Source organism: Poeciliopsis prolifica, unplaced genomic scaffold, assembly GCF_027474105.1.
Source record: "Poeciliopsis prolifica strain line A6 unplaced genomic scaffold, Auburn_PproV2 SCAFFOLD119, whole genome shotgun sequence".
Classification (NCBI taxonomy): domain Eukaryota; kingdom Metazoa; phylum Chordata; class Actinopteri; order Cyprinodontiformes; family Poeciliidae; genus Poeciliopsis; species Poeciliopsis prolifica.
Genome location: NW_026562494.1, coordinates 660,404 through 725,000, shown reverse-complemented (window position 1 = coordinate 725,000; position 64,597 = coordinate 660,404). Strand labels below are relative to the sequence as shown.

Sequence of the window (64,597 nt, the reverse complement as noted above, 5' to 3'; positions counted from 1 at the left end):
AGCACTGATTGAAGTGAGAAATAAAACGTCATATTTTCCTCCTCGCTGTCAGATCGGGTCTCTGGTTCCCAAAGATTTGAGCATCAGGACTCATTAGCAGCATGCGCCGCAGCGTGTGCCGCAGCGTGTGCCGCAGCGTGTGCCGCAGCGTGCGCCGCGGCGCTCCGGAGGGACTCGCTCTGATAAGATTGATCTCTCCAGAAACACGCAGGCTGACGGTCCAGAGCGGACCCCCTCTGCACAACGGCCTCATGTCTTCCTGCTCTGTGTCCCCAGCACATCAATAACGACCACATCCACGGCGAGAAGAAGGAGTTCGTGTGCCGCTGGGACGACTGTTCGCGGGAGCAGAAGCCCTTCAAAGCGCAGTACATGCTGGTGGTTCACATGAGGAGACACACGGGGGAGAAACCACACAAATGCACGGTGGGTAACGGATCGCTCCCGCCGGGCCCCCAAACAGCCCCGGGGCAGCAGGGGCCTGAACAACACCAAGCATTCACTGCAGCCGAGCAGACAGAGGATCACCCAGGATCCTGATCCCTCACATCATCACATCACATTATTAACATGGAGGCTTTCTGAATACGCTGCTAGCCATCAGGTCCTCCTCTGAAAACAGGAGCAAAGGTCAGGATTATTCTGTCCCTCATGAAATCACACCATGCTGCAGTTTCTAACTTTCTAAAAATGTTTCTGCTAAAACTGTCAGCATGTTGGATACTCAGATCCATCTTCCTGAGCAGCTACTGCTGTCTGAAAAAACACACCCAAATCAGAGCCGGGAGGCGGGGCTCAGCGCTGCCAACCATCCTCATGTACTCCCTGCTAAATGTTTTAATGGTGGACAAACCAGTTACCATAACAGGAAAACTGTTTATCTGCCATCATCTGTGGCTATGCTAACTAGCCTTAGCATTCAGGACAGACTGCTAGCGGCAGCATACCAGAGACCAAAGTGGTGATTAACAGCATTAAGCCCCGCCTCCTGGCTCTGACTGCTTGTTTCTAGTTCGCACTGGGAGACAGTAGAGGAAATCGATCCTCCGTCTCCAAACAGCTTCAACAAATATGGAAAAAACTATTTTTAAAATGAAACTTAAAATGGACTGATTTGAACTTTTAGAAGCAAAACAAGCATGAACAGTTTCACTCGTTTCCACAGAAACATCAAATGTTTTTCATCAGAGGGAGGATAATAATTCTGACATTATTATCAGAATTGCTGCTTATTTTAAAAGTTTAGGCTCCACATGTGTCGTAGTATGAATGAATACATCCAGAGGAAGAAACCTTACAGCCAATCAGCACCAAGAAACCTTGCAGCGAGTTCACAAACATTAGCAAAATAAAACAGCATCACTGTGTGGAACATTTGGAGCAACAGAGACAGGAATGTTCAGAGAAATGCTTCAGGTCTAAAATCCAGAGTCACTCTGAGGATCAGACTGTCTGAAACGCCTCGTCAGTCAGTCCAGGAGTTTTACTGAGGAACAAACAGATTCACTCATAAATGTTGAGCAGGAGCCAATCTGGTGGTTTTATTTCCTGTGTTTGTGAATCTGATCCACTCTACAAGAAGAAAAACAGAGAAACTTACGAGCAGAGACGAATCTGGGCTCAGAATGATTGTAAATAAAGGCTGAATCTCCCTCAGATATTCTGGAAAACAGAATATTTAACTGTTCTGCTGGAGAATAATGTAAATAATTGAAAAGGTAGTTGTCTGACAAAAAGGAGGATGTTGGTGAACAAACTGGTGAGCGGTTTGATCTGCGATGTTTCCTCTCAGCTCCTCCATGTTTTCAGAGGAAAACAGAAAGTCAACAACAATCAGACAAGCCAAGGTTTTTCCTGTCATGAATTTTCTCCCCTCTGCAGTTCGAGGGCTGCGCCAAGGCCTACTCCCGCCTGGAGAACCTGAAGACCCATCTGCGCTCTCACACCGGGGAGAAACCCTACGTCTGCGAGCACGAAGGCTGCAACAAGGCCTTCTCCAACGCCTCGGACCGGGCCAAGCACCAGAACCGGACGCACTCCAACGAGGTGCAGAGGCTCAGACTTCACACAGAATGCATTATGGGTCTGATCACACGGCTGGATGTGCGAACCGATTGAAGTGGTTTAAAAACTGACAGGAATTCATTTGTGAAGACTTGGAGGCTCGGATCAGAACCACTGCAGCAAAAACACTGACTCAGTTTCTTTAAATCATCGACTGAGATCAGATTATTGATCTGAAATACTGATCAGATCATTACAGCAGTACACATGCTGGCACTGAGCCTTAAAAGCTACAAAATGCAACCATTGAAATAAATGACTTATTTTACAGATTTGATGTAAAACAGATTAATCTGTTCATCTGACTCCTCTCTGAGCTGCTATCGCTATCTGGAAGAAAAAACACAACTAACCACCAAAAACATCCAATCAGAGCCAAGAGAAGCAGCTTAGTGCTGCCAATCATCCTGGTGAATTCGCTGCTAAATGTGCTAATGGCAGAGAAACTAATTACTGTTACAGGAAAACTGATTATTCACCAGATCAGTGGCTAATCTAACGAGACTTAGCATTCATGAAAAGCTATGCTAGCTGCAGCGTAGCAGAGCACATACAGACGCATGATTGACAGCGCTAAGACCCGCCTCCTGCCTCTGATTGGTTGTTTCTAAATAGCAGTGGGAGAAGGCAGATCATTTCACAGATTCAAGGTAAAACAATATGTTTTGTTTCAGTTATAATCTGTAGCTTTAATGCTACCTTAGACTCAACTGGCTGTACTTGAAGAACTTAGTCTCTCGTTTTCATCCTTTATTAACTACTTTAAATAATTCACGGATCAGTTGGAATGTAGATATGACTTAATTTAAAATGATTTGCTTTTAAAATCGCCTCAAGATAATATCCGTTGTGAACTGTATGAATAAACTGAATATAACTTGTTCCAATAGAAACCGTACGTGTGTAAAATCCCGGGCTGCACCAAGCGCTACACGGACCCCAGCTCTCTCAGGAAGCACGTGAAGACAGTCCACGGCCCGGAGGCCCACGTCACCAAGCGGCAGCGCAGCGACCTGCCGCCCAGACCAACCAGGGAGAACGGCGAGAACGAGAGAGCCAGCAGGATACACAGGGAGCCGTCACAGAACAGCTCCCCAGAGTCCCGGAGGAGTTCCTGCACATGAAATCCATCAAGACAGAAAACCCTGTGGTGAGAACGACACACAAACTCTGTCTTAATGCCAGCGCTGTGCACAGTGAACCATCTAAAGCAAAATGCTTGATGCTTTCCATGTCTTTCTGCTTTTACTCTTCCCTAACGGACAGACTTTACTAAGGTGAGCTGACCTTAGATTACGTCACCATTTCACCTCATACTTCAAGGACATCTAGCATTTTATCTCCGATTTCTAACCAGGAGCTCAGGTCGTTCTCTGAGCCGTGATGGAAACCCAGGAGCTTCTTTCCTCCACTGACATTCTCAAAGCATTTCTAGAACTGAAGGCAGACCCTCCAGAAGGTTCTGGTTCCACCTGGAGGTTCCACCTAGAGGTTCCTCCTGGAGGTTCCTCCTAGAGGTTCCACCTAGAGGTTCCACCTGGAGGTTCCACCTGGAGGTTCCACCTGGAGGTTCCACCTGGAGGTTCCTCCTGGAGGTTCCACCTGGAGGTTCCACCTGGAGGTTCCTCCTGGAGGTTCCACCTGGAGGTTCCTCCTGGAGGTTCACCATTCTGTTTGTGCTCCGTTGATCCCGGCAGCAGTGATGTCATCGGCGATCAGCGGCCTCTGGGCGACTCGCATGGAGGGTCCAGAATGATGACCACAGCTTTAGCGTACACAGATCTAGAACCAGCCATCCATCCCGTGCTCCATCCTACCGTCGCTCATCAGCAAGACAGGAAGGTTCACCTTTTCTCAGACTTAGAAGATCCTCATTCATTACGTTCATGGAAAACCTGTATTCACATATCAGGTGTTGATGACCAACTCTATTCATCAGCTTCATATGATTGTTCATGCACTGAGTGATGCAACCGCAGTAAAGCGAGCCGCACGCGCAGAAGAAGAAGAACGTAAAGGTCATAGGTTATGATCATATGTAGAGGAGGGAATAAAACGCTGCAGATATATTTCCAGGCCTGAACGACTCCAGGAGGCCAGAAGTGAAGGTTTGACTTCTGAAAAGCCTTTTCCCAGCCATCTCCATTCTGGGATGTTAAATCAGGAGCAACTGCAGGTTGGATAGCAGAATGAGGAAATAATATGTAGAAAGAAGGAAAAGATGAAAATAAAAGCTTGTTTTGTTTGAGGCCTTTAATCTGAACTGATCAGAGTTTCTGTTTCACTCAGAAATTCTATTTAAATGAAGCTTTTTTCCTTTTTTAATGAGGTTTTCATGTGTTTTAGGGCAGCAGGGGGCATGTTCACTAATTTACACAACACTGCATTGCCTTTGTGTATTTTTGATATCATATTTATTATTTTTGCTTTATTAGTGTTCCTCAGAACGTCTTGGCTTTGCATCAGGACCCATGTGGGTCCGCTTGCTGTTTGGTGGAAGTGGAGAAATGAAGGCGCTGTGTTGAGGCAGTGAACCAGAGGCAGTGAAAGCTGCAGCAGAACCTCCAGCTGCATGCTGCAGTGTTTGGTTGAACCATCTCATGATGGTCGCTGCTCCACTCAGCCTTTCATCCTGCACATTTGAAATTCACAGACAGACTCAGAGAGCCTGTAATCTGTGGAGCCCCTCCCCTCCCTACCCCAGAAAACACTCATTATTTACAATTAAGGCGGGGGAGGATAAAAGGCCGCTCAACATGCCGGTTCCCTACTGTTCCACTTTGTTTTGCAGAAAGAAAACAGTTTTTAGGACAAGATGTTTCTGTGTATCCCAGCCTCTCTAATGCGTAGCTCCGGTCTCTCCTAGATGCATCAGTCCAGTCCTGGCGGTCAGTCATCATGTAGCAGCGAGCCGTCACCACTTGGCACCAACAATGACAGTGGAGTAGAAACAGCCGGGCACAGCGGGGGGAGCCTGGGGGACCTGAGCGCGCTGGACGACCTGCCGTTCCTGGACGACCTGCCGTTCCTGGACTCTGTGGATTTCTCTGGCGGGGTCGCAGCGGTCGGCCTCCATCTCAGAAAGCAGCTGAGCAGCAGCCAGTGCCTGGAGAACCTCAAGAAGGAGAAGCTGAAGGCGGTACGGGACTCGTGTCGGTGGGCCAACAACCCAACACCCCCTGCTCACCCAGGGACCACGCTGCCGCCTATACCGACAAGCGGTGAGTCTGGATCATGCCAGGAATGATCAGGAGAAAATGTCAGACTTTTAAACACAAGAAGCCAAAATAATCCAAATTCAAAGTTCTAGATTTGCTGAGACTGTGCATCATGGGTAATGTTTCTGTTTGCTCTCAGGGTCCCTCCTGGAAAATTCAAGTCTGTGTGGAGATCCAGCCTCCTTCCCCGGCTCTGGCAAAACGACTCTGCTGGGAAACCTTCCTGAGCGCCGAGACAGCGCTTCCAGCACCTTCAGCTCGGTCTACACGCTCAGCCGCCGCTCCTCAGGCATCTCCCTGGTTTCTCCACTCGGCGCTCGAGCCAAACTTCACAGTTTGCTGCCAACCGCCTGACGAACATCAGCTCAGCGGACTCCTACGACCCCATCTCTGCTGATATTTCTCGGCGCTCCAGTCAGGCCAGTCAGTTTGGGGGAATAATAGCGGGCCTGGGCTTGCCAGCCCTCTCACCTTGACCCCAGCCCAGCACTACCAACTGAAGGCAAAGTATGCTGCTGCAACTGGTGGTGCACCTCCAACACCTCTTCCACACCCAGACCAATCATGTCTGAAGGATTTCAACGAGTACTCATCCAAAAACAGGCTCCGATCCTTACAGTTCAGCCAGGAACGGAGCTTGATGCCCCATGAAGTTCCTTCCAACATTCCCCGTCGAGCCAGTGACCCTGTGAGACCTTTACGTCCTCTCAGCCAGCCTCCTCTGCATCGGTTCAACAGCATGGTCTCACTCAACCGAAGAGTCTCCTTGCAGCCTCATCCCCCTCCTGAAAAGGCTCACAGTCACTTATCCCAGCAACCGCATGTTGGTCCCCATGGTTTCCCTCACAGCCTACAACCAGCAAGCATTTCGGAGTTCATCACCATGCAGACAAGAAGGTGCAATGGGAATCCCTCAGGTCCAGGAGATTTCCACGGAGCTGGCGGCAGCCAGCAGCCGCTGCTCCACCAGAGCCGGCTGGATGGGGCGAACAAGAGTCCACTGATGAGTCCATCCTCACCACACGGCGGAGCTGCAAGAGGACAGTGGACCATGGACACCTCCCAGCAGTATTCCAGGCTGGATCCACGTGGGAATCTGACTGTCATCCAACAGAACCAGAACGCTGGGTCTTTCAGTGGGACCTCCCACCAGCAGGTAGTCCAACACTTCAACAACAGAGGCAAGCAGCCTGGACAGCACCGTTTCCAGCAACCCTCAAACCTCAATGAAGCTTCTAGCCCTCAGTACAGGCTCAGTCAAAGTTCCTATGACAGGAACGGCAACGCTCCACCCTGTGGGAACATCCTGCCAGCTGACATGGACTTTGGTCAACTTCAGGCAGCACACATAAAAACTGAGAGTTGTGATTCATCCACCATGACTTTAGACCAGCAGAACTGTAACATGACTGGTTTCCGGACCAGGAATCAGAACCCTCCCCAGCTGAGACCACCAACAGAACCCAACTCTCCAAAAGCCTCAAAACCGAAGGTGTTGCAGCCACCAGACGAATCCCAGCTCTCCTTCAGCAGAGTTTCTGAACTCCCTTACATCTCTGAGGACAACGCTCTGTTCTACACGGGCCAGATCCGAGTCCTGGAGCCCAACGGGAACCTGGACTGTCACGTTTCCCTCCTGCTGAGCTCTCCTTCAGCTGCTCCAACCGACAACCAGGGGAGCAGGACTGCAGCTGAGCACCCTCAGATAGACTTTGATAGCATGCTGGACGACGGGGATCACTCCAGCCTCATGTCAGGAACCCTGAGTCCAGGACTTGTCCAGAGTTTCTCCCAGAGTTCGTCTCGCCTCACCACGCCGCGCAGCTCGGTGGCGCTGCCCTCGGTCCCGACGGGAACCGGGAACATGGCCGTGGGGGACATGAGCTCGCTGTTGAGCGCCCTAGCTGAGGAGAACAAGTTCCTTCACCTGATTAGCTAACAGTCTGGACATCAAACTGTGGACTAAAAACTGTGCTTTGTATTCATCCGTCTCCCATGTGTCCTTGTTCATCCAGCTGTAAATTATTTTCTACTTTTCACCAAAAGCCATACTTCTGTTCTTGCCTTAGGATGTGAATATGATGTAACAATGAACAGAGGTGATCCTACTGAAGTGCCTGCTGGTGGAAATATGAGCCTGGACTGCAAGACGACGGGTTCAGAGATCAGCGATGATGTTCCTGAATCAGTTTCTGACAGGTTGACTGTGACCAACCTGCGTCTGGAAGCAGGAGCAGCAGAGGACTTGACCGGGACATAAATCCATCATTAAACTGCAGCTCTTCCTGTTCTACATTCTTCCTGCTTTCTGTGTAAATACAATTTGTACATTTTTAATAAACAAGAATTATGGATTTTTTAATTGTCTTTCTGGCTCTTTCCTTTACATTCACGACTTCAGGGCAATGAATCAAGTCCAGCCTCTTCCAGAATAAAATGCTTGCACCCGACAGGCTGCACAACAGGATCTGGTAGACGGACCTTGGAATCATTTGCTTTTCCCACGAGGTGGAGGACATCTTGACTGGACGAGAACTCTCCTCTTCGTCTCTGAGTGTCTTTGTGTCGGGGCGCGCCGTTTCTAACCCGTTTAGATGTTCTGGTGTGAAGCCAGCGGTTTGAATCTCGGCTCTGATAACGCTACATGTGCTCCGTTCCGCCTCCGACTAAATATTCTTCACCAGTTCATCCCCTGATTGTTTCCTGCAGAGAAGAAAGTGTTGCTGGCTTCAATAATTCAGGACCAAAACTTTTGTCTTTGAAGCCCCGCTCCTGCAGCCTGTGCAGACAACGCACTTTCCTCTCTCCTTTCTTGTCCAACATCAGTCTGCGACCTCTTTGAAATAACTTCCCCTGACCTCGCCTTCCTCGGCCGGCAGAATGTGAACGCTGCTTCCTCCGCTGATGAAAAAGGAGGCTAACCGGAGAGGAAAAGGCTCGACGTGTGCAGAGCTGCACTCTGCTGCACTCTGCCTCAGCGCTGTCCGATATTAGCTCTGACAGAGCAGCCCAGAGGACTCGGCTGCTGAAACCACATAAAACAAACCAGCTGAGAGGAGAGCCGGCGCCGAGCGCTCACAGGAACAAATGATTTCACTGTGTCAGTTAATTCAGCCGAGGATACGTTTGATCTGCAGGCTGTGATTGCTGCTGCCACTGGATTTCCTTATTCTCTCAGAGATGTGGAGGAGGGGGGATCGCCTCAGGCTGCAGCAGCCACGAAGCGCAGGCAGCTAGCAGGGACCATGCATCTGCAGCACCAGGCTTTATGGAGGGGATAACTGGCTGAGGAAGATGTAAGACAGGTTTTCATTACCGCTGGAATCAAGTGGCTTTGACCTCCAGCTGACCTGCAGGGACCTGCCAGCAGGGGGCGACGCCTCGACAGGGTTTCTGCTCCTCATCCTTCAGGTTCTGATTTACAGCAGTTCAGCTCAACTTGAACAGGTGAATTTATTCCTGTTGGATCCCTCCAGCATAAAACAAACTAGAAGCCGGGTTCAAATGTCCAAGTTCTGGATGTTTGTGAATGAGAAACTCCAACGAAGCAGATCTGACCTCTGCAAACCAGAAGCATAAAGTGAATCTGAAGCAGCAGATCCAAATCTGTGCTGAAAATAAACTGTCACTGGTTCTCTGGAGCCATGAACCAAACTTCCCCTGACAAACGAAAGAATCAAACTATCAACAATTTGATTTCTGACAGTAAACAGATCATTATTTACCCAAATTTCCACAGTGATCTGATAATCATTAATATTCAGCGCTATGCTGATGAAACGCGGCTCTGTCTTCCCGAGCGACAGACGGATCAGAATCCGGACAAACCTCAGAGACAGAAACTCACAGCCCAACTCTAAACACTGAACCAAACAATTGGATCAGATCAGAAAAGCTCTGGAGAACCAGAACCATTCTCTCAAAATCCCTTTGGTTCAAACTTTAGAACTTACAGAATTAATCAAATATTTGTCTATATTCTGCTAATTACAATAAAACAGAATTGAAAAGATACAAAACTTATTATGAGCTAAAAGACGTTCATAAAAAAACAAACCACTTCCTGCCCTCTTCTTCATGGTTTCTGGCAGTAGTAACATCCGTCTGTTGTGATGTGAAAAAACTGTTTCCATTTCAGTTCAGGTTCATCTATTTAGATACGGCTGAGAAACCACCTAATCCCAGTTTAAAAACTGTTTATCAAAATTTTTGTCATGTGAATTTGTTCTGTGGTTAATGGAGACGCAGCTACAGAGATTTATGTTCCAGCTGCAGTAAACCTCACTGGTTCAGAGTCTGCAGTGGCTCCCAGTCCATTGTAGAACTGGTTTCAAGGTTCTTTACTGGTATTTAACCTCCTAACGTTGTGAATCAGAGAAGCAGTGAAGTGGACCTGATTAGGAGCAAAGCTAATGGGAGCACGTGAGAGCTGAAGGAGTCTCTCCTCCTCCTCCTCTGACCTCCTCCATCCTGCTCTCTGCGCTCCTTATTGCCTTATTATCACACATGTGACGGTCTAACAAGGCAGAGAGCCGGTGTCAGCGCCGATGATGGATAACGCCGGCCGCTCGCTGATGTCTCATTCGTTTCTATTAGACTGGTATGTAAATTCCCCCACCGCTGCACCAACGCATTAATCTGGGAAATCTGTGGTCAAACTGGCAGCTGGAGTCTGTCTGTCTCCATTTGGGTCTGCTGCCAGATGACGGCCTGTCAGGAGGCCCAGCACGCCGTTCAGATGCAGAGACGGTGACCAGGACACGTCTGACGACTCCGGATCATCCCGATCATTTCAGACCGAGAACAGCAGCGAGTCAAAGGCTGCAGACGTTTTAAGGTGATTCAAACTAAAGTGAAACTCTGATTTCCTCCAGAAGGGAAGACTTCTCCTTGCCTGGGTGGCCCCTGAGGGACGAATGCATTATTAAGACCGGACTCCTCATTTCAATACGGCCACCTTCCTGCAGACGGAGAGGAGCCCTGCGGGTCGTCGGCTGCTTCATATTAACTCAGGTCCAATGAATAATCCTGGGGAACGGAGCTCTATAGAGGAGAAATGTTGGACCAAACAGAGACGCCTTCTACCAACCGACGATACACAAACCGCCGATACTCAAACCACCGATACTCAAACCGCCGATACTCAAACCGCCGATACACAAACCGCCGATACTCAAACCACCGATACTCAAACCACCGATACTCAAACCACCGATACTCAAACCACCGATACTCAAACCACCGATACTCAAACCACCGATACTCAAACCGCCGATACTCAAACCGCCGATACTCAAACCGCCAATACTCAAACCGCCGATACTCAAACCGCGATACTCAAACCGCCGATACTCAAACCGCCGATACACAAACCGCCGATACACAAACCGCCGATACTCAAACCGCCAATACTCAAACCGCCGATACACAAACCGCCGATACTCAAACCGCCAATACTCAAACCGCCGATACTCAAACCGCCGATACTCAAACCGCCGATACACAAGCGGCTGAGCCACAAATCGCCGAGCCACCAACTGTCGATACTCAAACCGCTGAGCCACAAACCGCCGATACTCAAACCGCTGAGCCACCAACCGCCAAGATGGCCGTCAGTTACAAAGTTTCAGGAAGTGTGATGCCACATGAGGAAAAAGCACAGATTTGTTTGTTCCTGCTTTATCAAATATTAACCAGTTCATGAGTTTAATGCATTAATTTAAACCAGCAATTACATATCAGGCACAATAATAGCAACAGAGAAATCAAGAGGAATATTTGTAGTTTTTAATCTTAGCTTCAGCAGGAAACTGAAGAGCCAATCAGCAGCGAGACCTTTGGCATCGTGAACCAATCAATCATCCATATTCATCGTTTGTCCTGCTGCAGAATAACATCTGTTTTCCAACAGCCTCCATCTGCTGGAGGGGTTTCTGACCCGGCCCTGCAGGGGCGGGGTGGAAATATGAAGGTCTGCTGGTTGGACTGGAACCAGCAACCTTCAACCAGTTCACCTGCAGACAGGCCAGCTGGTCGCCATGGCGACCGGCAGTCTGCCTCTAGAGGGATTCAGTGTTTCCATCACGGATAGTTTCTCTGGTCCTTCATCAGTCAATAGATCATCATCATCATCACTATCATCATCATCATCATCACCATCATCATCATCATCATCATCATCATCATCTCATCATCATCATCATCATCATCATCATCACCATCATCACTATCATCATCACCATCATCATCATCATCATCACTATCATCATCATCATCACCATCATCACCATCATCATCACTATTATCATCATCATCATCATCACTATCATCATCATCATCATCACTATCATCACCATCATCATCATCATCACCATCATCATCACTATCATCATCATCACCATCATCACATCATCATCACTATCATCATCACCATCATCACTATCATCATCATCGTCATCATCACATCATCATCACTATCATCATCATCATCATCATCATCACTATCATCATCATCATCACTATCATCACCATCATCATCACTATCATCATCACCATCATCATCATCACTATCATCATCACCATCATCATCACTATCATCCATCATCATCACTATCATCATCATCATCACCATCATCACTATCATCATCATCACCATCATCATCACTATCATCACTATCATCACCATCATCGTCATCATCACATCATCATCATCACTATCATCACCATCATCACTATCATCATCACCATCATCACTATCATCACCATCATCGTCATCATCACATCATCATCATCATCACCATCATCACTATCATCATCATCATCACATCATCATCATCACCATAATCACTATCATCATCATCATCATCATCATCATCATCATCATCACTATCATCACCATCATCATCATCATCATCATCATCACTATCATCATCACCATCATCACTATCATCATCACCATCATCACTATCATCATCACCATCATCATCATCACCATCATCGTCATCATCACATCATCATCATTACCATCATCATCATCACTATCATTACCATCATCACTATCATCATCATCATCATCATCACTATCATCACCATCACAAATAGTTTCTCTGGTCCTTCATCTGTCAATAGATCATCATCACTGTCATCACCATCATCATCACTATCATCATCATCATCATCACTATCATCATCATCATCATCACTATCATCATCATCATCACTATCATCACCATCATATCATCATCATCATCATCATCATCACTATCATCACCATCATCATCACTATCATCATCACTATCATCATCATCATCATCATCATATCCACCATCATCATCACTATCATCATCACCATCATCATCATCGCTATCATCATCATCATCACCATCATCATCACTATCATCACCATCATCACCATCATCGTCATCATCACATCATCATCATCACTATCATCATCATCATCATCACTATCATCATCACCATCATCACTATCATCACCATCATCGTCATCATCACTATCATCACCATCATCACTATCATCACCATCATCACTATCATCGTCATCATCACATCATCATCATCATCATCACCATCATCACTATCATCATCATCATCATCATCATCATCATCACTATCATCATCATCATCATCACCATCATCACTATCATCATCATCATCATCACTATCATCATCATCATCACCATCATCGTCATCATCACATCATCATCATCATTACCATCATCATCATCACTATCATTACCATCATCACTATCATCATCATTATCATCATCATCATCACTATCATTACCATCATCACTATCATCATCATCATCATCATCATCACTATCATCACCATCACAAATAGTTTCTCTGGTCCTTCATCTGTCAATAGATCATCATCACTGTCATCACCATCATCATCACTATCATCACCATCATCACTATCATCATCATCATCATCATCATCATCACTATCATCACCATCATCACTATCATCATCATCATCATCACTATCATTACCATCATCACTATCATCATCATCATCATCATCATCATCATCACTATCATCACCATCACAAATAGTTTCTCTGGTCCTTCATCTGTCAATAGATCATCATCACTGTCATCACCATCATCATCACTATCATCATCATCATCACTATCATCATCATCATCACTATCATCACCATCATCACTATCATCATCATCATCACTATCATCACCATCATCACTATCATCATCATCATCACTATCATCATCGTCATCATCACATCATCACTATCATCATCATCACCATCATCGTCATCATCATCATCACTATCATCATCATCATCATCACCATCATCGTCATCATCACATCATCATCATTACCATCATCATCACTATCATCATCATCACGAATAGTTTCTCTGGTCCTTCATCAGTCAATAGATCATCATCATCACTATCATCACCATCATCACTATCATCACCATCATCATCACCATCATCACTATCATCATCACCATCATCACTATCATCATCATCATCATCATCACCATCATCGTCATCATCACCATCATCATCATCATCATCACCACCATTATCATCATCACCATCATCATCATCATCATCATCATCACCATCATCATCATCCTGTCTGTGTTTAGGTCAAACTTCTGATCAGATTAAATTTATTCATCTGTTTCCAAGATTTAATTTATCAGGCAGGTGTTTTTATTTGTTCTGTTTTTTTACATCTAAATATTCCCTTATTATTTCAATTTTTATTATTATTTTACTGGATTGTTATTCTTATCATCGATGTTTTTCTTTTTACTTTTAATATTGTTGGATTTTAAAATTTGTACATTATTGTTAAGTAATATTGTTACAATTATTTATAAAAATCAATTAATTTTTATAATAATTGTTATTGATAAGGACAAATAACATCTGAATATTAGATGTAGAGAAAACAATAGTAGAAATGAGTCCATTATCATCAGTCATAATCAGCATTATTGATCATATATTTTTGCTTTATATTCATTTTCTTCATGTCTTTTAGTTTTTTTTTCTTCTCCTGTCAGTTGAAATATTAATCTTTATATTTTTTCTTTGCATTTCTGTCGTGTTAGTTAAAGTGAATTATTGGACATAAAGACATTGTTGTCTTGAAATCATTTCCTCTGGTGTTTCTGTTCTTTTCTTTCTGTATTTCTTGCTTGTTCTTTCAGGTTTCTGTGTCTTTTATTTTCAGAGCTCTGAGTTTCCAGGCTCGTTCTGATGGTTTCGTGCCGTTTAGCAGGTTGGCAGTGATTTAAGTTTCTGTGCGGCGCTGAGCCGCGGCGCCGAGTCGCTGCGCTCTGGGTTTAAGGACAGGTTGGGTCGAGGCGGTGGATCCCAGCGGCAGCTGAGCGGGTCAGAGCCGGCGCCTCGCCGCTCGCCGGGCCCGGCGGGTCCCGGCAGGTCTCGGCTCTCTGGAGGGATTCGGGATGGAGGTCCTCATTAAAGCTCCCCCGCTCTGGCCCCGGGCCCTCTGAGGGGCGGGGCGGCGCCTGAACGTATGCTGGACCCGTCCAGGTGTCATCTAACAGCTGGTCACGTGTGAGCGGGTCTGGACCCGATCTGGACCCGATCAGGAGTTAGAACCAGGAAAGTTGATGTTCGGTTGGAGTTACAAAAAGATTCAGCTGCAGATCAGAAACTAAAAGACTAAAACTCACCAAGTTCCTTCGTCTGCTTCCTCCTGAGCTCATAAAATAAGACCAAACTAATCATTTAGTTTAATAAGGAAATAATTTAGTCTGTTGGTGCCACAATTTTCTCCAGATGATCAGAAACAAAACTAAAATCAGACCTGATTTTAGTTTGAAATCTCAACATTAAGATAAATAAACTTTATGTGACAAACTATTCATCATCTAGTTTCTAGTGCTAATGCGTCAACACAAGAAAAATATACTTAAAATTATTCTTATAAGACAGGGAGAAATAAGAGCTTTAAGTCAATAATTTATTAAAATTGATAAACATTTTAATTATTTCTCTAGTAACAAAAAAAATGTGATTTTATAATTGAAATAAATATTAGTTTTAGGGAATAATCACAAGCTCTAATATTTGACTTTAGTTTAATCTTAACTGAACTGAAATATTTACATTGAACAAATCAGATTGTTTTGCAGTGCAGTTTGTTAGAGTAGCTTGTTGCTGATTTAAATATTTAAATGTGACTAGCAGATTATTTTTAGTATATTTTTCATAAATATTACAGATATTTCCTGAACCAAGCTCCTCTATGTTGCTGAGAAGTTTCCTGTCAGTTTTGTCTCATTTTAAAAGTATTAAGATATTTGCAACAGGAACCAGACCAAAGTACTTGGTAACATTTTAGTTTTTGCAGCATCAGGCCCGTAATTCTGCAGGTTCTGCTGCGGCCTGGTCCTCCTCCAGCCCGGCCCGGTCCTCCTCCGGCCCGGCCCGGTCCTCCTCCGGCCCGGTCCTCCTCCAGCCCGGTCCTCCTCCGGCCCAGCGTGGAGTGAACAGGAAGCAGGAGGAGGCTCCACATTATGCAGGCGGCGGCGGTGCGGCCTGTCAGCGGCTAATGGCAGCGAGGATGATGGATGGTGTTTATTGTGGGACGGTGACGGGCCGCCGCCCCCGCCTGATCATCATGGTAATAAAAAGGACACATCAGGCGCCGCGTTATTGAATTATCACAGCATAATTTGCATTAACTGTGGCTGCAGGGACCCGGGATGAGCCGCGGCGGCTGGAGGGGGCTGACAGCGGATCGGCTGGCTGCAGGCTCCACCTTGAGCTGCTCCGCCCGTCCTTGGACCCCCACGGATCTCCAGCCCGACTCCGTCATAACAGACCCATCCAGCAGACTGTCAGGACGAGGCAGGAGGGCCACACCATCATACGCCACCACCGTGCTTCACTGTGACTCTACATGGAGTAAGCGTTCAGGAGAACCGGTACTGATCTCAGGGCGCGTTCACACCAGTACCGTTCAGTCCGCTTTAATCCCAAACTGTTTTCAGTCACATAGACTCACTTTGATTTGGACCAAAACTGAAAACATTCGTTACATTTTCAGCTGCTGTGATTCTTGCAGACTGAGCTGGTAGACTCACTGCTTCAACCATCCAGAGCTGTTTATTATTATTCAGATTATGTACTTATTATATGAAGTCATACAAATAGTTTGTTTCTGTCAGTGGAAATGTTTTCTTTTTGTTGTTTGAAGGTAAAAACAGCAGAAAATCCCCTCAGATTGCTTACAGCGATGCCAGTTAAGTATGCTAGTTAGTATAGCTCACCTGCTTCATGTGGAGGAGTAAGGCTGGTCTGCGGGGTCAGAGGTCATGGCTGCTGCTGACTTTGACTCATCTGTTGGTAAAACGAACGGAGACAGAATAAATATAAGAATATCTTTGTCAAACTTTCCTTTACTGACTAAATGCTGCTGAATGGAGGCTAACACTCGTAAGCTAATTAGCATGTCACTGAACAGAGCTGCTCACCTGCTTCACAGGACTCAGGCTGGATTCGGGGCTAACGAGCTAAGCTAACACGTTCAAGACGACATAATCACAGAAGCTTTAATCACTGACAGGCCTGACGAGGCCACGGATGTTTTTTGTTCACTTTTGCAGTTGTACAGTCTTATGTTCGGTTCATATTTCCAAATAAGTTTATAAAATCATTTTTAACATTAGCTGCTGCGCTTTCTCCTTCGACGTGATGTTTTATCTGGCTGGAAGTCCGTACGGAGAGCGGCGCCATCTAGTGTCTGTAAAAACAAACTGCATGCTGACGTCATGGTTCCTCATCTGTTGGTCAATGTGGTTAAAGGCACAGTGACAAGTTAAAGTTATGAAAATATTGATAAATATTTGTTTTCAGACATTGAATGACAGTGAGTTGGAGGCTAACACTGTTAGCTACAGAAGCACCTGTGTTGGACAAAAACTCCTGGTGCCAAAAAACATTTATTTATCGTCTGTCTGCTTTTAGGGAAAAATAAAAACGAGCAAAATGAATTTACGTTCCGTTAAGAAATAAAGATGTTAAAAAGTGGCGCGCCCTCTAGCGGACAGCAGCAGCTCCTGCAGGCGTTCAGCAGGAGATGAAGGCGATGAGGAGAGATGCTGCAGTGCGGCATCAACCCCCTCATGACGTCATCAAAGGGTCGGGGGTCCTCCATATTAAACAGCCACATTAGAGCGTTAAACGGAGGGCAGCCGCCTCCAACTCCAGAACTGGAAGTGACCCCGCTCCTCTCCCCGCCTCGGCCCTTCCCATCATGCTCGGCGGGCTCCCAGGAGCCCTCGCGCCCTCCCTGCCATCTGCCGTGATTTATAGAAAAACAGCCGATGATTTATGGGCCAGTCAGCTGATGAAGTTGTTCTCTCATCGCTGCGACCTCCCGACCCGCCAGCCCGGCCGGTGCTAATCATGCGGCGAACGGGGCCCCTTAATGAAATTAGGGCTCCACGGGGCCAGAATACTGATGCAGCGGAACCATCCGGTCCGGTTAGCACTCAGAACCGCCCTCGGACCGGAGGAGTCCCACAGGCACAGGCGGCACAGGGACGGCCTAGTCAAAGGCTGGAGACACCACAGGATAAAATGCAGTTAAACTTCACATATTTCAGTCACAACCTGCTGAGATTTCTATTCTGAAAAGCTTCAGGACAGGAAGCTCATTGATCAGTGATCAATAATCGCTGATCAATGATCAGTGATCAATGACCAGGTGACGTTTGCTGTGAATTCAGGACTTTCCTCAAAACCAAATGAAAGCGATTAAAAACAGAAGTTTGTAACTCATTTCTTTATCGCACCTGCTTCGGTTTTTAACATTTTGATGCATGAGTTTAAATCCTGCTGGTTCCGGTTCGGGTTCCGGTTCCTGTTCGGGTTCCGGTTCGGTTCACCTGTCTGCAGGTGAGGAAAGACGAGTCGAGCTGATCCGCAGCAGCAAACAGCGAGCTGAGAGCGCCCCCTGCTGGATCTGACAGGACAGCTGACCAGCCCCGCTGCCTCATGGGAAATGAAGTAAAACCAGTTAGAGAAACCAAAACAATCATTTCAATGAAAATCTCTCATTTTAAACGGACTAAATGTTTATTTCCTTTTTTTTATCTTTTCACCGTATTATTGTCAGTGAATTCAGACTCATTTGATGCTTCAATTAATATTTCAGCTGCATTTAAAAATCAGAAGAAATTTTAAAGAGTGAATTTTGGCCTCATAAAATACAATAAAATTCAACCAAATTTAAATTTGATCCAGTTTGAAACAGGCAGAAGAAGCTGTGACTCTGGCCATTTTAAACTGGGATTATTAATATTATAATAATTATTATTATTGAGCACTTTCATCTGTGGGAAGGAAACATTGTTTCTAAAAAGCCTCAAGGAATATTTGGACAGTTAGAGCGCCCCCTAGTGGCGTCCAGATGGAAAATAATAGAGCTGTCAATTTTTTAAAAATCATATAATAGAGCAAATTATATTCGGAATATCTTTTTAAGTAAATTTCGAGCCTCTGTATTGTTTTGATGTGATTTTGGTCATAAAAACTTTATATTTCTGTACTAATTGTTGAAGTGATGGATGAAATGAGGCCAGCAGGTGGCGCTGTTCGTCTGTAGCAGTGAACAAACTTCTCATCTTTAAGGAGCAAAAGTTCAACTTAAGAAACAGCAGCTATTAAAAATTAAACTTTCTAATTAAAATAGAAAGATAAAACGTGTTTCACTTTTTAGACATTTTCGCATCCAGGTCCAGATAATCTTATTGAACTAGTGATTTTTCATCAATATTAATTATTGATCGCAATAAGCTCCTATATTTTTGCCTGATTTAAAGTCTACTTAGATATGTGCTGTAGAAAACACTTTAAAAAATTATTTTTGTTTCTGCAGGAAACTGCAGCCCTTGATGTCCCGGGTTTTTTCCCAGCATGCATTGCAAACCTACAGTGGCCTGATGTAAACAGACTGATGTGTGCGGATGGCTTCTTCCTGTCAGAGCGGCTCTTCAGCCCGGGTCAGTACAGAACTTACTGAAGATGCAACAAGAGGAGGAGGAGAAGAAGAGTGATTGTTTATTGTTGGGGATAAATAAAGTCCAGCAGAACTGGAGCAGAACTTAAGGCGGATCCAACCAAAGCGTCGGGCGCCATGCATCTGCAGCTTATTTACAGCAGCTCTGAGTTTCAGTCCACCTTAAAGGGGGGCGCAGCGTTAGCATTAGCACAGGTTAGCAACGGTTCGGATGTTGGTTCTGTTCGGGATAGTCGACCCAAAGGCACACGCTAACAACAGCAGCCTGGTTCTGGAAGGAGAACCAGGAACTGGGATCAGACCGAAGGTTCTGAAAGGTCCAAACGGTTCTGGAAGGAAAGCAGGAAGCAGTCCGCTGCTTGGCGTCTGGACTCCGTCCTGATCCAGGTCCAATTCAGAACGAAACGTTATGAGTCAACTCAGAATGAAACTAATGACACAAACAGCTGCAGCGACTGCACTTTGACTAGGCCACACCGGAGGAGCTCAGCAGTGGTTGGAAATACGATAAACCATCAAAAAACAAAAACTGAAATTAAACCCATAGAAACTTTTCCACATTTCTAACTTACTGAGCTGCTTTCTAACTTATTTAGTTTAAGATTAAAAGATGATTTTCTGCCAGCAGGTGGCGCTGTCAGTGGAAAACCTGGAAAATATATCAAATAAAACCACATAGAAATAAAATCGTTAAACAAGTAAAGTTAGTGGTGAAGAAAAACAAAAAGAAATTCACTGTAAGTTAGAGAATGTTGAGATGTAAAAATGAATTTCAAACTTCAGTTCTTCCCTGAACTAAAATGAATGAACTAATCAAATCAGTGAACTAGTTCCTTTTCTTCTGAGGCGTTTGTATTCTGTGACAGATTTATTGTGGTGCTGCTGCCGCCCGTCAATAAACCGCAGAGCTAAAACAACAATAATAATAATACTAATAATAATAATAATAATAATAGTAGTAGTGAGGTAACAGCGGCGCCTCCTGGTGGAAGCAGCAGTTAGACCATCCAGTGTGCTGATGAGGAAATCCACACAGTTTCTGATTATTGCTCAAGTCCAGACTTCACACTGATTGGCCAATCAGAGCAAAGCTCAGCTGATTGGTGCGTCCATCGCTCAGGTTGAGTCTGATTGGCTGCTGGTCGATCCATCCAACTCTTCACATTCTGTAAGCGGCTCCTCTGCTGATGATCAATATTGAAATCCTAATGCTGATTATTGGCAGCTGCAGTCAGAGTGACGCTGAGGGACCAGCAGTAGTCTTCCTCAGGACCTTCATCCAGCTCATGCATAGTTGAACAGCTGTGGATCGCCATCAGCTGCGTCTCCATGGAAACACAATATTTACAGGCGTGGAATCATCAATCATTAATTACTTGGTAAAATCGCACTAAAAAGATCAAACTGAAGCATCTCTGGTTGCCATAGAGACCGCCTCCTGCTCTGATTGGCTACGCCCACTGATTGAAAGTCTTAAAGGTCCAGAACCCTCGGCGACACGTTGACCGTTAAAATCTAAAACCTGCAGCAGGAAGTCAGAGACGTGGTTTGGAACGGAACAATGACAGGTGAGGCTTTAAGGAGGAAGTGAAAAAAGTCCCACAGGAAGTGACATCCTGCAGGCTTCTCCGTCATTGGCCAGCCAGATGATCAGCAGTGAAGATCTCTACATTCATCCTTAAAGCTCCTCCTCTTCCTGAGGCTGGAGGAGGTGGAGGTCCAGGAGGAGGTCCAGGTCCAGGTGGAGGTCCAGGTGGAGGTCCAGGTCCAGGTGGAGGTGGAGGTCCAGGTCCAGGTGGAGGTGAAGGTCCAGGTCCAGGTCCAGGTGGGTCAGTAGGAGGAGATGTCGGAGGAGCTGCTGCTGTTGCTGGTGGAGGTCTGAGCTCTCTTGATGTAGAGATTCAGCAGCTTCATCTGCAGAACAGCAGAAAGTCACTTTATGGAATAATTGTTCTTAAATTATGATAACTTTGGGTAAATATATCCTGGTTCTGCTGCGTCATGAGACTGAGGGTAACGGCGTGTCTGGATGCAGGCAGGCAGACAGAGGCATTGTGGGTAACGGCGTACCTTGCTGCCGGTCAGCTGGGACAGGTGGGGCTTGAGCTCCTCTCCGATGACGGCGTAGACGGCCACCAGGCAGAAGACGCTGGCCTTGCGGACGCTGCTCTCCGTGTTGTCGTAGCCCTGCAGCAGGCCGGGGATGACGTCCGGCAGCAGCTGCAGCAGCGGCTCCCTGCAGACGCGCTCCACCGCGCGGGTCTGCATCTTGATGGCGGCCAGGTTGACGGGGTAATCGGTGGTCTGGACGATGGGGCACAGCACCTTGATGCACTGCTCCGGGTGGATGGAGCCGGCCAGGGCGCAGGCCGCCTCCTCGGCCGCACGCACCACCTGGAGGAGGAAGAGCAGCAACGTCTTCTTCACAAACTGAGGCAAAGTGACCTAAGATGCATTGAACTTGAAGTTTTTCTGCAGTCAGTGAGCAGCAAATGATGACATCATGTTCATCATCTTAGCCGTGTTGCTGCGCGGCGGCGGCAGCAGCTTTCGGCGCCTCACCTCTTTGTGCGAGTCCTTGTGAGCCTCCAGCGTCTTCATGATGGTCAGCTCTGCGTAGTTCTTGAACCGGGCCGGCTGGTTCCGCAGGATCTCCTTCAGAACCCGGAGAGCCAGCGCCCGGACCGAGTGCTGCGAGAGACGGAGCGGGTCACGACCGACTGACGGATCACTTCACAGCAAACAGTCGACACATTTTACACTTTGACTCTTAAAAACTGTCATTTTGTGAGGAATGTTTCCCACAGGAAGTGGAAGACATTGTTAGTTTCCAAAATAAAACACCTACAGTCAAACAGGTTCTGATAAATGCTACTGATCTCACGACATTGTGAGTCAGTACCGGTCCGGTTGGACTCACGTCCTTGTCCCCCAGCGTCTCCAGCAGCAGCAGCAGCAGGGTCTTGAAGTGTTCGTCCCACACCAGCAGGCTGTCCTCGCGGGCCACCTTCAGCAGCTCCAGCAGAGTCCCCCGCCTGTCCTCCTGGTCCCCGGCCTGGGACAGCTCCTTCAGCAGCTCCCCCACCAGCTCCAGCTGCTCCGCCGACCCGGCTGCAGCCACAGAACCGTGTTAGGACGGGAAGCGGCGGTTCTGCTGAAGCTCTGGGTTTGTTACCTGGAAAGCTCTTGGCGTTCAGCGTCTTGTTTTCTCTGCACTCCTGCCGCCGGCCTGCAGGGGGAGCCAAAGTTAGACAGTGACGGACCCGGCGAGCCGCCGCAGGACGTCCAGCTCACCGTCTCTCTGCGGCTCGGCGCCGTCCTCCGGGCCGGGCTTCTCCGGCGAGCCGTCCGTGTAGTTGTAGGGGTTGTACTCCCTGAAGCGCAGCCCGGAAAACGAGCGAGGCAAAGGCGTGTTCAGCAGGGACGTCTTGTTGTCCAGAGCCGTCCTGCCGCCCTCCGTCACGTCGCCACAGAACCGGTGCTCTGGGTTCGACGGCGCCGCCACGCCGGCCTGGAAGCAGAACAGCCATGACGTCTAGACCCAGCCTGGTGGGACGAGGCGGCGTGAACACACTGACCGTTCCGTCCCGCTTCGCGTCCCGCTTCCCGTCCCGCCGCAGAGACTCCACCGGCTCCTCCTGGCTGCGGAAGCTGAAGCTCTGGATGGCCTCAGAGACGCCGCGCAGGGAGCAGAACAGATCCTCGGTGTTCAGGTTCTCACTGTCGTACTCCAGCATGCTGCAACAGAGGAGCACAGGCTGAAGGTGCTGCTGCTACTGCGGGAGACACTGAATGGACGAGTCCTGCAGGACATGGATCAGTCCTGGACTCTGTCCTCCAAACCACTGGACCCGTTTTATTCAAACTGGACCAACAACAGTCCAACAGTGGTGGCACAAGTCACCGAAAGGTTAGCACAGCTAACGTTAAGTCGCTCATCAGAAACATGAGCAATGCTAACGCTAAAGGCTAAATCATAAATATTATGTATCCTGACCCTGAAGCATTAGACACCATCATCAGATAATGCGCTAAATGAAACCATGTCAAAGAAGCAACACGTCGCCCTCTATAGGATCAAATCTGTATTAATAAATGTTGAACACGAGTCGACTCTAAAACATTAGCTTAAATGAGCTCTGCTATTAGCGCATTAGCTGCTTAGCTAACCCTAGCCTAGTGCCACCACTGGGTTTGGTCCATGCCTAGCAAAGCCTCTGTGGGTCGAGGAACCTGGATGGACATGATGTTGATGAGGTCACACGACACCTGGGACAACAGGTGAGTCAAACAGACGATGGGTGGAGGGTGGGGGGCGGGGTTACCTGGGAGAGTACGCTCGCCGTAAGGCCTTGAGGGAGGCAGAGGGAGGAAGAGGGGAGGGGAAGGGAGGAGGGTATTTGGAGAGGCCGTCGGCGCTCCAGCCCCACAGTCGACTGCAGGCGGGGGAGGGGGAGAGAGGTTAGAGTCTGGGTCCTGACCGGAGGTCGCCGGGTCAGGACGTCCCGTTCTCACCTGGGGGAGAGGTGGTTGGTGGGCGAGGTCAGCGGGCTGCTGCGGCTGCCGGGGGGTCGGGCAGGCGTCCGGCCGGCCGAGTCGCCCGGAGCCTCCTGGAGCAAGCAGAAGGTCAAAGGTTGTGGAGGAAACCTGCAGTCACACCTGAGTGACGTTTCTCCTCATCGTCTCCAGATCAGCTTCATTTGAGTCAAAGTTTAAACGTGTGAATAAAAGCGTTTCCAAAGGTCATCAGAGGTCACCGCACTACCTTCAGACTGACACTGCTTTAGGTACAATTGGCGAAGGTCAGGTGAAGGGCGTTACCGTGGCGACGCCGGCGCTCCGCAGGTGGCTGTGCAGCAGCTTGGTGGTTCCGTCCTGGAAGGTTTTGGGCAGCGCTCCCAGCAGCATGGTGAACTCCGGGGTGTTGAGCTCAAACAGGGCGATCAGAACCACCTGGGCCGCCTGCAAGACACAAACCGGACCGGATGACGTCTCCGGTTCCCCGTGCCTCCACCGGGGGGCGCCGCCGCCGACCGGACCTGCAGAACGGGTCAGAGCCGTGTTAGCCAGGCGGCGGACATGCAGTCAGAAAGGAAAGCAGCTTCTGCAGACGCATGCAGCAGCTGCAGAGAAACAGGAGCCAGGTTAGTGACAGAGCCCGGTTCTGACCCGAAAACCGCCTGGTTCTGACCCAAAAACTGTCTGGGTCTGACCCGAAAACCGCCCGGTTCTGACACCGATTCCGCCCCGTTATGACCCGAAAACTGCCCGGTTCTGACCCGGTTGTTGCCCCGTTCTGACCCGGTTGTTGCCCCGTTGTGACGTGGTTGTTGCCCCGTTCTGACCCGGTTGTTGCCCCGTTCTGACCCGATTGTTGCCCCGTTGTGACCCGATTGTTGCCCCGTTGTGACCCGGTTGTTGCCCCGTTGTGACCCGGTTGTTGCTCCGTTGTGACCCGGTTGTTGCCCGGTTGTGACCCGGTTGTTGCCCCGTGCTGACACGGTTATTGCCCCGTTCTGACCCGGTTGTTGCCCCGTTCTGACCCGGTTGTTGCCCCGTTGTGACCCGGTTGTTGCCCGGTTGTTGCCCCGTTCTGACGCGGTTGTTGCCCCGTTCTGACCCGATTGTTGCCCCGTTCTGACCCGATTGTTGCCCCGTTGTGACCCGGTTGTTGCCCCGTTGTGACCCGGTTGTTGCTCCGTTGTGACCCGGTTGTTGCCCGGTTGTGACCCGGTTGTTGCCCCGTTCTGACGCGGTTGTTGCCCCGTTCTGACCCGATTGTTGCCCCGTTGTGACCCGGTTGTTGCCCCGTTGTGACCCGGTTGTTGCCCCGTTGTGACCCGGTTGTTGCCCCGTTGTGACGCGGTTGTTGCCCCGTTCTGACCCGGTTGTTGCCCCGTTGTGACCCGGTTGTTGCCCCGTTCTGACCCAGTTGTTGCCCTGTTGTGACCCGGTTGTTGCCCCGTTCTGACCCAGTTGTTGCCCTGTTGTGACCCGGTTGTTGCCCCGTTGTGACCCGATTGTTGCCCAGTTATGACCCGATTGTTGCCCGTTGTGACCCGGTTGTTGCCCCGTTCTGACCCGGTTGTTGCCCCATTCTGACGCGGTTGTTGCCCGGTTGTGACCCGGTTGTTGCCCCGTTCTGACCCGGTTGTTGCCCCGTTGTGACGTGGTTGTTGCCCCGTTCTGACGCGGTTGTTGCCCCGTTGTGACCCGGTTGTTGCCCGGTTGTGACCCGGTTGTTGCCCCGTTCTGACCCGGTTGTTGCCCCGTTCTGACGCGGTTGTTGCCCGTTCTGACCCGGTTGTTGCCCGGTTGTGACCCGGTTGTTGCCCCGTTGTGACCCGGTTGTTGCCCGGTTGTGACCCGGTTGTTGCCCCGTTCTGACGCGGTTGTTGCCCGTTCTGACCCGGTTGTTGCCCCGTTCTGACCCGGTTGTTGCCCCGTTCTGACCCGGTTGTTGCCCCGTTCTGACCCGGTTGTTGCCCCGTTGTGACCCGATTGTTGCCCCGTTGTGACCCGGTTGTTGCTCCGTTGTGACCCGGTTGTTGCCCTCTGACCCGGTTGTTGCTCCGTTGTGACCCGGTTGTTGCCCCGTTCTGACCCGGTTGTTGCCCCGTTCTGACCCGGTTGTTGCCCGGTTGTGACCCGGTTGTTGCCCCGTTCTGACCTGGTTGTTGCCCCGTTCTGACGCGGTTGTTGCCCCGTTCTGACGCGGTTGTTGCCCCGTTCTGACCCGGTTGTTGCCCAGTTGTGACCCGGTTGTTGCCCCGTCCTGACCCGGTTGTTGCCCCGTCCTGACCCGGTTTGTTGCCCCGTTCTGACCCGGTTGTTGCCCCGTTGTGACGTGGTTGTTGCCCCGTTCTGACCCGGTTGTTGCCCCGTCCTGACCCGGTTGTTGCCCCGTTCTGACCCGGTTGTTGCCCAGTTGTGACCCGGTTGTTGCCCCGGTTGTTGCCCGGTTCTGACCCGGTTGTTGCCCAGTTGTGACCCGGTTGTTGCCCCTCTCATGCCGGCTCTACCTGCTTGCACCTCTCCTCCAGTTGCCCCTCCCGGGGCAGAGAGGCGGTGGAGCTGCGATCCTCACCTGCCCAGGTGTGGAGCGTCTGAGGGGGGAGAAACATTCATGGTCTCGTTGTCACCATCAGTTATTGATTATGTGAACGGTTATTTCTGCCAGAGGATCAATAACTGTATAAATGATCAAATGAGGCAAAAGAGAAGCAAATAATAACAATAGTTTTATGAGTTGATCAAATTGATCTATTTCTAGAAACTGTCTCTGTTCATCTTAAGTCTTTAGATCTTGTTTTGGACATTTTGATGTTTTTCTCTCATCCTTTGATCTGCTACAATCTTTCTAATCTTTGATCCCAATAATGCCATAAGTTCTAAGGTTCTGAATCCTCCCGGCCCGGTCCAGGACGGTTCCCATGATGCACTGCGCGGTACCTTGCGGACGTCGGCGCTCTTGGGCTCGGTGGTCCAGGTGATGATGCGTGAGACGGCGAGGCGCGTCTCGCTGGAGTTGACGAAGTGGGCCGGGTCCATGAGTCGGGCCAGAGCCTGGATGTAGCGCAGGATGGCCACCTTGACCTTCAGGTTGGGCGTCTGGGTCTGATCCACGATGAACCGCATCAGGATGTTGAACTGCAGCTCCAGAGGGAACGACTCCCTGAGGGACGCCACAAACCAATCATCTGACATTATTGAAAGGCTAAACAACCAATCAGCAGGAGGCTGCCTCTTTCACAATAAAAGCCCCGGTCTCTCGTTGGGCTACAACATAACCATCCTCCGGTTCTGGTTCTGGTTCTGACCTGGTGACGTCCAGAGCCTTCTGGACCTTGGCCTGGACCGAGCCCAGCAGGTCGGCGCCCATCTTCTTCAGCAGCTGGGTGAGCAGGACGAAGAGCCAGTCCTGCAGGTCGTCCCGGTGCAGGACGATAAAGTCCACCAGCGTCTCCAGGAACATGCTGAACACCTGGCAGGTGAGGAAGAGGAGGGTCAGGACCAGGAGGAAGGAGACAAAGAGCAGCTGCAGGGAGGAACCACTTACTCTCTGGGTTTGTTAGAGTCCAGTGCAGAGAGCAACATGCAACAGAGAACACTGAGTTAGTCCAAGCTGCTTCCTGCCTACAGTCTGACAGGAAGTGACATATTTCTGCTTCCTGTCAGGAGGTCCTCACCTTGCTGTGCGGGTCTGCAAACATCCTGGTGAAGATCTCACAGAGTCGCTTCAGCTCCACACGGCTGGAGGCAAACAGAGTCTGTTCAGGCTCACGCAGAAACAACAAGCTCTCTGATTGGCCGGCCTGCCAGGCCACGCCCACCTCAGCTGCCAATCAGATGGTTCATTGAAACTCTACTAGTTTTCTGCGCTCCATGTCCTCCTGTTGTTTCTGTTGCTGATTGTTTCATATTTATGGTTTTAAAAAGCAACGTATTGATTCGTATCTAAATGTAAATGAACGAGTTTCTGTTGAAGTTAAAGGTTTTTGCGTCTCAGTGATTCATGGGCCCACCTGAGCGACCTCTGGCCCTTCAGCAGGTTCTGCAGGCCCAGCAGGCCCTCCTTCCTCTCCGACCAGTTGGAGCTGGCGCAGTGGTTCAGGACCTCCGCCACGTCCTCCGTCTGCCGCAGGAAGTGGGGCCCGGCGCCGCCGCTCCTGGAGCTGAAGGAGCGCTCGGAGCAGGCGCTGGAGGCGTCGCTGTTGGCGTCGTCGTCAGAGTAGATACCGGGAGACTCGAAGCGCCGCCGGACGGGCCGCCGCTGTCGGAGGAGAACCAGAGTGAGCAGGAAGCCTGACGGCGGCCGGACAGACGGACATGCTGACGGACGGACGGAGAGTTTGCTGAGGATGAAAGTCTGAAACACGCTGCATGCAGGCACACAGGATCTACTACCTTACTACTCCTGGAGTCTCCCAACAGCTGGAAGTCATAAGAAACCCGACATCAGCACCACGGAGCTCAGATCAGACAGAGAGAGGGAAACTGCAGCTGCTTCCTACCAGAGCGTCGGCCACGGCCGCCTCCACCTCGGTGCCCGTGTTCAGGACCCGCATGGCGTTGACGGAGGCCGAGATCCGGGCCTGATGGGCCAGGCGGTCTGAGGAGGAAGAGACAGCAGGGTCAGACGGGACAGCATCATCATCATCATCATCATTGTCACATCACCGAATAAACAGAATCTTACCAACTACTATTGTCTAGTTTCTACTGCCAATGTATTGATATAGGAGTTTGTTTTCAGTCAATAATGTCTTAAAGGGACAGAACTTTGTGTGTGTAGCTCATTTTAGTACCTATGTTTCCTCCGGTTTTTATAAAATGCTAAATATATGTCAAATATGACTTCAAAAAAATTAGACTTCTTGATTTAAGGTCTCTGTCCCTTTAAGAAGATCCTGCTCTTTCTGAAGCTCCGCCTCCAACAAGTCATCCCAACATGGCTCCTCTATTTTCTACCAGCTCAGCAGTTCCACCAGCTGTTTGCTAATTCGCTTGGCTAGTCTGAAGGATCACAGTGGGGGAGGAGCTACACCTCGAAGGCGGAGCTAAGTCCACCAGGTGTTTAGCAGCGGTTGCCACGGAGATTAAAGGATTTCTCAAAGAAGAAAGAAGCAAACAGAGCAACAACGCAGGAAAACCATCAAAACATGATGGAAAGCTTAAGAAGTCCATGTTACATAATACTGACGCTTTTGTACTAAAACATTTTCATCAACACTAAGGAATTACTGACCTAAAACAAGCTGCTGCATCGTGATGAAAAGTTAGTTTTGTCTTATTTCACCTGCAGTCAGGTTTAACTGTTATTTATTTTTAATAAAACCAGACAAACGACTTGGTGAGACTTTGTGTTTTTACAGTGTGACTCTTGGACCCAAAGCAACCAGGAACCTGAAGCAGCTCAAACTTCAGTAGAGATGCAACACAAGACGCAGCAGGACGGCTCCTGAAATCAGCAGCAAGCCCAGGCATGTCTCCTGGTACTCTTAACCTTTGACCCCGCAGCATGGGGCTGTTGACTCAGCCATGCAGGTAAATGAGCATGAATAAATGAGGAGGTCAGAGTTCACCTGAGCAGCCCTCTGCAGAGGACAGGGCGCTGGTGGAACGGGAATGAGGCCGGCTGGCTGCAGGAGGAAACAGAAACCACAGCAGGTCCCTCACTCTGAGGCGTCTAAAGCAGACGCTGGCAGCTCAGGGGCCGCGGGGTCACGGGGTCACAGGGCCACAGGGCCGCGGTCAGGTACTCACCCAGTGGGGAGAAGCCCCTGGCGGGGCTGGTGTCGCGGCTGCTCTCGCGACTGGTTTCCCGGCTGCAGCCCTGACTCATGCTGGGCCGAGGGATCCGGCTCCGGGCTGCAGAGTCCGGACGGAGAGGACGGAGAGGACAGGAGAAGAGGACAGGAGAAGAGGACAGCGCTTCATGCAGTGAGTTACAAAGGCTGGGTTAGACAGCAGGAGGACAACATGGAGGAGGAGCATGCAGGATCTGTGTCCAAATGGTGGAGAAACCAGGAAACATGGCAACATGGCCAACGGCAGGGCTGTGTTCTCCTTCCTGTTCTCCTTCCTGTTCTCCTTCCTGTTCTCCTTCCTGTTCTCCTTCCTGTTCTCCTTCCTGTTCTCCTTCCTGTCAGCTTTCATCACGTCTGGCTTCATTTTACCAAGAAAACCAAAAAACTGCAGCAGTTTGCAGATGATATCCAGGTTTTCATAAAGTATTTACATAACTATAACATCTACACATTAAAAATAATGTTTTGTGTCATTGATTACATTTTTCTGAATATTATCTGCAGCCAAAATTACAAATAATTTATCAGGATAATAAATAAAGGTTTATTCTATGTGTGATGGATCTTTATATAAATAAGTTTTACTTTCTGAAATGAGACAAAAGATGGTTTAAAAAGTGAAACTTTCTCACCTAAATGTTTTATTTTGTAGATAATTTTGGTCAAAAGTTCTCATGATGTTATGAATTTTACTACATGCATAAAAATTATTAGTCTTTACTTAAAAATCTAATTTTAAATAACAAAATATATTCGAATCACTGGAAATAGATCTAAATATAACAGAACATCATTTTCTTCCAGTCAGACCAGGTTCTGTGGATCTGGGCCTGTTGCCTATCAGCGGTTCTTACCGGCTGAGGTTCTGGTCGGACTGGTCTCTCGGCTGCAGCCCTGGCTGCGGTGACCTCGGGGTCGCGTCTTGTCGCTCGCGCTGCAGGGGGCGCCGTTGCTGCCTGCGGCGGGCCTCAGGATCCGGCCGTACGTGGAGCCGAGCGGGCGGCCCGGAGAACCGGACCGGCTGCCGGCTGAAACCAACAGAACCGGGTCAGAGTGGACCAGAACCACGAACCGAGGCGTCGAATTTCTTCACTCACGCTGGGACTGAGAGACGACCTGCCCTCGGCTCCGGCCGGCCGTCGCGGCGGGACCGGTTCCGGCGCTCGTCCTCCTGGTCCGGACTCGCCCTGAGGATGAAGACAAGATGATGAAGGACAACCCGTGATCCCTGAGAGGCGGGCGGAGCCGGACAGACGTTCTGGTTCTGACCGAGCGAAGCGTAGGATCCAGGAGGAAGAGCGGCGGCGGCGGCGCTGACAGCGGGCATCCTGCTGCGGGCGCTGGCGCTGGCGTTGACGTCGACGTCGCTGCGGGATCGCTGCAGAGCGCCTGGAGACGAGGCGGCTCCAGGCCTGCAGGGGGCGCTGGCTGCAGGTCCAACAGCTTCCAGTTAGTTGTTGCTCTGCACTTTACAATGTTTTTAATTAAATATAATAATTCAAAATGAGATGAAATTATGACAAGTTCATTTTATTTGAATTTTTGTTTTTATTGCAGTTAAACTGTTTATCTCTAACACCTGTAATCAGGTCAGTGAGGTAATATCACTGCTGAAAGACGATAAAGATTTGAACTGTTGATGTTTTTTAGTTATATTTTTTATCAGCTGGTTTTATTTTCATGCATTTATGCTTTTAAAACTAAAAGCTGTTTGTTATTTCATCTCTCTGTCTACTCAATGTTAATGTGACACTAGAATAATTAAAACATCCATCAATATATTACATTCATATGTGATACATTGAAATGCATGACCACAATAAAAACTGAAATAAACAAATATTTTATGATTATATAGGAAATATTATGCAATCAAATGATAATTAAATGTGATGAAACAAAGCAGGTTTCAATGTTGAGGTGTGATGTGTTGACCTTGATGTTGACCTTGATGTTGACCTTGATGTTGACCTCTGCTGCTGCTGCTTCCTGCTGAGCTCTTCATCGCCAGCGGCCGACTGAGGAGGAAGGAGGCCACAGAGTTAGAGGCAGAAGGCTCCAGCAGGTGAGCCCCAGGTGACCTTTGAACTCACTTCAGGCTCTCCTGGGACGAGGACGAGGATCGGTCGGAGGCCGGCAGCGACACCAGGGCGTCTCCGCTCCGCAGGTGGGCCTGCAGAGCTCTCTGATAGGCCGACTCCAGGCCCTGGAACAGAAGCTCCGCCTCCCGGCTGAAGTGACCCTGGTAGCTCCAGTAGCACCTGAGAGGTCAGAGGTCAGAGCCAGACTCGTTCTTATTGGAGCTGCTGTGTTTGTGGAAGCTTCCTTACTTCCTGGCCACAGATCGAGCTTCAGCATCAGCATCATGGATCCCCTTCTTTATCGTCTCCATCAGCAACGCGCTATGTCTGAGAGAGAGAGAGAGGACGAGAGAGAGAGAGAGACAGAGGGAGGAAGAGGAGAGAGAAAAAGGGAAGAGAGAGAGAGATGGAGAGAAATGACAGATGTTAAGTAATGAACTTTATATATAAATATGTAAATAAATATCCAGACAGTAAAATCACATTAAATCACTTGATGCGGCGTTCAGGCCTCTGAACATCATGACTCTGCCTCCACCGTGCTTCACCAGCATCGATCTCTAATGAACCCAATCCAGCCTCTGAGTTTGACTCTCCGGTTCTGATTGGACTCAGACGAGTCGATGCCACAGAGAGACGCTCCGGTGTCCCCCCATCGCCATGGAAATGGTGGAGGTGGAGCCGTCTGGGCCGTCAGTGTGTGTGTGTTTCTGTGTGTGTGTTTGTGTCGCTGTGTGTGTGTGTGTGTCTGTGTGTTTGTGTCGCTCTGTGTGTGTGTGTGTTTCTGTGTGTGTGTGTTTGTGTGTGTGTGTGTGTCTGTGTGTGTTTCTGTGTGTGTGTGTGTGTTTGTGTCGCTCTGTGTGTGTGTGTGTGTCTGTGTGTTTGTGTCGCTCTGTGTGTGTGTGTTTCTGTGTGTGTGTGTGTGTGTTTGTGTGTGTGTGTCTGTGTGTGTGTGTGTGTGTGTTTGTGTCGCTCTGTGTGTGTGTGTGTGTGTCTGTGTGTGTGTGTGTTTGTGTCGCTCTGTGTGTGTGTGTCTGTGTGTGTGTGTGTGTGTGTGTGTGTTTGTGTCGCTCTGTGTGTGTGTGTCTGTGTGTGCGTCTGTGTGTGTGTGTGTGTTTGTGTCGCTCTGTGTGTGTGTGTGTGTCTGTGTGTGTGTGTGTGTGTGTGTTTGTGTCGCTCTGTGTGTGTGTGTCTGTGTGTGCGTCTGTGTGTGTGTGTAGGTGTGTGTGTGTTTCTGTGTGTGTGTGTGTGTTTGTGTCGCTCTGTGTGTGTGTGTCTGTGTGTGTGTGTGTGTGTGTGTGTGTGTTTGTGTCGCTCTGTGTGTGTGTGTAGGTGTGTGTGTGTTTCTGTGTGTGTGTGTGTGTTTCTGTGTGTGTGTGTGTGTGTGTGTGTGTGTCTGTGTGTGTTTCTGTGTGTGTGTGTGTGTGTGTGTGTGTTTCTGTGTGTGTGTGTGTGTGTTTCTGTGTGTGTGTGTGTGTGTGTGTGTGTCTGTGTGTGTGTGTGTGTGTGTGTGTGTGTGTGTGTGTGTGTGTGTGTGTGTGTGTGTGTGTGTGTGTGTGTCTGTGTGTGTGTGTGTGTGTGTGTGTGTGTGTGTGTGTGTGTGTGTGTGTGTGTACCTGTCCAGGCTGCTGGTCTGCCACTCCTGCAGCATCAGGTCCACAAACTCAAAGCAGCGTCTGGAAAACAAGACAGGAAAAGTTTGTGGAAGGAAAACGTCACTAAAATAAAAAGAACATTTATTTATTTATTTTTATCATTTTGTCAGAAAACAAAATGATAAATATCAGTAAGAAAATAGTTAATATGAAAATTATTAGAACAATCAAATATTACTACAGTAATTAATATCAAATAATTAACAGAATTAAAAACTAAATATAAAAATAATAACTAATTAAATAAAATACAATTTTATACAGATAGATAATCCATATAAATACATTAATTTAAAAACTACTTGAAATATAATAATTGATGAAAATGAATGAATTAAAGTTGTTCTGTGTAACAACAGATGAATGTAGAGCGGATCCACTCTGACCTTCTGACAGCCACAGACTTGGAGGAGCAGCTGCTGCTGATGATGGGGACGAGGCGAGGACAGTGTGTGTGCTGCAGAACGAAAGGACAAAGAAAAGCTGCAGGACGTTTCATGGATCAGAACCAGGATGCTGTGGAACGGAGGAGATTCCTGTTCATGCAGCTTCCTGGGTTCTGGAGCCTCAAGGAGAGCAACGCTGCTTCTTTAAACAATCAGAAGATCCATTCTGAGCTGCTGTAGGGTCATTTTCAATTCAAATTACATTTGTTCTGCTTTACAGCTTTGAAAAGCAGAAGTGGAGCCTCCTGCATAGCCAACCAGAAAGCACAAACTGGTTTCTGGATGGTAACTCAACAATAAAACTCTCGTCTTTTCCAGCAGCCATTGTACAGCAGAAAAAGCTGCTGGAAATCAGCTGAGATTGCCAGGTAACTGTACAGCATGACAATATTTGGCAGGTTTCTAAAATGGCTCATTTTCCAGACACTAAACAAACATGAACTTATTATCAAAGACCATCTGGTGTTATTTTAGATCTTGGTCTGTTTTTAGAAGCAGCAGAAACAGAAACATGTAAAAAGTGAATTTTGTGCAGCAGGGCAGCTTTAAGACGTGGTGAGCAGAAACAGGAAGTGCACGTCGTACTCTGAGGATGAGGCGCATGGCGGCCACACCCGACGTGGCCATGACTTTGGCGCTGTTGGGCACCAGGTTGAGGAGGGCCGGCATGATGGCCTCGGCGGCGTGGTCGAAACGGCTGCCCAGCACCGCCGACAGGTGGCTGCAGGCGACAGGACACGTTACTAGTCAGGGTCGGAGGAGCTCCAGAGGTGAAAGGTCGCGGCCTCACCCCAGCGTGATGCAGGCCTCCCGGACCACCTGAGACCGCAGGTCTTTGGCGGACAGCTTGAAGGACGCCTCCAGGAGCCGCAGCTGCTGCAGGAAGCAGTCGAACTCCGGCGCTCCGGCCAGCAGCAGCGAGCGGAGCTTCTTCAGCTGAGGAGAGACGAGGCGGAGGTCAGAGGTCAGAGGAACAACACAGGATCCACACCGACACGAGGAGAAGACGGCTTACGGCGGCCACTCTCAGCTCCCAGTCCTTCTTGTCGTCCGACAGCACGTCCCGGATCTTGGTCATGGCCTCCTCCACCTCCCGGTTGGAGTAGATCTGGTGGAGGAAACGCAGCAGCTGAGGTTTAACGGACGAGGCTTCAGGGAGGAAGAAGACGTCTTACCTGAACTGTGGGAACGTCCTCAAAGGCCTGGATGAAATCCTCCTCATCCACAGCTCCTGCACTCGATCCGTCCCGCCCTGCAGGACAGAGAGCCTCGTGAAACACAGCCGACACGTGGACATGTGGGGCAGAACTGGTTCCGGTTCTGACCTGCAGACTTGCTGCTGGAGGCCGAGGACGGCCGCCGGAACGAGCCCATGCTCACCGCCTTCCTCCCAGACACAGAGGCTGCTTTGGACGAGGAACGTCCGCCGTCCACCGACTCATCGTCCTCAAAGGTTTTATCTGGAAGACAAATGACAAGGAGCGTTTTAACACCAGATGGTCCGCTTGACCCGGTTCTACTGGAACCAGATCTCCATCATCTCCACCTCCAGCTGCTGTGGTTCTCTTTATCTCTGCTCCGAGTCAAACCAAACTGTTCCCCTCCTGGCCTGGGGGGGCGCCACACAAGACAAGTAATGACAAAAATAACTTCCCGTTTCACCAGATGGAAACAAGATGGAGGCATCAGAGTTTAGCAGTTGGAAGATTTCTCTTTGTTTTAGTCTTTGGCTAAAGACCAGGAAACATTTCTTCTGCTAACGCTAGGCTAGCACGCTAGTTTTGGTTTTATTTACCCAGAATGCCTTGCACTGTTGTCTAATTCCTGCTTTTGGAGCCTCTTGGTGTTCACATATGAATTCAAACCAGAGTTCATTTCAACTGAACCCAGACCAGAATTAGCTTAGCATTCACACCTCATCAACAGAACTGGTTTAAAACAGACTGGGCTGAACTGGCCTGGTGTGAATGAACCCGATAGCTCAGCGGGCCCCAGCAGGCGGGCCCCAGCAGGGGGGCCCCAGCAGGCGGGCCCCAGCAGGCGGGCCTCAGCAGGCGGGCCCCAGCAGGCGGGCCGAGGCTCGCTGCTGAATCCCAGCAGATTCCTGAGATTCCTCCAGAACCGGACAGCAGACAGAACAATGGGTCCGGTGTTGAAGAAGCAGAACTACTGCAGAGGATGGTTCTGGTGCATGCAGTGATTTCTGAACTGCTTGGGGGTCAGCAGGTGGCAGCAACAACAGAGCATGTTCTCTGGTCATCAGGACTAAAACACAGCAAGCTTTACCGCCAGAGCAGGAGCCGGCCTGCAAGCAATCGATCCTGTTCCAAACTGAGCCGACGCATCAGCAGGTCACTGAAGGTAAAGCCAGCGAGCTTCACGTTGGTTCTGTCCAGACAGAACCTCCCTCTGAGTCTGATATGAAACCAGAACCGCTCCGCTTCAGTCTGATCAGTTCTGACTCGGCTGAGCTGTTTTAGGCCCTCTGTCACTTTAAATCCAAACAGCAGCTGCTGGCCACGCCCCCAGCTCAACGTTCACACTCACACCTGAAAATGGCTGCAAACAGATGCACTATTATACAACCAGACATCTTTGAAAAGAAGAAGTGGAGCCTCCTGCACAGCCAATCAACAACAAATCTCTAATCTCTTCCAGCAGCCATTGTACAACGCAGACATTGGGAAACCAGCTGTATGTTGCTAGGTAGCATGCTGGGCTTCACTGGGGTTGCTCTGATTTGAGGCTTTACATTTTTAAATGGCTCATTTTCCAGACACCATAACTTCATCCAGAAAACATCTGGCTGGTTTTTCAGCTGCTTTTAGAAGCAGGAGGAAATGAATTGAAGCACAAAAAGAGTTTCCTCCACTAGATAAAAGCATGAAACCAGCAGAAGTTCTACAGAACCAGAACCAGGACCAGAACCAGACTCGGACCGGTGCAGTAGAGTCCAGTTTGTTTCAGCTGATCCGAATCAGTTTCCTCCTCACATCCTGAAACTTCCTCCCAACCATCAGGCTCCGCCCCCTCCGCCGGCTTCCTGTCTGGTTCTGATGCCGAGGAAGAGGAGCAGCTTACAGGAGCAGATCCTCCTGCAGACCAGCTTCCTCAGCATGCCGGCTCCGTCCGCTCCGACCGCTCCGTCTGGCCCAGCAGCTGCAGCCTGACGGCGCTCCAGACAAACCAAACACTCCTCCTCTTCCTCCTCTTCTTCCTCCTCCTGTTCCTCCTCCTTCGTCCTCTGATTCTCTCCACACAGGATGGAGGAAGACGACCGAGGATGGAGGAAAGCAGGAAGAGGAGGAGCCAATCAGGGGGAGGGGGCGGAGTCAGAGAGGACGGAGCAGCAAAGTGATGAGTCAGCAGGAAAATTATTCAAAATATTTCTTTGCAACTGATTGTAGCATTAAAATACACCAGTTAAATAAATTATCTTGAAATATTTAACTAGGTTAAAAACAGAAAATGTGAAATAAAAGCTGATCTTAAAATATTAAAAGCATTTAATTGAACTAGAAGTAATAATAAAATTCAAATATTTTAATATTTTATTCTATGTGAAGTTTCCAGTTTAGCAACAAAGCTGAGTCACTGAAACCAAATCTACCTCAGAGTATTGATAAAGCTGATTGATTGATATCATATAATAATTTGAAATAAGATAATAAAATGTTAAATGAAACTACATTAACTTATAAAGAGTCATAAGTCAGTCAGAGCAAGTCCTGATGGGAAATATTTACACATGATGTAGCTCAATATTTAGTATTAATCAGGGGAGTTCAAAGTGCGGCCCCGGGGCCACTAGTGGCCCTCAGAATGATTCTGGGCGGTCCCTGAGACGTTTAAAGAAGCGTCTAAAGTTGAAGTTTTCACTGATGCCATAAACCATAAACCCTAAGGTGGCCATGAATATGTAATTTAGAAGATTTTATTTCTGAATTACATATTTCAGACAAACATTAAGGCTAATTCAGCTGTTTCTGACTGGATCAATATCTGATTGTAAATGTCAGATATCGGATCAGAAAACAGTGGATCGGTGCATTAATGATAAACAGGCGGCTGTTCATCTGACTAATGAATGCATTGGGGCGATGCGCAGCAGAACGACGTGCAGCAGCTGCAGCCCTCTGAATGCAGACAGTCAGAACCAAACACAATCGGGTCATCTCAGAGATCCGGTTCCAGCTGAACTGTGCGGTCCCGTCCAGCGGCTCCGGTTCTGATGGAGCCGGACAGCTGGCTTTAATCCTCCTCCGTTCAGACATTCCTCTGATTCACTGGGCCGGGTCAGGCTCAGAACCGGGAGAGCCGGGACCAACCGGATCTCTGTTGTCCAGCGGGCGGTACCGGCCTGCGGCTCCACATCCCGACCCACACGGAGAACAGCTGCTGGTTTCATTCCTGTCTGAACGAGAGGCGGCTTGTGACTCCTAGAGCGGCTCCAGGACGAATCAGACAAAAGCTCTTCCTGTTCCACCAGCAGCTCCTTCACGTCTGGACTTTCTGACCCGACAGGAAGCAGGTCAGAATCTGGACCGGGTCAGAATCTGGACCGGGTCAGAGGACAGATCCTGATGAGCCGGCTGGAGGTGAAGAGGAGGATTTACCTGTGGAGGAAAGCTTCTGCGCCGTGCTGCTCCGTCCTCTTCCTCCTCTGCTGCCTCTCTGTCTTGTGACTGTGAGGACGACAGCTGACGCCACTCCTACAAAATAAAAGCCTCAGCTGCTGCTGTGCTGCGGGGGCCCAGTTTGAACCCTTGTGTCCCAAAGACACCAGGACAAGTCTGACTCCTGAACTTGGACTGTTCCCTCTGAGCTGGAGGAAGAGGGACGGCGTTCTCCAGGATTCAGACAGACTGTAACTTTATATCCATTTGTTAAATCACACAGGAACATAATCCATGACAGCTTGGACTGTATGGAATCACATCTTAGCATTTTATCATATGTTCTATATGTATCAGGGCACCAGATTTTTATTATCTCATATTATCTTATGTATCCATCACATTGTATCACATTTCAGAGCAGAGGATCAAACCTGGGACAGTTTGACTCTGTAGTCTCAGATTGGGTCCCACCAAGCAGCCGACCAGAACCAGAACCTTCGGTGCTGATCGGCCGTTCTTACCTGACAGAGGAGACGGCACCATGCTGCCCGACCTTTGGACCTCGTCGAACTTACTGAAGATCATGTTGAGCCTGCAGAGGCACAAACACAGAACAATCAGCAGCAACACGCTGAGGCTGCAGGCCGAACTCAGAACCTGGGACACAATCGAAACGGGTCAAAGAACTGGAGCAGGAACTCTGAGACAGACGAGACAGCAAACAATCAGAGACACGGGGTCAGAGGTCACACAGGAAGAGGAAGACTGATTCTGTTCTGAGCTGTAAAGAGGAGCCCAATACAGAAACACAGGACCATCGGTCCCTGAACGCACCGTGACTGAGGCAGAATAAAAACCACATGGTGAGGAGTCCCTGAACGCACCGTGACTGAGCAGAATAAAAACCACATGGTGAGGAGTCCCTGAACGCACCGTGACTGAGGCAGAATAAAAACCACATGGTGAGGAGTCCCTGAACGCACCGTGACTGAGGCAGAATAAAAACCACATGGTGAGGAGTCCCTGAACGCACCGTGACTGAGGCAGAATAAAAACCACATGGTGAGGAGTCCCTGAACGCACCGTGACTGAGGCAGCCCTTTCTTCCCCAGGTCGATTCTCACTCGCTCTCCAACATGGCGGTAGATCTCCACCAGGCAGGACATGGCTGCATCACGGACCTTCACACCAACATGGAGACACAGCAGGAATTTAACTCCATACAGGAGAAATTTATTCAAACTAAAGGGAATAAAATGTTTCAGTGTTTTCAGATAAATCAAAGTCTGACTCAGAGGCCTCTGAAATGTAAATTCAGGGTTTTGTTGCTGAGAGATTCTGGCTGCAGGAAGTGAGGCGGGTGGGCTCAGCTTCCTGTCCTGAACAGGAAGTCAGACTCTGGTGATGACAGACATCTGCAGCCAATCAGGACGCAGAAACTCTGAGACCAACCTGACTGTCCAAGAGGAGACCAGAGGTCCTGACCCCAGCAGGAAAACAAAGGTTTCCTCACTGCAGTGTTTGTTTGACCAGCAGAGGGCGCTGCACTACAAATAAAGCCTGATTTATTATTCCACTCAGAAAACTGGGAAAATTTATGCAACAAATAATTCTATTAAAAAACTAATAATTTATAGAAAAAAAGCTAATAAATTATTTATTAGTCCAATAAAAGTAAACTTTTGGAAATAAATAAAACTTAAAGGAAAATTAATAAGATATGTAAATAATATTAGCCCTTGGAAAATAACATTTAAATTTTAATAACTAAACTATATTTGGTAAATTAATAATAATAATAATAATAATAAAATAAAACACAAAGAAGAATAGTATATGATAAAGCACTTAATAACTGAAAGATATGACAAAACTCTGAGGAAAATAAAATGTGTGAAAAAAAATTTTTTTATATTAAAATAGGTAAAAATATCAAGCAATTTTTAATTAAATAATAATATTCGTAAAATTGATAACTACATCAAAAACATAATAATATAAAATTATAATAGAAATACACAGAAGAAAATAGTGAAATAAGGATGATATCTTAAATGAAGCCAGCTCTACACATGCAGGTTAAATTAGCACCATTAGCTCCTCTGGAGTTAAACTGGAGCTGCAGACCAAATGAGACCAGTCCAGCACTGGAGGAACTGGAACCAGTGGGCTCAGAGTTACCGGGTCGTACCTGACTGGTCGGTCTCCCAGCAGGTTGCAGATGTGAGGAACGATTTTATTCAGCGTCAGACTCTGAGAGCCGAACCTGGAAGACACAGAGCAGGACACTAACACACACAAACCGCTTTACTGTCAGAGGTCAGGGGTCGGGGGCCACACACTCACACGTTGAGGGTGGAGATGAGGCAGAGGCAGAGTCCCTCTCTGGTCCGGGAGTTCTTGTGCTTGAACCCTCCCATCATGCGCTCCCAGACGTACTGCAGACACACAGCAGGGGGTCAGAGCCTCACCTGGACAGGAAGCAGCGTTCAGCCGCCGCAGCTACCTGGGGGTTGGCCGACTGGTCCATGACCTTCAGCAGCAGCGCCTGGTCCTGGTCCCGAACCTGGTCCTTGGAGTCGCCCAGCCGGTCCATCAGGCTGGGCAGGACTGGGAGAGAGACGTGATAGATAGGAGGCAACATTTGGAATATTTCATCATGTCTTAATAATATTATCTTGGATTATTTTTGTCCAAATTCCACATGGATCTAAGTTTCAGTGTTTTAAATGTGCTTTTACTCACTTTTTTAAATGATTTATTTTAATATGTTATTACACATTTATTTAATTCACTACTTTTATTTTTATATGTTTTACAATTAAAGGTGTATATTGAAATACTATATTTTATTCATATTTCCTTTATTAAGTATATATTTTATTGTATTTCATGCCTTTTTCCTAATTTCTGTGTTTATTTTTATTGACTATAATTAATGCTAGATATTGAATTAATTTGTTTGGTTTTTCTGTACTATATATTATATTTTATAGTAGCTGTTGATGTTATTTTATTCACTATATTTCATTTTTATTCATATTTTATGCTGTATTGATGTGTTTTATTAATTATATAGGACTTATTTAATTCACACTGTCATTCTGCAATTTTTACTCTGAATGTTATTTTGCTAAAGGTTCAAACTGATTTCAATATTCTGTCACATCTCAGCTGTTATTTCTCCAGTTCTCCTCTGTATGTCTATTATTGTCCTCACCTGTTCCCACCTGAGTCCTGAACCTCTCCTGCAGCCGGTCCACCAGAGCCGACAGAACCTCCATCCCCAGCAGAACCACCTGAGAGGAAAACACGCCGACGTGAAGCAGGAAACACCCAGCCAATCAGAACGCAGCTCAGCCGCTAAGGATTCTGGGTACTGAGCAGTAAACGGGGAGAAACGGCAAAAAGCTACAAACTGGACCGAATAACTGGCTTTAAATCAGCGGATTCAACAGAAGAAGGAGAGGCGAGGCGGACAGTGCAGGAAACGGGAGATCTGGGTCGGAACCGTGACTGAGGAGGAAACTCGCTCCGCACTAGAACCACCACCGGAACCGCCCTGCAGCTTTCCTTGTCTCGGGGTGGACCGGGCGGCTCAATGAACGGCTAGTGAGAGTCTCCCTGCTAACACCGAATCAACACATCCGCATCACCAGAGCGCATGCGCTCGGGCTAAGGTGCAATTTTTGGAGCAACGGCTCAAAATTCAGTGATTGACTGGGATTACTACCCCTGTGGTGGAACGCGGTATTGCATCACACTTATATACCGCAATATCAGCATTACTTTCAAAATATATAGATTTCTGGAATAAACACTGGGATCAAATACTGCAATTTTTTTAAAAAAATGATGTTTGTTATGCAAAGAGTAGGTACTATGGACTGTTAATCAAATTCAGCGCATTTCTCTACCAAATACCCAGAAATTATTTTAAAGATCTTATTCAACAGAAGCTGGACAGGAAGAGAGAAGACAAGCAGCAAAAGGCCGGGAATCGAACCATCAACCTGCTCTACCTCTGAGCCATGTGGCGCCACAAAAACTCAGACATTAAGATTCATTTCACTTATTTCTAAGAAAAAAAACCCATGTATTTTATTATGTTTAAAGCTGTAAATTTGCTGAGGTAAAAATTGCCAATTTTTTTCTACAAAGTTGAAAACTAATCATTTTAAACTGTGAATTTACAACTTTTGGACAAAAGGTTATTTTTCTAGAAAATATGTGAAATGAATTGAGAACTTCTGAATATTTTTGGAGCAAATTTAATCCTCAGTGATCAATAATTTTTGTTTCTTTCATCCAGAGGAGGCGTGTTGAAGCAGAGGTCCGGGGCCATTTGTGGCCCTTTGACTGAGTACTAGCGGTCTCTAAAAGTGAATGATGCTGATGCAGCTGGAGACGTTTTATTTGTAATCTGGGAAAAGTTTCTTAATTTCCTTTTTATAAGCAGTTTAATATTCAGTGGAAACTTGTTTATCCAGAAACTTTTACTGAATAATTGACTAAATTTAATTCATTAAACTTGGCTAAATATTAGCAGGTGTTTTGAAACAAAATGACCCAAATCCTTTTCTTATAACTCAGGATGAATTTGTTTGAGCCAGAAGAAATTTAAATCTAAATGTTTTAAGTTTTACATCTATTCAGCATTTATTTAAAACGATTAAATCAACCACAGGGGTCAGTAGGTGGCGCTCCAGGGCCGGAGGATGTGGCGGTTCTGACGGGTTCCTCCTGTCAGGCGGCGAATCAGCGGGAAGGAAACTAGAAACTAGAAACTGGGTCGGTGTAAATGAAGCTCCGAGGCACCGGGGAGCCGCTCGGTTCTACCTGCCCTTCAGGTCCGGTTCTGACCCAGCTGCTCACACACAGTTAGATCTAGGTTCAGATCTGGACTCTGGTTCACTGAACTGGTTCTGGAACAATCAGTTGTAATCAAATGATTCTGATTCATTTTATTCAATAATCCATGTTGACCAACTCTGCTAATCCAGCTCCTTTGTTTTTGCTGCAGTCCTTCCAGAACCAGAACCAGTCAGAGTAAAGTGGGTGAAAACAAATGCCTGCCTGCCACACTTTTCAGTGTTTAACTAGACGATGGAGAGTTTCCTCCCTGCTGACCCGGTTCGACCCGAGTCAGAAACTCACCTTGTAGTTGCTGGAGTTGACCCAGGAGCTGGCCAGGGCGTCCACCATCCTGTCCAGCAGGTTCTGGTCCTGGTCCAGCCCGGGACAGCGGTCCGGGTGGAGCACCAGCTCGGTGATCTCGGTCCCACCTGCAGCCGCCGGCCCAGGTCTTTCTGCAGAACCAGGTCCAGCAGGTCCTCCATGCTGCTCATCTGCTCCTCCTCGTCCTCCTCCATGTCTCCTCTGGTTCTGGTCCGGTTCTGGTTCTGGTTAACACGGTGTGATGTCCTGCAGAGGAAGGATGCTCTTCATTCTCCCTCCAGCCTGAAACAGAAACATTTCCCCTGAATTTGGACTCACAGGCTGCAAGTAAACACAGCTGGCTGCCAGGTAACCTGCCAGGTGAACATTATACCCTGAATAATGACTTGTAGGTTCTGGCTAACAATCTTTATCTGGTTTAACTGAACTGGTTAGCAGGTTAACCAGCAGCTTCTCAGGTTTGTACCCTGAATCTGGACTCACAAGCAGGCTGTAACATCCACGCTGCGGTCTGATACTAACTAACCGCTAGTTAGCAACTCAACCAGCAGGTTAACCACAGAGCAGCTAGCGGCTAATAGCGGCTACTAGCGGCTAACTGAGCGACGGCTAACTGCTAACCGGGATTCCGAACCTCGCCTGGGGTCCACAGCGGTTCTGCTGCCGGTACCTACCTCTCTGAGTGGGTTAGTTATTCTTCTATTGACCCGGTAACCGGTTCCCGAGTCTCTCGCCGGATGGACCGACCCGTTCCCTGGAAATAGCGGCCAGGAGAGACGATGCTGCCTCTGGACACAATCTACCGTTACTTCACTTTATGAGCAGCAGCTCCTGTTAAAGCCCAGATACCGACACATCTGTCCGTTTCACTCCAGGACAATCTGAAATTAATCATTACCGTCCGCTGAGGGTAAATACCCGGATGAAAACGACATTATTTATAAAACTTTAAACATTTTAGCCTGCAGAGTGGATGGAGCCGCAGAACGACGCCGCCTGGTGGCTCAACTGACACACTGCACTCGAAATGAAGCGGTTAAATTTAATCAGTTTTATCATCAATTATGTCTCATTAAAGGATTAAAATTCATAAATCTCACATGTAGTTTAATTTTATATTTTCAGTGCTGGTTCTGATCCATGTGTGGAAAAGTCCACTGTAAAGGACAAACTGTGAGCCAACAGCTGTTAAAGCACAAACTATTTTAATTATGTCTTTTTTTTTCTCATCATTTATTCTGTCATTAGTTTGTAAAGTTATGTTATGAAAATAATTACAAGAATAAAAGTCCTAATATGAGTTTCATTCTGGTAATTCTGACTTTGAAACTTGATATTTTCTTTCATAGCAGAGAAAAAACATCTGATATCCATTAAAGTCTAAACATTATGGAAAACGTATCCAAATCCCTAAAACTGCTGTGAAACTACATATAGACACATTTTTCAATTTTCCACAATATTACTTATTGAGTGCATTTTAAAATAATTATTAAAGATATATTAATTATTATTGAGGTCCTGAGATGGTCGATTGTTTTAATGCATTATTTTATTTAATTTCATTATCAGATTGAAAACTGATAGAACTATAGAAAGAATAATCCCATTTTCCTAACATTTGATGTAAAAATGATATAAAATGATGTTTCTAATTGAAGTTTGTTGGGTCTTTAAATATACGTCAGTCTCTCATGTACTTTGAATAAAGGTCATAGATTTTAACCCCTTCCAGGCCAGAATGCTCAGTTTATAGAAAACAGCAAATTTCAGAAGATTGAAAACTAAATAAACCCACAGCAGTCGGTCGCTTCAGTTCCTGCAAACATTTATTCTTCCAACTCTGATAAAACTAAAATGCAACAGAAGAAATAGTTTCTGCTAAAAGAACCAGACCTGAAGGTTAGAATCATTTCATAAGTTCCCCAAACCCTTTCTGTGAAGCATCAGCAGCTTTACAACAATAATAATAAAAAACAATCACGACAAGAAGAACCGAAACAAACACTGAGGATGAGGATTTTACCTTCATACAGAACTAATACTTCAGAGTGGAGATGGGATCCAGAGGGGCGGCGGAGTGTAAGAGGAGCTAACAGGAGCTAACAGGTGCTAACTGGAGCTAACAGCAACATCTCTGGTTGTAGCGTCGGAGCCCCACAAATCCTTCAGAGAGAGAAAAACACATGGCAACGCACAGATACATATGGCAACACCAAAAAGTGCAATAATAGCTTAGAGTTAGTGTATGGAAACCCATTTCAACCATAATCATCCCACATGTTGAATGATCCATCCCTATTTCATCCTGCTGTAATAAAAACATCAGTGCTGGTTTCTAAACTCCAGTGAAACAGCTGATTGGTTGGCGCTCAGGTGACCAGTCAGTTAAACATGATGGACTCTGGATCCTGGTTCATCATCTGGGCCATGTGGCGAAGGACGTCCTTCTTGGTGATGATGCCCAGGAGACGCCTGCAGAGACGAGGTCAAGTTAGCTAACATTTACATTTATTAGCTCTGTACATTTAATATGAAACATTCTGGAGACCTTTAGGTGAGCAGTTACGTGTCAACTTCCATGTTTTAAAGAATTTAAACATAAAACTGTAATTCTCTGATCTGTCCACCAGATGGAGCCGTTTTGTCTGTTTTCTTGGATTTGAGAAAGAATAAACTTTTAGATCAATCTGAGGCTCAAGAGCCAAAAAACCAAATACTGATCAGTTAATTCTGGTTCAGGAGGATTAATACATTTATTTCCACTGAAACCATGAAAAACAGAATTAATTTCCTGTAAATATTTAGTGTTTTGTTTTGGCCTTTTAACAATCAATAGATATGGTTAATCGAATTACTGCCATCTGCTGGCCACAGCAGGACACAACACAACAGCTTTGGTTTCTGACTGACCCGCTCCTGGTGACCAGGCACTGCCGGAGGCCCAGTTTGCGGAAGATGTCCACCACCGTCTCCATGGGCGTGTGGTCGGTGACGGTGAAGGGGCTGAGGTTCAGGATGCGTCGCAGCTTCAGCGGCTGAGGGTTGCTGGCCGGCAGCTGCGGCGCGTCCTCAGTGAAATAGACCACGGAGCTGCTGACCACGCCGTCCTGCTTCTGACGGGCGTTTTCTGAGGACAGGAGCCATGATCTCAGTATCTAGAAAAAGAAGCTCTGATCCAGTTGTTGTAACAGACTCACTGATGGCCAGGGTGAGGTCCCTGCGTTGGACGAATCCAATCAGCCTCTCCGACTCCCTGGACACAACCACAGGGAAGCCGTTGTAGTCGGTGTCCTTGATGAGCGTCTCCACGTCCTCCACTGTAGTGCTGTCCTGCGTGAGGACGGCCAGCAGAGGGTCGTTCCGGCGGGGACGCATCACGTCGGTGGCCAGGGTGCGGTGGGTGAACTCGTCCCTGACGTCCAGGTAGGGGTAGCCGTTAAGCTGGATGTGAGACTCATAGATGCCCTCCTTCCCAAAGGCGTCGGCCACCCATTTACTGGTGACGGCGGCGGCCATCAGAGGGACAATGTACTCCAAACCACCTGTCAGTTCGAACATGATGACCACCAGGGAGACGGTCATTCTGGTTACCCCACCTGAACAGAACCAACGGACAGGTAAGACAAGAACTGGACAAGTGGCGTCTTCTGTCTTTGTCGACTCACCCAGACAGGCAGCAGCCCACCATGGCATAGAGTCCCGGCGTGACGCAGTCAGCACCAGGCCGGCACCAGTTCTTGAAGATGATCCAGTCGTGGTGGTGGTACGCCATCTGCTCCACGGCGATGCCAACGATCCGACCGGCGATGGCTCCCACCGCCATGCTGGGAATGAAGAGTCCCGACGGGATCTGTGAAGGACAAAGGAAGCTCTCTTTCTACTCTGATTGGGTAAGACAATGAACAAGTGTGAAGAGAGGATACCTTCATGCCGAAGGTGAAGATAGTGATGACGATCTTGAAGACGAGGGCGAGGGTTAGCTGCCACATGGCGTTGTAGACCCCGGGCCCCGCCGGACGGTCTGGAATGTCGTCCACCAGGCGACTCATGTTGGGGTTGTTGTAGTAGTCGCAGAGCTGTGACGACTCCAGAGCGCCGCAGTCGTTGAAGAGCTCAGAGATGAGCTCGCTGGTGCTGCGGCGGGTGTACGGGTTGGGGTACGCCAGCAGGGCAGTGATTCCCGTCACGATGATCACCTCCAGGACCGGATACTTCCCCAGCTGGGTGGTCTTCCTGCGCCGGCACCACGCGATGTTGGCCCGGATGAAGAGCGTCCCCCAGAGGCCGCCGAATACCCCCAACAGGATGAAGGGGACCAGCTCGGCCATGTACCACGGAGTGTGGTACTCAACGTAGAACAGAACCAGGCGACTGTTTCCAAACGGGTTAATGGAGCGCAGCGTGAAGGCGGCGACCAGAGCGGCGAAGAAGGAACGCCACAGAGTCTTCAGGGGGAAATAATAACTCACCTGCAGGAGACAGCAGACGGTTACTACAGAATGAAGCAAAGATGATTCTGATCTGGTAAATGGGTGAATGACTGACCTCCTCCAGGCTGAACAGAACTCCTCCGATTGGGGCTCCGAAGGCCACCGACACTCCAGCTGCTGCCGCCGCCGACAACACCTGAGCACAGCAGGAGGCGGCCGTTACTTTACCCAAAGACTCAATAACCATCTTTTGGTGACCTGGACTGTCACCTGAATATCATTTATAATGAGTGACGCAGATCTAATGCCATATCCCAAAAGATGCTACTTTTTATAAAATACGCCGCATTATTCAGTGAATATGTCTGAAAAGACGTCAGAAGAAGAACTTTAACTATACCATTTCTTCTTTAGTCTGTATTGCTGAGAGTGGTGATCCGTTTAGCTATTTTACATTTGACATGTTTTTTACACTTCCCAAACAATAAACTTGGTTTATTAATATCAAACCATATGGATTCATTTCTGCCAAGAGCTGCTGGAAACGTTTCATCCACAAAGTATTTCTGAAATATTTATAATTTATATATAAAACAAACAGTTTTGAATCAATGCTATCATTAGAACTTTAGCTAATTTGATCTTTTGCATGGTTTTTTTCACAGTGCATGGATTATGCAAAGGATTATGCTAGTATTAGCCTAGATGCTATCATTATTTTTTTAGCTAGCTTTACTTTTTTAGCCAAAGTTAGCTTTTACAGTGGCCTTCTGTCAGATAATATCATTATTTTTCTTTTTTAGCTAACTTCAGGTTTTTAGTTTGGGGTTTGCAGGATATAAAGATAATACTTTTAATCCCCCAGACCAGTAAAATCCTCCAATCCGCATGGAATATGTTACAGTTGGTCAATATGCTAGTGCTAGCCTTGGTGCTATCTAGAGTATTTTAGCTAGCTTTAGCTTTTTAGCTAGCTTTAGCTTTTCACATGTATTTTTCCATGTATTATTTTTACTCTACATGAATGTCAACATGCTAGTGCTAGCCTATATGGCATCATTACTTTGTCAGCATGTTTTAGATATCTAGCTTTGTTTTTCTTTTCCATGTGTTTTTAGACTGCTAGATTATGTTACACCAATATCTCGAAGTGGGATTTTTGCATGATTGAAACTTTTCATTAACTTCAACAGTTTTTCTGCAGGATGATGTTTTGCTCTGCTGCTTCTTATGTTTCTTCAGATCTTCTGCAGTTCATGTTTCTGCTGCTTTGCAGCAGGAAATGCATTTTTTTCTATCATCAGGAAGTTCAGGTCTTTTTTCCCCTTTGGTATAAAAACGTAATCAAATCAATCTTTATGGCTTATTGCTGGTCTGGCGGGCCGAGGACATCAGAACCAGGCGGCTCACCTCGCGTCTCTTGCCCTCGTTCTTGCTGTACTTGGAGAAGAGGCTGCAGAAGAGGTTTCCGCAGCAACAGGCCACATGGACCAGCGGCCCCTCCTTCCCCAGGCTGAGGCCCGACGACACGGCCAGAACCAGCGTGACGGTCTTTATCAGCAGGGTCCACTTCCCCAGGTAGCCCCGGATGATGAACCCGCTCAGGATGGTTTTGATCTGCAGGGGACCGGATCAGAACATTACGGCGCCGACCAGAACCACCCGCCGACCTCAGGGTGCGGTACCTCTGGGATGCCCGACCCGCAGGCGTACGGGGCGAACACCCGGACCAGCGACACCGCCAGGAAGGAGAACAGCAGGGCCCACAGGATGTACAGGAAGTAGTTCAGAAGGTACGCCCCGGCGCCCTGCAGAACACACACCGTCACAGACCGGACCGCGGACCAGAACCTCCCTCCCGCCAAAACCCGTCTCACCTCGGCGTGGCCCGTCATCAGCTCCGCCCACTTCTGCCACTGCGGACACTTGTCCCGGTCGGCGAAGGTGGTCTGGTTGGAGGTCCAGCAGCACTGCTCATGGCTGTACCAGAACGCCGACAGGCACACCCCCTCCTTCAGGTCGGTCATCCAGTCCACCGCCAGGTCGATCACCCCGGCCAGCGTCCCTGAGAGGACGGCCCGGTTAGACGGAACCAAGGCCAGCCCAACCGGAACCAAGACCAGGAGGAATCAAGGCCAGGAGGAACCAAGACCAGGAGGAACCAAGGCCAGAAGGAATCAAGGCCAGAAGGAACCAAGGCCAGGAGGAACCAAGGCCAGAAGGAACCAAGGCCAGGAGGAACCAAGGCCAGAAGGAACCAAGGCCAGGAGGAACCAAGGCCAGGAGGAACCAAGGCCAGAAGGAACCAAGGCCAGGAGGAACCAAGGCCAGGAGGAACCAAGGCCAGGAGGAACCAAGGCCAGAAGGAACCAAGACCAGGAGGAACCAAGGCCAGGAGGAACCAAGACCAGGAGGAACCAAGGCCAGAAGGAACCAAGGCCAGAAGGAACCAAGGCCAGGAGGAACCAAGGCCAGAAGGAACCAAGGCCAGGAGGAACCAAGGCCAGGAGGAACCAAGGCCAGAAGGAACCAAGGCCAGAAGGAACCAAGGCCAGAAGGAACCAAGGCCAGGAGGAACCAAGACCAGAAGGAACCAAGGCCAGAAGGAACCAAGGCCAGAAGGAACCAAGGCCAGGAGGAACCAAGGCCAGAAGGAACCAAGGCCAGGAGGAACCAAGGCCAGAAGGAACCAAGGCCAGAAGGAACCAAGGCCAGGAGGAACCAAGACCAGAAGGAACCAAGGCCAGGAGGAACCAAGGCCAGGAGGAACCAAGGCCAGAAGGAACCAAGGCCAGAAGGAACCAAGGCCAGAAGGAACCAAGACCAGAAGGAACCAAGGCCAGAAGGAACCAAGGCCAGAAGGAACCAAGGCCAGGAGGAACCAAGGCCAGAAGGAACCAAGGCCAGGAGGAACCAAGGCCAGGAGGAACCAAGGCCAGAAGGAACCAAGGCCAGGAGGAACCAAGGCCAGAAGGAACCAAGGCCAGGAGGAACCAAGGCCAGGAGGAACCAAGGCCAGGAGGAACCAAGGCCAGAAGGAACCAAGGCCTGAAGGAACCAAGGCCAGAAGGAACCAAGGCCAGGAGGAACCAAGGCCAGAAGGAACCAAGGCCAGGAGGAACCAAGGCCAGAAGGAACCAAGGCCAGGAGGAACCAAGGCCAGGAGGAACCAAGGCCAGAAGGAACCAAGGCCAGGAGGAACCAAGGCCAGGAGGAACCAAGGCCAGGAGGAACCAAGGCCAGAAGGAACCAAGGCCAGAAGGAACCAAGGCCAGAAGGAACCAAGGCCAGGAGGAACCAAGACCAGAAGGAACCAAGGCCAGAAGGAACCAAGGCCAGAAGGAACCAAGGCCAGGAGGAACCAAGGCCAGGAGGAACCAAGGCCAGGAGGAACCAAGGCCAGAAGGAACCAAGGCCTGAAGGAACCAAGGCCAGAAGGAACCAAGGCCAGGAGGAACCAAGGCCAGAAGGAACCAAGGCCAGGAGGAACCAAGGCCAGAAGGAACCAAGGCCAGGAGGAACCAAGGCCAGGAGGAACCAAGGCCAGAAGGAACCAAGGCCAGAAGGAACCAAGGCCAGAAGGAACCAAGGCCAGAAGGAACCAAGGCCAGGAGGAACCAAGACCAGAAGGAACCAAGGCCAGAAGGAACCAAGGCCAGAAGGAACCAAGGCCAGCCATGGCATAAGAAAACTAAGGGGCAGCAGAGGCCCCCAGAGCCACTGGGGCCCTAGTAGTTCTGGGGGCCCTAGTAGTTCTGGGGGCCCTAGTAGCTCTGGGGGCCCTAGTAGTTCTGGGGGCCTCTTACGTGGAACTTGTTTTATTTTTATTAATGATTTCTATGTGATTATATTAACAAAAACAAAAATTCATTCTCAACTTTTTCCACAATAATATATTTGATAAAATAAGCAGAAGAAAAACTAACAGCTCTTGGGTTCCCCCTGGTGGTGAGGCAGATCCACTGAGCTGCGTTGTCATGGTGATGCTGTATGTTACTGAGTTTAATGACGTTTGATGATTAAAACTTGTGACGTTTGAATCCAAATGTTTCCATCATCAACACATCGATGCTCTGAGCTGCAGCTTCAAATACAAACATTATTTTCACATCATTTATGTGAAACTTTTGCTAAAATCATTCCGGGCTCAGAACCAACTCGGTACCGGTACTGTTAGCGGTACCGGTCCACATTCTCAGAGAGAAAGGATAATAATGGAACCATCAGTTTCTAGCAGGTGTGTATATTATCGCTCGGTACCAGAGTTACAGAGACAGAACCGGGTCCCAGTCGGAACCGGGTCGGTCGGTACCAGAGAGCAGGCCGATGAGCAGCATCACCACCCATCCGGACCAGGCGTCCAGGAGGCTCTTGATCAGCTCCCAGATGGACTCTTTGCTCTTGCTGGTGATCTGCGGGACAAACACGCACACGGTGAGCGGGTCGGCATCGCCCCACGCTCCGAACCCAGCCCTCCAGAACCTTTCGGTGCCGGTCCGTGTCCCTGGACTTCTCCCTCAGCCAGTCGATGGTGTGGAAGTCCTCGTAGGTCCCCACGTCGGGGAACGGCTCGTCCAGGAAGTCCATGAGCGACCCGGCCCCGTTCATGTCCTCCGTGGGAGTGGGGAGGGGGACACCTGTCCACGGAGGACATCAGCAAGCTGCGCTCGGTACCGTGATGCCATGACAACGGGCCTTACCTTCTGCCGCCGCCATGTTGTCCTCTTGGACGCGTGGACTAATCCCGGCAGAACATCACGCAGGACATTTACACAACAAACCCACGAAGAGACCAGCAGCGACACAGACTGAGGCACCAGCCCGCAGCTCTCGCGATACCTACCAGATCTCGCGTTACTTCACAGCAAAAGCTCGTTCAGCAGTGAAATGAGCGATAAATACCGGAAGCAGGTTTTTAATAAACTGATGGGTTACAAATTAATATTTTATTCTCTACAATAAATATTACATCTGATTATTTATGTTTGACTTAAACATTAGAAACGAAAACAGCAAAATAAAACCAGGAGTTATTCTGACATCTAGTGGTCAAAATCTGAAACTACATCATCATTAATGGCCACAAATATTTTAGTAAAACTGAATTAAAATATCAAAATATGGAGATATAAATCATTCTTGGAGTATTTGTGATTAAAACTTGTTATAATTTCCATATTTGTCTAGTATTTAGATTCAGCCTGCATTAGAAATTCCTCCAAAGAGAATTATTACACTGATGATATTTTAATTTATGTCTTTATTTTGAAAAGCAACAGCGCCGCTCAGCCACTGACGTTTTATTAGAGCAGCTGATTAAAGTTCACTGCTTAGAGGCGAATCAAACGGATGAACTGAACGTTCACTTGTTATTCTCAGTTATTTCACACAAACATATTTTCATAGAAATTATTGAAAGTTTGATTAGTTCTTACTGCCATCTGGTGGTGAACTGTGGTAACTACAGATATCCTTTATCGATCATTTATTGATATTTGTTCTAATTAATACAGTTTAATTAATAAAGTTTAATTAATACAGTTGGTTGGATTTAATTAAAATATTTGTTCATTGAAAATTTGTTAATCTCATAATTAATTAAAAAAAACATGACTGAGTTAATCTGTGAATTAATGTGTCACACATTAATGTTATTTCAATACTTTTATCTGTCTGAAGAAACAAAAAATATATATGTGGGTAGAAAATAACTCAGCAGAGTTTAATTTGCTGCTTTTGCGTATAGTTGTTATTTCATCAAAGTTAAATATATTATTTCAAAGAAAAGCAAACAGTAAAACACCCCGTTTCTATCGGTCTTAATGTGAAAGTACTCACCGGAAGTGTATGTGTAATGTAAACTATCTAATTTTATGAAGCAGCTGTAGTTACCATCTGGGTCCACTAGAGGCCAAATGCCGCCCTAATCTGAAATAGTTTAGGAGCCAAAGCTCCTCTGAAGCTGCTGCTAGTCTGTTAGCATATTCTAACCGACTAGCAGGACTCTGAGACTCCGTTAGCTCCGCTCAGAGTCTCTGCGGTCTGGTTCATCTCTGTGGAGCCGCTTCTAGTTCACACTGATAGATAAAACATTTATTTCATGTTAAAATAGGAAGAAGATTTAAGAAATAACAACAGAAACACCAAGAGAGCAACAAGAAAGCCGATTAAGAGCTGGAAACTAGCTATCTGCTAACATAGCCGTCTGCCCCCTAGTGGACACAGTGTGTAAATACAAGAGTAAAGTTAGAGAGCTGATATATGAAAAGCACTTCCTTTGGATTCTTTCAAAATAACACAATGACCTAAATTCTCATTGTGTTTTATTGAGAATTTAATAAAACACTTAAGTACATTTTAGCTTAATGTACTTAAGCTAAAAGTACATTAGCTTAAGTACATTAAGCTAATGTACTTAAGTACATTAAGTTCATTAATGTACTTAATGTACATTAAGTACATTAATGTACTTAATGTACATTAATCATTAATGTACTTAATGTACATTAAGTACATTAATGAACTTAATGAACTTAATGTACATTAAGTACTTAAGTACATTAAGTTAATTAATGTACTTAATGTACATTAGCTTTATGTACTTAATGTAACTATCAGAAAGCAAAACTATCAGAACTTATGCTTTCTGATAGTTTATCTTAGAAAGCATAAGTCTGTAATTTTCTTACGATTTGATATAAATTATATTATTGGGCTCTGAAGCCAAATTATCGTAATTATTTTGTTTTACAGAAAAAAGAAATATTTAAAACATATTCTCCTAACAGGAAACTCAGCATCTTGGTGAACAAACCTGTTAAAGTATTTCATCAGGGAATATTAATATGTAATTTATTTAGGAAATATAGATGAGTTATCTGTATGTAAATAACATCTATATATTAAATCAACTGTCAGTCCTTTAGACAGACCATAATAATATAAATATTTATCATGAAAATGATATAAACATGACCAACTAAACAAACGTCTGAAATCAGCCGCAGCTCTGCAAAATCACCTCTATGTTCAGAGCGGGATATTTCCGCCCTCTGGTGGCCATAGTGAGAACTACAGACTTGATAATGCTGCATTATTTACATTTAATGTGGAGTTTAGATAAAAACTAACAGTCTTCCTGAGTCATATTCACAGTTTACTGACTCAAAGATTATCCTGATATATTTTTATTCACTGTTTGGATTTATATATGTCATAAAAACTGTTTTAGATCATAAAACAAAGCTGCTGTAATAAACTCTTTACAGGACGTTTTATTTCAGATCAAACTGAATAAAATCCTGCAGTGACTCTTATTTAACGACAGTAATGTAAACTGACTTGATCTGACTTTATAACAGTGAAAATTAAAACAAAGAGAAACATCTGGTTGAACAATTTCTATTGATGATGTAAATAATGAATAAATCCAGAACGACGGCAGGATGACCGATGGAGAATGTCCTGATATATGAGGAAAATTAACTGTTTCATCTCATGAACATATAAACTTTTATCCAAGCATCATCAGAGGTGGAGTCGCTCGTCCCGTCTGTATCAGCGCTGAATTTTCCTGCGTACCTGAACACATCTTCAGTAAAACCAGCCAATAGAAACTTGGAGGAAAAATAATGTTGCATCTTCTCTATTTACACACAATCAGCTGCATAGAAACCCACAAAGAACATAATTTAAAACTTTAAGTCATTATTAAATACTCAAAAACCACATTACATAATAAATATCAAAATAATCATGAACCAATCAGCACATTATCACACTGATGGCTCTTTATCTCAGTAAAGAGCCTGATGAGACATCGAGTCCTAAAGTTCTCTAGAAAACTGAACACATGAAATATGGAGTTAAAAAAGTAAAAACCAAAATAAACTGAGACAATTCAAGCTGAGAATCAATAATGATGCAAAACTTCATTATTTTAGAATTTACATTAACAATATATAAAATTATTTTCCAGATAAATGATGGATGTTTCTGAAAACTGATCCAAGATCAGAGTTTCTGCAGGACGTCCAGTTCTAAACTGGGTCAACTGGTTTCTGTGCTGGAAGCTGAAGTTTCTCTGCATCTTTTATCTGTGGAGCTTTGAGGAACATTTTCATGTCAGCTGAAGGAAGAAGCAGCAGAGAAAAGAGGCTTGAAGCGTCTTTATGACCTCAGAGCTGAACTGGAAATGATTCCCATGTTTCCATTCTGACCATTTCTGGTTCCAGGAGAAAAATGAACCAGAGAGAAAAAAGATCAACTTTCCAGTTGAATCCAGTTCAGATCAAAAGTCCATGAAGCCTCTAAATGGAGCCCAGTTTGAACTGGATCTTTATTGATCCCAAGAGACAAACAATATCAGACACTAAATGACAGACATGAGGAAATAAACAGGAGGGAAACCTTTGAGGTCAGAGGTCATCATCTTGATCCAGAGTCTCTTTAGACTCAAACTGCTGCAGCTTCAACCTGTGAGGATCAGCAGGACACAGAGACGTTCTCTACTTTACAGAGATCATCAGATCTTCCACCTGCAGAGAGACGAAGGAAGGAGAGCAGATCAGTGAGTGTTTCCAGTAGCAGTCAGTGACGCAGCACATCCAGTAGATGGTTTCCAGTCAGACTGATCTCAGAGCTGTGACCAAGATGAACCTGATCAGTTGTTTCCTGTTGAACTGAGAGAACAAGCAGGTCTGAGATCAGATCTGCTGCTGTTTGATGAATGAGGACCACTGTCTCTAGACATGTTGGACGCTGGAGTCCAGCTGGACGTCCTGGAGACATGGACACAGCAACAACACAGCAAGCTGCTGCTCCTCTGATTGGCTGATTGCTGTGTCCAATCAGGAAGCCTGAACCATTCTCCTCCCACTGAGAAGCTGCAGCTTTACTGGGAACACTGGATCTTTGCTTTGATGCTGACTGGGTTTAGTTCAACATGCTGACAGCAGCTGGACTCACTGCAAACATTTACTTACTCTAAAGTCTCTACAAGATCCTTCAGCTGCTGAACATCTGATTCCTTCAGGTTGTTCAATCTCAGGTTCAGTTCTGTCAGACGGGTCGGGTTGGACTTCAGAGCTGAGACCAAATAATCACAGCTGATCTTTGACAAACTGCAGTAATTCAACCTGAATAAAGAATAAAGATGTGAACCAACAGGATGCAGGTTAACCAGTCCAACAGAACCAGTTAAAGATTCTCATGAATATTAATGCCAACAAGCTGCTGCTCCAATAAAGACCTGCTGACTTCAGAACCAGAACCAGAACCAGAACCTGGTACTGGGTCATGATGTGTTGGAGGATTTTAGTCAGTAAAATCATTCCAGGTTCTGATCAAAGTGTTGAAGCATCAATCATTGATTATTGATTTGATCCTGTCAGATTCCAGGAATTCACTTTTCTAGACTGGATGACCTTTGACCTGCTTGACCTGAGGGGATTTCTACACACTGGGGTCCGAATGCTGTCCTGTTCTGACCTCAGATCAGCAGGTCCAACTCAGTTACACAGAGAAACTAAATTAAACTCTGGATCCAGGAACAAACTCAGAAAATATTGATTAGATCAGAAGAAATGAACTTTGATTGATGATCAATTATATAGAATTATTCACAGAAATATCAATAATTATATCATTAAAATACTTCAATGTCTCCAGTCTGCAGCCTTCAGTCTGTAGAAAACCACAGAGATCCTTCAGTCCAGAACCTTCCAGGTTGTTGTAGCTCAGGTCCAGTTCTGTCAGATGGGTCGGGTTGGACTTCAGAGCTGAGAACAGAGACGTCCAGCTGGTCTCTGAGAAACTGCAGTCAATCAATCTGAATAAAGAATAAAAGATGTGAACCAACAGGATGCAGTTAAAACTGAAATATGAACAAATAAATAATAAAATGTATAAATTAATTTCCCTGAATGTAAAAGAAACATGATGAAGTGATTCTAACATCTGATCCAGTCAAACTGGTTTAAAGAGTCCAAACCAGCAGAACCAGAACATTTGATCAACAAAGAAAGTCAAAGTTTGTCTCAAAGTTTCTGAGGATCTTAAACTCAGTGGATGTTTTTCTCTCCATGTTTCCTTCCAGGCTCTGGATTCTCCGACTGCTCTGTCCATCATTGATCTGCTGATATTTTATGGCTCCAGTTTTTCTTCATTAATCTATTAATGATGTTTTTCTTGCTGCTTGTATTTGAACTGCAGCTCATTGCTCAGTATGACAGATGGAAACGGGTTGATTTCAATCCTTTTATCATATCATCACATTCTGAAAGTTGATCATTTTGTGCTGATTCAGTTTCTGAACCATCAACTAGAAAATATTGATCCTTTCTCTGTGAGGTCATTGTGGGTCATTTGGTTCTGGTTCTGAATCGTTCATCAGAGACGCTGCAGAAATGGGAATATTGATCAGGATATCAGCTTCTTTAATCTGGTCTAGTTAAAGCACTGCAACACCTGGACTCTGTAAACCTGGACTGGATCATCATCAACTAATAGCAGGAGATTTAAAGCTAATGTGGGATTTATGGATCTTCAATAAAGGGACATTTCATGTTGACCTTTGACCTGCTTGACCTGAGGGGGATTTCTACACACTGGGGTCCGAATGCTGTCCTGTTCTGACCTCAGATCAGCAGGTCCAACTCAGTTACACAGAGAAACTAAATTAAACTCTGGATCCAGGAACAAACTCAGAAAATATTGATTAGATCAGAAGAAATGAACTTTGATTGATGATCAATTATATAGAATTATTCACAGAAATATCAATAATTATATCATTAAAATACCTCAATGTCTCCAGTCTGCAGCCTTCAGTCTGTAGAAAACCACAGAGATCCTTCAGTCCAGAACCTTCCAGGTTGGTTCCGGTCATCTCCAGTTCTGTCAGATGGGTCGGGTTGGACTTCAGAGCTGAGAACAGAGACGTCCAGCTGGTCTCTGAGAAACTGCATTCATTCAATCTGAATAAAGAATAAAAGATGTGAACCAACAGGATGCAGTTAAAACTGAAATATGAACAAATCAATAATAAAATGTATAAATTAATTTCCCTGAATGTAAAAGAAACATGATGAACTGATTCTAACATCTGATCCAGTCAAACTGGTTTAAAGAGTCCAAACCAGCAGAACCAGAACATTTGATCAACAAAGAAACTCAAAGTTTTCTATCAGTCTGGATGAGTTGAGCTATTTCTGCTGGTTCCTGATCATCAGACCCGACTTGGTAACTGGATCAGAACCAGTCAGGTTCTTCATTAATGGCCTTTGGGTTCCTATTAAAGCTGCTGAAAGCCAATGGAGGCCATTATTTCCTCAGGAGACGGTTCCTCTCTGACCCGGCCCAACAGAACCACAGCCTCAGGACAAAGCTGAGGAACCTGCTGCTGCTGCAAACCTCACTTTCATTCATTGCATCTAGATTTGCTTTTCTACAATCAGTGGTTTCTTAGACGTTCATTAATGAGGATTTGAACTCGTCAGTGTTCTGGAGGATCAACATTTCATTCTGATGTAAAGAATCAGAAATAAAAGCATCTGAATCTTTACCAAACTGAAACATCTCCATCATTCATTCACAGCATTTCAATTATTTTACTCATTTTGTTCATCAAAAACATTTTAAAGAGAAAAACTGAAAAACAAAGTTCAATAATCTCAAAGTCTGAAATAAGAAAATAATTAATAAGGTCAAAAGTTTTAGAGATTTTATTCTCATGATTAAACAGGTTGTTTTAAAATAATATATATTAACATTAAATTGATTAACTATTGATTAATCAATAAACGATTTTATTGAATAAATAGAGAAAACAAACCCCAGTTTCTTCACTTTACTGACTGAATTCTCCAGGATCTCAATCAGATGCTTCATATCAGATTCTCCAGCATAACTTATGTGGATCAGATTTATTTCCAGTTCAGTCAGATCTGGGTTGGACTTCAGAGTCGAGGCCAAAACTTCACATTCATCCTTTTGGAGCGAACCAAGTCTGTGATTAGAGAAGAAATAAATTCAGTTCTAATGAAATCAATCTGGATCATAAACAGACTAAAATATGATAACAGTGATGTCATCATCTGATCATCATCTGATCATCATCTGATCAATATCTACTGAGTTTAACCCACAGAGAATCTGTGCAGTTCCTGGTTAGAGCCCAGGTTCTGGTTCTGGTTCAGGTTCTGGATCTGGTTCTGGTCCAGGTTCTGGTTCTGGTTCTGGTCCAGGTTCTGGTTCTGGTCCAGGTTCTGGTTCTGGTTCTGGTCCAGGTTCTGGTCCAGGTTCTGGTTCTGGTTCTGCTGCAGCTAAAAGCTTCACGTTGTTCTGGTCGTCCTGCAGAGCAGCAGCAGAACCGGTCCTGCTGCTCCTTCGGGTCAGAACCGTCCTCTCAGACTGTGGATCTGAGAGGAACTGGGACAAACTGGTTGGAAGAGGGACACATGTCTCTGCAGTGGTCTGTCCATTGTCTCAGAGGAACAAAGGTTTGGATGTCAGGAGAAATTGTTGCTAAACTCCTAAAGAGCTGAAGAGCAAAACCCCTGGAGGAGACGGAGATTCTCAAAAAGATGTCAAAATAAACCAGTTTAAACTCTGAACTCCCAGTAAAAAGCTGTGGTCTCCAACATTAAACATGGATAAAGCATTTATATCAGTCATGATCTTCTTCTCTCACTGTCAGTTTCCTGTGCTGCAGCACCGTGTTGCCTTCAGGAAAATGGGACATCAGAGTATCATCTATTAGTTTTCACCATGTTGTGTTCACAGTGCGTTAGAAATATTAGGTCATGTTATCACTATTACATTAGCAGTTTTACTTTACTAGTTTGTTTTCCATGAAGGTTTGAGTGTTCTCGCCTGAGGGAGGAAGAACTTGATGAACTGGATATAAAGACAAAACTTTTTTTCCCTGAACCTTGAACATGTTTTTGCAGCTGCTTCCTGATCTACCAGAAAACTCCTGACTTGTGAAACTGACTGTGTGCAGAAGTTAGTTTCTGTTCCCCCTCCCTGCTTACAAGGGAGGGAAGCAGAGAGGAGGAGCAGAGAGGAGCAGAGAGGAGGAGCAGAGAGGAGGAGCAGAGAGGAGCAGAGAAAAGGAGTTCTCCCTTCTCTCCAGCAGCAGTACCAGACCTCTCTGGTACCAGCTGAGTACCAGCACCCTGGTGTTGGTTCTCCCTTCCCTGGAGCACCAACATCAGGGATGGGAGTGTTTTATTTGCACTTCCTTCCCTGCAAATAAAAGAGCAGCTCTAACTGAAGGTTTTCAGAGCAAAAAGTGTGCAGCTTGTAGAAACCATTTGCTTTGTTTATTTTTACATTTTGTTGTTTGTTCATTTCTGTTTAGTTTTATTAGATCAGATTTATTCTCTCTTGGTTTATTGTTGTTTCCTCTTTATTATTTTCTGACTGCCGAAGGAGGAACAGCTTATCCTGCTCTCTCTCGTCCTTACTGATAACTCTGCCTGTGAATTATTTTTTAATTTTAAGGCGACAGTTTTTATAGTTATATTTACATTATTGACATCTTAACTGGATTTTTCCAAACCTAAGGACTGGGGGATTTTCTTACTTTTATTTTCACCTTACTTTTCTTTACCTCCAAGTTAAACCAGGGCAAAATGCCTCCGGCTGACCCCAAGGACATGAGCAGTATTTTACAACGACTTCAGTTTATAGAAATGAAGATTAAACTGCTGGAGGTGAACTTTGAGATCAACGCTACTTGTGGAAATGAAACAACTCTTCCTCAAATCAACGGAGAGGTCGTGCGCCCTGCACCGAGCAGCTCACCCTGGAACGCTCTGGGTGCCAAGCCGAAACGGGAGTCTCGCACTGCGGATCCGATGAGACGATTATCAGGGAGAACCCCGCACCTGGACGAATCAGCGTGGCCGGCTCTGAGCCGAAACCCACCTTCAACTTCAACACCTGCTCCGCCAAAGAAAGACAAACAAGCAGCTGCAACTAAAACGCCTCCACCGACCCCGCTGACCCCGCTGACCCAGCTCCCAGGGACAAAGCAACCAGCAAGAGCCTCAAAACATTCTGACTCTGTGGGAATCCCACTGAAAAACAGATTTTCTGCACTCCAGCCTGAGCCTCTGAGTGAAACTTCGCCTTCAAACATCAACAGTGAGGCAAGACCAACACATCCATCCCCAAAGCTCCAAAGGACAAAGTGACCACCAGGAAAACTAAAGGTAACCCTAAAGTGCTTATTGTTGGAGATGAGGCAGTAAAGGGAATCAGTGACGTTTGCAATCCAAGGAAAACAAGAGTGATGTATTTTCCTGGTGACACTGTATCTGATTTAACCAACAAACTGCTCTCTCTAACCACTGATCAGCCAGATATTAAGACTTTAGTTGTGCATGTTGGAGCCAACAATCTGGCAAAGCAAAAGTCTGAGATTCTAAAAAAGGACTTTAACATTCTTCTGGACACTATGGGAAAACTGAGAATGAAGTTATTTCTCAGTGGTCCAATTCCATCACCTCAATGGGGAGACGAAAAACACTCCAGGCTGCTCACGATCAACAAATGGCTGATTAAAACCTGCTCTACCAGCTCAGTGACCTTCATCGATAACCTCTGGATCTATTGGCAGCGCTTTCTCCTTTTTGGAAGAGGAGGACGCAATCTTAATAAACATAAAGCTACTCGCTGCAAACCTTTTTTATTTTATCAACAAGGACAGCAACAGGATCATCGCGTCAGAAGAACAGGCTCAAGGATGTCTGACCAGGATGGAACGCTCCCCGTATCAACAGCATGATATTCCAAAACAAGCTGATAAATCGACTGGAGACGGAGCGACTGCTTCCCTCGCTCCTTCCCCCTCCCTCTCTGCTCCTCCAAGCATTCACAGGATTCAATGGATACCAATGAAGAAATGTCTTCCGGACCAGAGTTTCTTAAATTTACAGATGGAATGAATCAACAGGTTCGCCTCGGCACGTCTCTCCTTAGCACTCACGTAGCAGACCTCACTACATTTAAGCAACCTGCCCCTGACCTCCCAGAGGATCCATCACTCTGCGTTTCTGAGGTCTGAGGCCGGGGACCAGATATTATCTTTACACCTGTCTCCATCCAGAATGTGTCTGGCCCCCGGGTTCTGCAGAACAGGTCATTACCTGTCCGGATCACTACAAGAAAATTTACAAAAAATAGAAATATGAAATACAGCGGTCCTAATTCAAACCTCAGAGTGATCCCCTGCCTAAAGGAACCTCAGACTGAAAATCTTTTGGCCTCCAAGCCACTTAAAGTAGCTCTTTTAAATATCAGATCACTCTGTGCTAAAGCTCTATTAATTAATGATTTCATCACTGAGTATAATGTTGATGTTATGTTTCTGACAGAAACATGGTTGAATGACGATAATGACCAAATTGTACTCATTGAATCAGCGCCTCCTGACTACAATTTTTTAAGTGAGAATAGAAAACATAAAAAAGGAGGAGGCGTGGCTTCTATATTTAAAAATACCATAAACTGTAGTAAAATCTCTTTCGGTCATTTCACATCTTTTGAGTATCTTGGAATTCAGGTTAAAGGCTACAAACGAACTTTGACACTAACTTTATACAAAACTCCAGCATATGTGGAAAATTTCTTTACTGACTTGAATGATCTTCTTTCTCTCATATGCATTGATTATGATTGTTTAATAATTGTTGGTGATTTCAACATTCATGTGGACAAACCCGAAAACAGAGGAGCAAAAAAGCTCTCTGATATTTTAGAAAATTTTGGTTTAACACAACATGTTAAACAAGCAACACACACTCAAGGACACACACTGGACCTGGTTATCAGTGAGGGTGTGAATATTTCCAATGTCTCTGTAACTGATGTCGCCTGTCGGATCACTTTGCTGTTATCTTTGAAGGTTCTTTATTCTTTGACCCACTTGGACAAACAGCTACTGTCACAAAACGTTCTTTCACAGAAAACACAGCAGAAACATTTAATCAAATCTACTCTTCCTCCTCACCCTTAAGCTGTAATGATGTAGATCAGTTGGTAGATGATTTTCAGTCTAAAGTTTCATATATCATTGATTCCATTGCTCCAATTAAAGTAAAGGTTTTGACTGGTAGAAAGAAATCTCCATGGAGAAATGCACAAATAGTTCGGTCTGCAAGACAACTCTGTCGCAGAGCAGAACGAAAATGGCGTAAAACTCAACTTCACGTTCATAATGACATCTATAAAGAAAGACTACGTAACTATCACTCAACACTAAAACATGCAAGGGAGGCTTTCTTTGCAGATGTCATAAACAAAAACATCAACAATGCTCGAACTTTATTTGCAACAGTTGACAGGCTCACAAACCCTCCTGTGACGTTTCCACCTGAACTCCAATCTAATGCTGCCTGTAATAAGTTTTCTGATTTCTTTTCAGAGAAAATCCAAAAAATCAGAAGATTAATCTGCACATCAACTCTAAAGCCAGAACCATTGCTGTACCAAAACAAAACAAATACAGAAAAAATGACCCATTTTC

The 64,597-nt window shown here is 46.5% G+C and overlaps 3 protein-coding genes, 1 non-coding gene and 1 pseudogene across 11 annotated transcripts in view; 2 read left to right on the top strand and 3 right to left on the bottom strand.

Moving 5' to 3' along the window:
• The window catches only part of LOC129354868 (zinc finger protein GLI2-like), a 58,157-nt gene extending 50,513 nt beyond the window's left edge, over positions 1 to 7,644 (top strand). Inside the window, 8 exon segments of the mRNA XM_055024400.1 lie at positions 277 to 426; positions 1,882 to 2,046; positions 2,955 to 3,153; positions 3,156 to 3,214; positions 4,931 to 5,285; positions 5,422 to 5,574; positions 5,577 to 5,711; positions 5,714 to 7,644. Coding sequence (XP_054880375.1) covers positions 277 to 426; positions 1,882 to 2,046; positions 2,955 to 3,153; positions 3,156 to 3,214; positions 4,931 to 5,285; positions 5,422 to 5,574; positions 5,577 to 5,711; positions 5,714 to 7,221 — 2,724 coding nt within the window. The 3' untranslated portion in view covers positions 7,222 to 7,644.
• Positions 7,645 to 21,064: 13,420 nt separating this feature from the next.
• Positions 21,065 to 40,649, bottom strand: LOC129354847 (CLIP-associating protein 1-like). 8 transcript variants are annotated; one of them, XM_055024378.1, is made up of 35 exons: positions 40,644 to 40,649; positions 39,536 to 39,633; positions 38,974 to 39,044; positions 35,159 to 35,293; positions 35,009 to 35,085; positions 34,849 to 34,941; positions 34,624 to 34,769; positions 34,419 to 34,554; positions 33,774 to 33,844; positions 33,349 to 33,408; positions 31,982 to 32,059; positions 31,745 to 31,912; positions 31,587 to 31,669; positions 30,921 to 31,079; positions 30,749 to 30,838; positions 30,506 to 30,679; positions 29,608 to 29,712; positions 29,427 to 29,483; positions 28,356 to 28,453; positions 28,249 to 28,275; positions 27,867 to 28,114; positions 27,531 to 27,594; positions 27,162 to 27,325; positions 26,794 to 27,016; positions 26,364 to 26,447; positions 24,163 to 24,303; positions 23,857 to 23,951; positions 23,667 to 23,777; positions 22,920 to 23,079; positions 22,636 to 22,852; positions 22,517 to 22,570; positions 22,262 to 22,452; positions 21,904 to 22,032; positions 21,412 to 21,735; positions 21,065 to 21,255 (listed from the first exon to the last, which is right to left on the bottom strand). In XM_055024378.1, the coding sequence occupies exons 2-35, from the start codon at positions 39,616 to 39,618 to the stop codon at positions 21,172 to 21,174; spliced, it is 4,200 nt and encodes a 1,399-aa protein (XP_054880353.1). In that variant the 5' UTR covers positions 39,619 to 39,633; positions 40,644 to 40,649; the 3' UTR covers positions 21,065 to 21,171. The 8 variants fall into 8 exon arrangements, with proteins under 8 accessions (XP_054880353.1, XP_054880358.1, XP_054880354.1 ...); XM_055024383.1 differs by lacking the exons at positions 26,364 to 26,447; positions 28,249 to 28,275; XM_055024379.1 differs by lacking the exons at positions 29,427 to 29,483; positions 29,608 to 29,712.
• Positions 39,819 to 44,623, bottom strand: LOC129354866 (CLIP-associating protein 1-B-like; annotated as a pseudogene).
• LOC129354869 (U4atac minor spliceosomal RNA) lies at positions 42,020 to 42,149 on the top strand. Its single transcript, XR_008605205.1, has one exon. It is a non-coding gene; the product is annotated as a U4atac minor spliceosomal RNA (small nuclear RNA).
• Positions 44,624 to 45,441: 818 nt separating the features above from the next.
• On the bottom strand, positions 45,442 to 52,912 carry LOC129354867 (H(+)/Cl(-) exchange transporter 4-like). Its single transcript, XM_055024399.1, is given in 13 exon segments — positions 45,442 to 46,105; positions 46,544 to 46,760; positions 46,831 to 47,229; positions 47,299 to 47,312; positions 47,314 to 47,483; positions 47,557 to 48,102; positions 48,179 to 48,259; positions 49,474 to 49,680; positions 49,749 to 49,871; positions 49,941 to 50,128; positions 52,376 to 52,475; positions 52,546 to 52,700; positions 52,764 to 52,912. Coding segments are annotated over 13 exon segments (2,307 nt in total). The 5' UTR covers positions 52,780 to 52,912; the 3' UTR covers positions 45,442 to 46,014.
• Between the last annotated feature and the right edge of the window lie 11,685 nt (positions 52,913 to 64,597).

Excerpts from the sequence above, each read along its gene's own strand:
- LOC129354847 (XM_055024378.1), bottom strand. The coding sequence starts at position 39,618 with ATGTCCTGCCTGGTGGAGATCTACCGCCATGTTGGAGAGCGAGTGAGA. Across the intron at positions 29,484-29,607 it reads CAGGGGCTTCTCCCCACTGG|CCAGCCGGCCTCATTCCCGT; the intron begins GTGAGTACCTGA and ends TTCCTCCTGCAG. Across the intron at positions 27,017-27,161 it reads AAGGCTCTGGACGTCACCAG|GGAGTCGTTCCCTCTGGAGC; the intron begins GTCAGAACCAGA and ends GGCGTCCCTCAG.